Here is a 72089-nt window from a genome sequence, read left to right on the forward strand (position 1 = left end):
CTTCTGTTAAAGCTAATGTTCCAATGTGTACAATAGGTACTGTAACGGAAAGTAACTTCTCGATCATTGGTAGCACACTGATAAAATTGGTTGCATACTACTCTAAATCATATGGTAAGGCAAATAATAAAGTTTACATAAAGTTAGCATATAGTAGTTTTCAGCAAAATTCAAGTCTATACTCTATTGAGTTGAATGCATTAATTTTACATCTATGCATTTTCAGATAGGCATGTGTACATAACTATTCAGGGTGAGGTGGAACTGTATAGATTATGCATGTATCCTACTTTGAGCCATGGAGTACTGAAATACAAGATGAATCAGGAACCCACAGCCGAACATTCAGAGTGGAACTGCTAATATCTTTGTTTTGTTCTATAAATGCGATTGTTCCATTGTGAAGAATAGGAATTGTAACTGATAGTAACTTCTCGATCACTGGTAGCACACTGATAAAATTGGTTGCCTACTACTCTAAATCATATGGTAAGTTAAATAATAAGGTTTACATAAAGTTAGCATATAGTAGTTTTCAGCAAAATGCAAGTCTACACTCTATTGAAATGAATGCATCACTTTCACTTCTATGCATTTTCAGTTATGGATGTGTACATAACGATTCTGAGTGACGTTGAACTGTATAGATATTGCATGTATCCTACTCAGAGCCATGGAATACTGAAATACAAGATGAATTCAGGAACCCACAGCATAACATTCAGAGTGGAACTGCTAATATCTTTGTTTTCTTCTGTTAAAGCTAATGTTCCATTGTGTACAATAGGTACTGTAACTGAAAGTAACTTCTCGATCATTGGTAGCACACTGATAAAATTGGTTGCATGCTACTCTAAATCATATGGTAAGGAAAATAATAAAGTTTACATAAAGTTAGCATATAGTAGTTTTTAGCAAAATTCAAGTCTACACTCTATTGAGCTGAAATCATTACTTTCACTTCTATGCATTTTCAGATAGGCATGTGTACATAACTATTAAGGCTGAGGTGGAACTGTATAGATTATGCATTTATCCTACTCAGAGCCATGGAATACTCAAACACAAGATGAATTCAGGAGCCTACAACATAACATTCAGAGTGGAACTTCTAATATCTTTGTTTAGTTCTGTAAACGCTATTGTTCCAATTGTACAATTTGTGCTGTAACAGTAAGTAACGTCCCGATCATTGGTAGCACACTGATAAAATTGGTTGCATACTACACTAAATCATATGCTAAGTAAAATAATATGGTTTACTTCAAGTTAGCACATAGTAGTTTTCAGCAAAATTCAAGTCTACACTCTATTGAGCTGAAAGCGTTACTTTCACTTCTATGCATTTTCAGTTAGGGATGTGTACATAACTATTCAGGGTGAGGTGGAACTGTATAGATTATGCATGTATCCTACTCTGAGCCATGGAATACTGAAATACAAGATGAATTCAGGAGCCTACAACATAACATTCAGAGTGGAACTTCTAATATCTTTGTTTTGTTCTGTAAATGCTAATGTTCCATTGTGTACAAATGGTGCTCAAACTGAAAGTAACTTCTCGATCATTGTTGGCACACTTATAAAATTGGTTGCATACAACTCTAAATCATATGGTGAGGGAAATAATAAGGTTTACATAAAGCTAGCATATAGTAGTTTTCAGCAAAATTCAACTCTACACTCTATTGAAATGAATGCATCACTTTCACTTCTATGCATTTTCAGTTAGGGATGTGTACATAATGATTCAGGGTGAGGTGGAACTGTATAGATATTGCATGTATCCCTCTGAGAGCCATGGAATACTGAAATACAAGATGAATTCAGGAACCCACAGCATAACATTCAGAGTGGAACTGCTAATATCTTTGTTTTCTTCTGTTAAAGCTAATGTTCCAATGTGTACAATAGGTACTGTAACGGAAAGTAACTTCTCGATCATTGGTAGCACACTGATAAAATTGGTTGCATACTACTCTAAATCATATGGTAAGGCAAATAATAAAGTTTACATAAAGTTAGCATATAGTAGTTTTCAGCAAAATTCAAGTCTTTACTCTATTGAGTTGAATGCATTAATTTTACATCTATGCATTTTCAGATAGGCATGTGTACATAACTATTCAGGGTGAGGTGGAACTGTATAGATTATGCATGTATCCTACTTTGAGCCATGGAGTACTGAAATACAAGATGAATCAGGAACCCACAGCCGAACATTCAGAGTGGAACTGCTAATATCTTTGTTTTGTTCTATAAATGCGATTGTTCCATTGTGAAGAATAGGAATTGTAACTGATAGTAACTTCTCGATCACTGGTAGCACACTGATAAAATTGGTTGCCTACTACTCTAAATCATATGGTAAGTTAAATAATAAGGTTTACATAAAGTTAGCATATAGTAGTTTTCAGCAAAATGCAAGTCTACACTCTATTGAAATGAATGCATCACTTTCACTTCTATGCATTTTCAGTTATGGATGTGTACATAACGATTCAGAGTGACGTTGAACTGTATAGATATTGCATGTATCCTACTCAGAGCCATGGAATACTGAAATACAAGATGAATTCAGGAACCCACAGCATAACATTCAGAGTGGAACTGCTAATATCTTTGTTTTCTTCTGTTAAAGCTAATGTTCCATTGTGTACAATAGGTACTGTAACTGAAAGTAACTTCTCGATCATTGGTAGCACACTGATAAAATTGGTTGCATGCTACTCTAAATCATATGGTAAGGAAAATAATAAAGTTTACATAAAGTTAGCATATAGTAGTTTTTAGCAAAATTCAAGTCTACACTCTATTGAGCTGAAATCATTACTTTCACTTCTATGCATTTTCAGATAGGCATGTGTACATAACTATTAAGGCTGAGGTGGAACTGTATAGATTATGCATTTATCCTACTCAGAGCCATGGAATACTCAAACACAAGATGAATTCAGGAGCCTACAACATAACATTCAGAGTGGAACTTCTAATATCTTTGTTTAGTTCTGTAAACGCTATTGTTCCAATTGTACAATTTGTGCTGTAACAGTAAGTAACGTCCCGATCATTGGTAGCACACTGATAAAATTGGTTGCATACTACACTAAATCATATGCTAAGTAAAATAATATGGTTTACTTCAAGTTAGCACATAGTAGTTTTCAGCAAAATTCAAGTCTACACTCTATTGAGCTGAAAGCGTTACTTTCACTTCTATGCATTTTCAGTTAGGGATGTGTACATAACTATTCAGGGTGAGGTGGAACTGTATAGATTATGCATGTATCCTACTCTGAGCCATGGAATACTGAAATACAAGATGAATTCAGGAACCCACAGCATAACATTCAGAGTGGAACTGCTAATATCTTTGTTTTCTTCTGTTAAAGCTAATGTTCCATTGTGTACAATAGGTACTGTAACTGAAAGTAACTTCTCGATCATTGGTAGCACACTGATAAAATTGGTTGCATGCTACTCTAAATCATATGGTAAGGAAAATAATAAAGTTTACATAAAGTTAGCATATAGTAGTTTTTAGCAAAATTCAAGTCTACACTCTATTGAGCTGAAATCATTACTTTCACTTCTATGCATTTTCAGATAGGCATGTGTACATAACTATTAAGGCTGAGGTGGAACTGTATAGATTATGCATTTATCCTACTCAGAGCCATGGAATACTCAAACACAAGATGAATTCAGGAGCCTACAACATAACATTCAGAGTGGAACTTCTAATATCTTTGTTTAGTTCTGTAAACGCTATTGTTCCAATTGTACAATTTGTGCTGTAACAGTAAGTAACGTCCCGATCATTGGTAGCACACTGATAAAATTGGTTGCATACTACACTAAATCATATGCTAAGTAAAATAATATGGTTTACTTCAAGTTAGCACATAGTAGTTTTCAGCAAAATTCAAGTCTACACTCTATTGAGCTGAAAGCGTTACTTTCACTTCTATGCATTTTCAGTTAGGGATGTGTACATAACTATTCAGGGTGAGGTGGAACTGTATAGATTATGCATGTATCCTACTCTGAGCCATGGAATACTGAAATACAAGATGAATTCAGGAACCCACAGCATAACATTCAGAGTGGAACTGCTAATATCTTTGTTTTCTTCTGTTAAAGCTAATGTTCCATTGTGTACAATAGGTACTGTAACTGAAAGTAACTTCTCGATCATTGGTAGCACACTGATAAAATTGGTTGCATGCTACTCTAAATCATATGGTAAGGAAAATAATAAAGTTTACATAAAGTTAGCATATAGTAGTTTTTAGCAAAATTCAAGTCTACACTCTATTGAGCTGAAATCATTACTTTCACTTCTATGCATTTTCAGATAGGCATGTGTACATAACTATTAAGGCTGAGGTGGAACTGTATAGATTATGCATTTATCCTACTCAGAGCCATGGAATACTCAAACACAAGATGAATTCAGGAGCCTACAACATAACATTCAGAGTGGAACTTCTAATATCTTTGTTTAGTTCTGTAAACGCTATTGTTCCAATTGTACAATTTGTGCTGTAACAGTAAGTAACGTCCCGATCATTGGTAGCACACTGATAAAATTGGTTGCATACTACACTAAATCATATGCTAAGTAAAATAATATGGTTTACTTCAAGTTAGCACATAGTAGTTTTCAGCAAAATTCAAGTCTACACTCTATTGAGCTGAAAGCGTTACTTTCACTTCTATGCATTTTCAGTTAGGGATGTGTACATAACTATTCAGGGTGAGGTGGAACTGTATAGATTATGCATGTATCCTACTCTGAGCCATGGAATACTGAAATACAAGATGAATTCAGGAGCCTACAACATAACATTCAGAGTGGAACTTCTAATATCTTTGTTTTGTTCTGTAAATGCTAATGTTCCATTGTGTACAAATGGTGCTCAAACTGAAAGTAACTTCTCGATCATTGTTGGCACACTTATAAAATTGGTTGCATACAACTCTAAATCATATGGTGAGGGAAATAATAAGGTTTACATAAAGCTAGCATATAGTAGTTTTCAGCAAAATTCAACTCTACACTCTATTGAAATGAATGCATCACTTTCACTTCTATGCATTTTCAGTTAGGGATGTGTACATAATGATTCAGGGTGAGGTGGAACTGTATAGATATTGCATGTATCCCTCTGAGAGCCATGGAATACTGAAATACAAGATGAATTCAGGAACCCACAGCATAATATTCAGAGTGGAACTGCTAATATCTTTGTTTTCTTCTGTTAAAGCTAATGTTCCAATGTGTACAATAGGTACTGTAACGGAAAGTAACTTCTCGATCATTGGTAGCACACTGATAAAATTGGTTGCATACTACTCTAAATCATATGGTAAGGCAAATAATAAAGTTTACATAAAGTTAGCATATAGTAGTTTTCAGCAAAATTCAAGTCTTTACTCTATTGAGTTGAATGCATTAATTTTACATCTATGCATTTTCAGATAGGCATGTGTACATAACTATTCAGGGTGAGGTGGAACTGTATAGATTATGCATGTATCCTACTTTGAGCCATGGAGTACTGAAATACAAGATGAATCAGGAACCCACAGCCGAACATTCAGAGTGGAACTGCTAATATCTTTGTTTTGTTCTATAAATGCGATTGTTCCATTGTGAAGAATAGGAATTGTAACTGATAGTAACTTCTCGATCACTGGTAGCACACTGATAAAATTGGTTGCCTACTACTCTAAATCATATGGTAAGTTAAATAATAAGGTTTACATAAAGTTAGCATATAGTAGTTTTCAGCAAAATGCAAGTCTACACTCTATTGAAATGAATGCATCACTTTCACTTCTATGCATTTTCAGTTATGGATGTGTACATAACGATTCAGAGTGACGTTGAACTGTATAGATATTGCATGTATCCTACTCAGAGCCATGGAATACTGAAATACAAGATGAATTCAGGAACCCACAGCATAACATTCAGAGTGGAACTGCTAATATCTTTGTTTTCTTCTGTTAAAGCTAATGTTCCATTGTGTACAATAGGTACTGTAACTGAAAGTAACTTCTCGATCATTGGTAGCACACTGATAAAATTGGTTGCATGCTACTCTAAATCATATGGTAAGGAAAATAATAAAGTTTACATAAAGTTAGCATATAGTAGTTTTTAGCAAAATTCAAGTCTACACTCTATTGAGCTGAAATCATTACTTTCACTTCTATGCATTTTCAGATAGGCATGTGTACATAACTATTAAGGCTGAGGTGGAACTGTATAGATTATGCATTTATCCTACTCAGAGCCATGGAATACTCAAACACAAGATGAATTCAGGAGCCTACAACATAACATTCAGAGTGGAACTTCTAATATCTTTGTTTAGTTCTGTAAACGCTATTGTTCCAATTGTACAATTTGTGCTGTAACAGTAAGTAACGTCCCGATCATTGGTAGCACACTGATAAAATTGGTTGCATACTACACTAAATCATATGCTAAGTAAAATAATATGGTTTACTTCAAGTTAGCACATAGTAGTTTTCAGCAAAATTCAAGTCTACACTCTATTGAGCTGAAAGCGTTACTTTCACTTCTATGCATTTTCAGTTAGGGATGTGTACATAACTATTCAGGGTGAGGTGGAACTGTATAGATTATGCATGTATCCTACTCTGAGCCATGGAATACTGAAATACAAGATGAATTCAGGAACCCACAGCATAACATTCAGAGTGGAACTGCTAATATCTTTGTTTTCTTCTGTTAAAGCTAATGTTCCATTGTGTACAATAGGTACTGTAACTGAAAGTAACTTCTCGATCATTGGTAGCACACTGATAAAATTGGTTGCATGCTACTCTAAATCATATGGTAAGGAAAATAATAAAGTTTACATAAAGTTAGCATATAGTAGTTTTTAGCAAAATTCAAGTCTACACTCTATTGAGCTGAAATCATTACTTTCACTTCTATGCATTTTCAGATAGGCATGTGTACATAACTATTAAGGCTGAGGTGGAACTGTATAGATTATGCATTTATCCTACTCAGAGCCATGGAATACTCAAACACAAGATGAATTCAGGAGCCTACAACATAACATTCAGAGTGGAACTTCTAATATCTTTGTTTAGTTCTGTAAACGCTATTGTTCCAATTGTACAATTTGTGCTGTAACAGTAAGTAACGTCCCGATCATTGGTAGCACACTGATAAAATTGGTTGCATACTACACTAAATCATATGCTAAGTAAAATAATATGGTTTACTTCAAGTTAGCACATAGTAGTTTTCAGCAAAATTCAAGTCTACACTCTATTGAGCTGAAAGCGTTACTTTCACTTCTATGCATTTTCAGTTAGGGATGTGTACATAACTATTCAGGGTGAGGTGGAACTGTATAGATTATGCATGTATCCTACTCTGAGCCATGGAATACTGAAATACAAGATGAATTCAGGAGCCTACAACATAACATTCAGAGTGGAACTTCTAATATCTTTGTTTTGTTCTGTAAATGCTAATGTTCCATTGTGTACAAATGGTGCTCAAACTGAAAGTAACTTCTCGATCATTGTTGGCACACTTATAAAATTGGTTGCATACAACTCTAAATCATATGGTGAGGGAAATAATAAGGTTTACATAAAGCTAGCATATAGTAGTTTTCAGCAAAATTCAACTCTACACTCTATTGAAATGAATGCATCACTTTCACTTCTATGCATTTTCAGTTAGGGATGTGTACATAATGATTCAGGGTGAGGTGGAACTGTATAGATATTGCATGTATCCCTCTGAGAGCCATGGAATACTGAAATACAAGATGAATTCAGGAACCCACAGCATAATATTCAGAGTGGAACTGCTAATATCTTTGTTTTCTTCTGTTAAAGCTAATGTTCCAATGTGTACAATAGGTACTGTAACGGAAAGTAACTTCTCGATCATTGGTAGCACACTGATAAAATTGGTTGCATACTACTCTAAATCATATGGTAAGGCAAATAATAAAGTTTACATAAAGTTAGCATATAGTAGTTTTCAGCAAAATTCAAGTCTTTACTCTATTGAGTTGAATGCATTAATTTTACATCTATGCATTTTCAGATAGGCATGTGTACATAACTATTCAGGGTGAGGTGGAACTGTATAGATTATGCATGTATCCTACTTTGAGCCATGGAGTACTGAAATACAAGATGAATCAGGAACCCACAGCCGAACATTCAGAGTGGAACTGCTAATATCTTTGTTTTGTTCTATAAATGCGATTGTTCCATTGTGAAGAATAGGAATTGTAACTGATAGTAACTTCTCGATCACTGGTAGCACACTGATAAAATTGGTTGCCTACTACTCTAAATCATATGGTAAGTTAAATAATAAGGTTTACATAAAGTTAGCATATAGTAGTTTTCAGCAAAATGCAAGTCTACACTCTATTGAAATGAATGCATCACTTTCACTTCTATGCATTTTCAGTTATGGATGTGTACATAACGATTCAGAGTGACGTTGAACTGTATAGATATTGCATGTATCCTACTCAGAGCCATGGAATACTGAAATACAAGATGAATTCAGGAACCCACAGCATAACATTCAGAGTGGAACTGCTAATATCTTTGTTTTCTTCTGTTAAAGCTAATGTTCCATTGTGTACAATAGGTACTGTAACTGAAAGTAACTTCTCGATCATTGGTAGCACACTGATAAAATTGGTTGCATGCTACTCTAAATCATATGGTAAGGAAAATAATAAAGTTTACATAAAGTTAGCATATAGTAGTTTTTAGCAAAATTCAAGTCTACACTCTATTGAGCTGAAATCATTACTTTCACTTCTATGCATTTTCAGATAGGCATGTGTACATAACTATTAAGGCTGAGGTGGAACTGTATAGATTATGCATTTATCCTACTCAGAGCCATGGAATACTCAAACACAAGATGAATTCAGGAGCCTACAACATAACATTCAGAGTGGAACTTCTAATATCTTTGTTTAGTTCTGTAAACGCTATTGTTCCAATTGTACAATTTGTGCTGTAACAGTAAGTAACGTCCCGATCATTGGTAGCACACTGATAAAATTGGTTGCATACTACACTAAATCATATGCTAAGTAAAATAATATGGTTTACTTCAAGTTAGCACATAGTAGTTTTCAGCAAAATTCAAGTCTACACTCTATTGAGCTGAAAGCGTTACTTTCACTTCTATGCATTTTCAGTTAGGGATGTGTACATAACTATTCAGGGTGAGGTGGAACTGTATAGATTATGCATGTATCCTACTCTGAGCCATGGAATACTGAAATACAAGATGAATTCAGGAGCCTACAACATAACATTCAGAGTGGAACTGCTAATATCTTTGTTTTGTTCTGTAAATGCTAATGTTCCATTGTGTACAAATGGTGCTCAAACTGAAAGTAACTTCCCGATCATTGTTGGCACACTTATAAAATTGGTTGCATACAACTCTAAATCATATGGTGAGGGAAATAATAAGGTTTACATAAAGCTAGCATATAGTAGTTTTCAGCAAAATTCAACTCTACACTCTATTGAAATGAATGCATCACTTTCACTTCTATGCATTTTCAGTTAGGGATGTGTACATAATGATTCAGGGTGAGGTGGAACTGTATAGATATTGCATGTATCCCTCTGAGAGCCATGGAATACTGAAATACAAGATGAATTCAGGAACCCACAGCATAACATTCAGAGTGGAACTGCTAATATCTTTGTTTTCTTCTGTTAAAGCTAATGTTCCAATGTGTACAATAGGTACTGTAACGGAAAGTAACTTCTCGATCATTGGTAGCACACTGATAAAATTGGTTGCATACTACTCTAAATCATATGGTAAGGCAAATAATAAAGTTTACATAAAGTTAGCATATAGTAGTTTTCAGCAAAATTCAAGTCTTTACTCTATTGAGTTGAATGCATTAATTTTACATCTATGCATTTTCAGATAGGCATGTGTACATAACTATTCAGGGTGAGGTGGAACTGTATAGATTATGCATGTATCCTACTTTGAGCCATGGAGTACTGAAATACAAGATGAATCAGGAACCCACAGCCGAACATTCAGAGTGCAACTGCTAATATCTTTGTTTTGTTCTATAAATGCGATTGTTCCATTGTGAAGAATAGGAATTGTAACTGATAGTAACTTCTCGATCACTGGTAGCACACTGATAAAATTGGTTGCCTACTACTCTAAATCATATGGTAAGTTAAATAATAAGGTTTACATAAAGTTAGCATATAGTAGTTTTCAGCAAAATGCAAGTCTACACTCTATTGAAATGAATGCATCACTTTCACTTCTATGCATTTTCAGTTATGGATGTGTACATAACGATTCAGAGTGACGTTGAACTGTATAGATATTGCATGTATCCTACTCAGAGCCATGGAATACTGAAATACAAGATGAATTCAGGAACCCACAGCATAACATTCAGAGTGGAACTGCTAATATCTTTGTTTTCTTCTGTTAAAGCTAATGTTCCATTGTGTACAATAGGTACTGTAACTGAAAGTAACTTCTCGATCATTGGTAGCACACTGATAAAATTGGTTGCATGCTACTCTAAATCATATGGTAAGGAAAATAATAAAGTTTACATAAAGTTAGCATATAGTAGTTTTTAGCAAAATTCAAGTCTACACTCTATTGAGCTGAAATCATTACTTTCACTTCTATGCATTTTCAGATAGGCATGTGTACATAACTATTAAGGCTGAGGTGGAACTGTATAGATTATGCATTTATCCTACTCAGAGCCATGGAATACTCAAACACAAGATGAATTCAGGAGCCTACAACATAACATTCAGAGTGGAACTTCTAATATCTTTGTTTAGTTCTGTAAACGCTATTGTTCCTATTGTACAATTTGTGCTGTAACAGTAAGTAACGTCCCGATCATTGGTAGCACACTGATAAAATTGGTTGCATACTACACTAAATCATATGCTAAGTAAAATAATATGGTTTACTTCAAGTTAGCACATAGTAGTTTTCAGCAAAATTCAAGTCTACACTCTATTCAGCTGAATGCATTACTTTCACTTGTATGCATTTTCAGTTAGGGATGTGTACATAATGATTCAGGGTGAGGTGGAACTGTATAGATATTGCATGTATCCCTCTGAGAGCCATGGAATACTGAAATACAAGATGAATTCAGGAACCCACAGCATAACATTCAGAGTGGAACTGCTAATATCTTTGTTTTCTTCTGTTAAAGCTAATGTTCCAATGTGTACAATAGGTACTGTAACGGAAAGTAACTTCTCGATCATTGGTAGCACACTGATAAAATTGGTTGCATACTACTCTAAATCATATGGTAAGGCAAATAATAAAGTTTACATAAAGTTAGCATATAGTAGTTTTCAGCAAAATTCAAGTCTATACTCTATTGAGTTGAATGCATTAATTTTACATCTATGCATTTTCAGATAGGCATGTGTACATAACTATTCAGGGTGAGGTGGAACTGTATAGATTATGCATGTATCCTACTTTGAGCCATGGAGTACTGAAATACAAGATGAATCAGGAACCCACAGCCGAACATTCAGAGTGGAACTGCTAATATCTTTGTTTTGTTCTATAAATGCGATTGTTCCATTGTGAAGAATAGGAATTGTAACTGATAGTAACTTCTCGATCACTGGTAGCACACTGATAAAATTGGTTGCCTACTACTCTAAATCATATGGTAAGTTAAATAATAAGGTTTACATAAAGTTAGCATATAGTAGTTTTCAGCAAAATGCAAGTCTACACTCTATTGAAATGAATGCATCACTTTCACTTCTATGCATTTTCAGTTATGGATGTGTACATAACGATTCAGAGTGACGTTGAACTGTATAGATATTGCATGTATCCTACTCAGAGCCATGGAATACTGAAATACAAGATGAATTCAGGAACCCGCAGCATAACATTCAGAGTGGAACTGCTAATATCTTTGTTTTCTTCTGTTAAAGCTAATGTTCCATTGTGTACAATAGGTACTGTAACTGAAAGTAACTTCTCGATCATTGGTAGCACACTGATAAAATTGGTTGCATGCTACTCTAAATCATATGGTAAGGAAAATAATAAAGTTTACATAAAGTTAGCATATAGTAGTTTTTAGCAAAATTCAAGTCTACACTCTATTGAGCTGAAATCATTACTTTCACTTCTATGCATTTTCAGATAGGCATGTGTACATAACTATTAAGGCTGAGGTGGAACTGTATAGATTATGCATTTATCCTACTCAGAGCCATGGAATACTCAAACACAAGATGAATTCAGGAGCCTACAACATAACATTCAGAGTGGAACTTCTAATATCTTTGTTTAGTTCTGTAAACGCTATTGTTCCAATTGTACAATTTGTGCTGTAACAGTAAGTAACGTCCCGATCATTGGTAGCACACTGATAAAATTGGTTGCATACTACACTAAATCATATGCTAAGTAAAATAATATGGTTTACTTCAAGTTAGCACATAGTAGTTTTCAGCAAAATTCAACTCTACACTCTATTGAAATGAATGCATCACTTTCACTTCTATGCATTTTCAGTTATGGATGTGTACATAACGATTCAGAGTGACGTGGAACTGTATAGATATTGCATGTATCCTACTCAGAGCCATGGAATACTGAAATACAAGATGAATTCAGGAACCCACAGCATAACATTCAGAGTGGAACTGCTAATATCTTTGTTTTCTTCTGTTAAAGCTAATGTTCCATTGTGTACAATAGGTACTGTAACTGAAAGTAACTTCTCGATCATTGGTAGCACACTGATAAAATTGGTTGCCTACTACTCTAAATCATATGGTAAGTTAAAATATAAGGTTTACATAAAGTTAGCATATAGTAGTTTTCAGCAAAATGCAAGTCTACACTCTATTGAGCTGAATGCATTACTTACACTTCTATGCATTTTCAGTTAGGGATGTGTATATAACGATTCAGGGTGAGGTGGAACTGTATAGATATTGCATGTATCCTACTCAGAGCCATGGAATACTGAAATACAAGATGAATTCAGGAACCCACAGCATAACATTCAGAGTGGAACTGCTAATATCTTTGTTTTCTTCTGTTAAAGCTAATGTTCCATTGTGTACAATAGGTACTGTAACTGAAAGTAACTTCTCGATCATTGGTAGCACACTGATAAAATTGGTTGCATGCTACTCTAAATCATATGGTAAGGAAAATAATAAAGTTTACATAAAGTTAGCATATAGTAGTTTTTAGCAAAATTCAAGTCTACACTCTATTGAGCTGAATGCATTACTTTCACTTCTATGCATTTTCAGATAGGCATCTGTACATAACTATTAAGGCTGAGGTGGAACTGTATAGATTATGCATTTATCCTACTCAGAGCCATGGAATACTCAAACACAAGATGAATTCAGGAGCCTACAACATAACATTCAGAGTGGAACTTCTAATATCTTTGTTTAGTTCTGTAAACGCTATTGTTCCTATTGTACAATTTGTGCTGTAACAGTAAGTAACGTCCCGATCATTGGTAGCACACTGATAAAATTGGTTGCATACTACACTAAATCATATGCTAAGTAAAATAATATGGTTTACTTCAAGTTAGCACATAGTAGTTTTCAGCAAAATTCAAGTCTACACTCTATTCAGCTGAATGCATTACTTTCACTTGTATGCATTTTCAGTTAGGGATGTGTACATAATGATTCAGGGTGAGGTGGAACTGTATAGATATTGCATGTATCCCTCTGAGAGCCATGGAATACTGAAATACAAGATGAATTCAGGAACCCACAGCATAACATTCAGAGTGGAACTGCTAATATCTTTGTTTTCTTCTGTTAAAGCTAATGTTCCAATGTGTACAATAGGTACTGTAACGGAAAGTAACTTCTCGATCATTGGTAGCACACTGATAAAATTGGTTGCATACTACTCTAAATCATATGGTAAGGCAAATAATAAAGTTTACATAAAGTTAGCATATAGTAGTTTTCAGCAAAATTCAAGTCTATACTCTATTGAGTTGAATGCATTAATTTTACATCTATGCATTTTCAGATAGGCATGTGTACATAACTATTCAGGGTGAGGTGGAACTGTATAGATTATGCATGTATCCTACTTTGAGCCATGGAGTACTGAAATACAAGATGAATCAGGAACCCACAGCCGAACATTCAGAGTGGAACTGCTAATATCTTTGTTTTGTTCTATAAATGCGATTGTTCCATTGTGAAGAATAGGAATTGTAACTGATAGTAACTTCTCGATCACTGGTAGCACACTGATAAAATTGGTTGCCTACTACTCTAAATCATATGGTAAGTTAAATAATAAGGTTTACATAAAGTTAGCATATAGTAGTTTTCAGCAAAATGCAAGTCTACACTCTATTGAAATGAATGCATCACTTTCACTTCTATGCATTTTCAGTTATGGATGTGTACATAACGATTCAGAGTGACGTTGAAGTGTATAGATATTGCATGTATCCTACTCAGAGCCATGGAATACTGAAATACAAGATGAATTCAGGAACCCACAGCATAACATTCAGAGTGGAACTGCTAATATCTTTGTTTTCTTCTGTTAAAGCTAATGTTCCATTGTGTACAATAGGTACTGTAACTGAAAGTAACTTCTCGATCATTGGTAGCACACTGATAAAATTGGTTGCATGCTACTCTAAATCATATGGTAAGGAAAATAATAAAGTTTACATAAAGTTAGCATATAGTAGTTTTTAGCAAAATTCAAGTCTACACTCTATTGAGCTGAAATCATTACTTTCACTTCTATGCATTTTCAGATAGGCATGTGTACATAACTATTAAGGCTGAGGTGGAACTGTATAGATTATGCATTTATCCTACTCAGAGCCATGGAATACTCAAACACAAGATGAATTCAGGAGCCTACAACATAACATTCAGAGTGGAACTTCTAATATCTTTGTTTAGTTCTGTAAACGCTATTGTTCCAATTGTACAATTTGTGCTGTAACAGTAAGTAACGTCCCGATCATTGGTAGCACACTGATAAAATTGGTTGCATACTACACTAAATCATATGCTAAGTAAAATAATATGGTTTACTTCAAGTTAGCACATAGTAGTTTTCAGCAAAATTCAAGTCTACACTCTATTGAGCTGAAAGCGTTACTTTCACTTCTATGCATTTTCAGTTAGGGATGTGTACATAACTATTCAGGGTGAGGTGGAACTGTATAGATTATGCATGTATCCTACTCTGAGCCATGGAATACTGAAATACAAGATGAATTCAGGAGCCTACAACATAACATTCAGAGTGGAACTTCTAATATCTTTGTTTTGTTCTGTAAATGCTAATGTTCCATTGTGTACAAATGGTGCTCAAACTGAAAGTAACTTCTCGATCATTGTTGGCACACTTATAAAATTGGTTGCATACAACTCTAAATCATATGGTGAGGGAAATAATAAGGTTTACATAAAGCTAGCATATAGTAGTTTTCAGCAAAATTCAACTCTACACTCTATTGAAATGAATGCATCACTTTCACTTCTATGCATTTTCAGTTAGGGATGTGTACATAATGATTCAGGGTGAGGTGGAACTGTATAGATATTGCATGTATCCCTCTGAGAGCCATGGAATACTGAAATACAAGATGAATTCAGGAACCCACAGCATAATATTCAGAGTGGAACTGCTAATATCTTTGTTTTCTTCTGTTAAAGCTAATGTTCCAATGTGTACAATAGGTACTGTAACGGAAAGTAACTTCTCGATCATTGGTAGCACACTGATAAAATTGGTTGCATACTACTCTAAATCATATGGTAAGGCAAATAATAAAGTTTACATAAAGTTAGCATATAGTAGTTTTCAGCAAAATTCAAGTCTTTACTCTATTGAGTTGAATGCATTAATTTTACATCTATGCATTTTCAGATAGGCATGTGTACATAACTATTCAGGGTGAGGTGGAACTGTATAGATTATGCATGTATCCTACTTTGAGCCATGGAGTACTGAAATACAAGATGAATCAGGAACCCACAGCCGAACATTCAGAGTGGAACTGCTAATATCTTTGTTTTGTTCTATAAATGCGATTGTTCCATTGTGAAGAATAGGAATTGTAACTGATAGTAACTTCTCGATCACTGGTAGCACACTGATAAAATTGGTTGCCTACTACTCTAAATCATATGGTAAGTTAAATAATAAGGTTTACATAAAGTTAGCATATAGTAGTTTTCAGCAAAATGCAAGTCTACACTCTATTGAAATGAATGCATCACTTTCACTTCTATGCATTTTCAGTTATGGATGTGTACATAACGATTCAGAGTGACGTTGAACTGTATAGATATTGCATGTATCCTACTCAGAGCCATGGAATACTGAAATACAAGATGAATTCAGGAACCCGCAGCATAACATTCAGAGTGGAACTGCTAATATCTTTGTTTTCTTCTGTTAAAGCTAATGTTCCATTGTGTACAATAGGTACTGTAACTGAAAGTAACTTCTCGATCATTGGTAGCACACTGATAAAATTGGTTGCATGCTACTCTAAATCATATGGTAAGGAAAATAATAAAGTTTACATAAAGTTAGCATATAGTAGTTTTTAGCAAAATTCAAGTCTACACTCTATTGAGCTGAAATCATTACTTTCACTTCTATGCATTTTCAGATAGGCATGTGTACATAACTATTAAGGCTGAGGTGGAACTGTATAGATTATGCATTTATCCTACTCAGAGCCATGGAATACTCAAACACAAGATGAATTCAGGAGCCTACAACATAACATTCAGAGTGGAACTTCTAATATCTTTGTTTAGTTCTGTAAACGCTATTGTTCCAATTGTACAATTTGTGCTGTAACAGTAAGTAACGTCCCGATCATTGGTAGCACACTGATAAAATTGGTTGCATACTACACTAAATCATATGCTAAGTAAAATAATATGGTTTACTTCAAGTTAGCACATAGTAGTTTTCAGCAAAATTCAACTCTACACTCTATTGAAATGAATGCATCACTTTCACTTCTATGCATTTTCAGTTATGGATGTGTACATAACGATTCAGAGTGACGTGGAACTGTATAGATATTGCATGTATCCTACTCAGAGCCATGGAATACTGAAATACAAGATGAATTCAGGAACCCACAGCATAACATTCAGAGTGGAACTGCTAATATCTTTGTTTTCTTCTGTTAAAGCTAATGTTCCATTGTGTACAATAGGTACTGTAACTGAAAGTAACTTCTCGATCATTGGTAGCACACTGATAAAATTGGTTGCCTACTACTCTAAATCATATGGTAAGTTAAAATATAAGGTTTACATAAAGTTAGCATATAGTAGTTTTCAGCAAAATGCAAGTCTACACTCTATTGAGCTGAATGCATTACTTACACTTCTATGCATTTTCAGTTAGGGATGTGTATATAACGATTCAGGGTGAGGTGGAACTGTATAGATATTGCATGTATCCTACTCAGAGCCATGGAATACTGAAATACAAGATGAATTCAGGAACCCACAGCATAACATTCAGAGTGGAACTGCTAATATCTTTGTTTTCTTCTGTTAAAGCTAATGTTCCATTGTGTACAATAGGTACTGTAACTGAAAGTAACTTCTCGATCATTGGTAGCACACTGATAAAATTGGTTGCATGCTACTCTAAATCATATGGTAAGGAAAATAATAAAGTTTACATAAAGTTAGCATATAGTAGTTTTTAGCAAAATTCAAGTCTACACTCTATTGAGCTGAATGCATTACTTTCACTTCTATGCATTTTCAGATAGGCATGTGTACATAACTATTAAGGCTGAGGTGGAACTGTATAGATTATGCATTTATCCTACTCAGAGCCATGGAATACTCAAACACAAGATGAATTCAGGAGCCTACAACATAACATTCAGAGTGGAACTTCTAATATCTTTGTTTAGTTCTGTAAACGCTATTGTTCCTATTGTACAATTTGTGCTGTAACAGTAAGTAACGTCCCGATCATTGGTAGCACACTGATAAAATTGGTTGCATACTACACTAAATCATATGCTAAGTAAAATAATATGGTTTACTTCAAGTTAGCACATAGTAGTTTTCAGCAAAATTCAAGTCTACACTCTATTCAGCTGAATGCATTACTTTCACTTGTATGCATTTTCAGTTAGGGATGTGTACATAACGATTCAGAGTGACGTTGAACTGTATAGATATTGCATGTATCCTACTCAGAGCCATGGAATACTGAAATACAAGATGAATTCAGGAACCCGCAGCATAACATTCAGAGTGGAACTGCTAATATCTTTGTTTTCTTCTGTTAAAGCTAATGTTCCATTGTGTACAATAGGTACTGTAACTGAAAGTAACTTCTCGATCATTGGTAGCACACTGATAAAATTGGTTGCATGCTACTCTAAATCATATGGTAAGGAAAATAATAAAGTTTACATAAAGTTAGCATATAGTAGTTTTTAGCAAAATTCAAGTCTACACTCTATTGAGCTGAAATCATTACTTTCACTTCTATGCATTTTCAGATAGGCATGTGTACATAACTATTAAGGCTGAGGTGGAACTGTATAGATTATGCATTTATCCTACTCAGAGCCATGGAATACTCAAACACAAGATGAATTCAGGAGCCTACAACATAACATTCAGAGTGGAACTTCTAATATCTTTGTTTAGTTCTGTAAACGCTATTGTTCCAATTGTACAATTTGTGCTGTAACAGTAAGTAACGTCCCGATCATTGGTAGCACACTGATAAAATTGGTTGCATACTACACTAAATCATATGCTAAGTAAAATAATATGGTTTACTTCAAGTTAGCACATAGTAGTTTTCAGCAAAATTCAACTCTACACTCTATTGAAATGAATGCATCACTTTCACTTCTATGCATTTTCAGTTATGGATGTGTACATAACGATTCAGAGTGACGTGGAACTGTATAGATATTGCATGTATCCTACTCAGAGCCATGGAATACTGAAATACAAGATGAATTCAGGAACCCACAGCATAACATTCAGAGTGGAACTGCTAATATCTTTGTTTTCTTCTGTTAAAGCTAATGTTCCATTGTGTACAATAGGTACTGTAACTGAAAGTAACTTCTCGATCATTGGTAGCACACTGATAAAATTGGTTGCCTACTACTCTAAATCATATGGTAAGTTAAAATATAAGGTTTACATAAAGTTAGCATATAGTAGTTTTCAGCAAAATGCAAGTCTACACTCTATTGAGCTGAATGCATTACTTACACTTCTATGCATTTTCAGTTAGGGATGTGTATATAACGATTCAGGGTGAGGTGGAACTGTATAGATATTGCATGTATCCTACTCAGAGCCATGGAATACTGAAATACAAGATGAATTCAGGAACCCACAGCATAACATTCAGAGTGGAACTGCTAATATCTTTGTTTTCTTCTGTTAAAGCTAATGTTCCATTGTGTACAATAGGTACTGTAACTGAAAGTAACTTCTCGATCATTGGTAGCACACTGATAAAATTGGTTGCATGCTACTCTAAATCATATGGTAAGGAAAATAATAAAGTTTACATAAAGTTAGCATATAGTAGTTTTTAGCAAAATTCAAGTCTACACTCTATTGAGCTGAATGCATTACTTTCACTTCTATGCATTTTCAGATAGGCATGTGTACATAACTATTAAGGCTGAGGTGGAACTGTATAGATTATGCATTTATCCTACTCAGAGCCATGGAATACTCAAACACAAGATGAATTCAGGAGCCTACAACATAACATTCAGAGTGGAACTTCTAATATCTTTGTTTAGTTCTGTAAACGCTATTGTTCCTATTGTACAATTTGTGCTGTAACAGTAAGTAACGTCCCGATCATTGGTAGCACACTGATAAAATTGGTTGCATACTACACTAAATCATATGCTAAGTAAAATAATATGGTTTACTTCAAGTTAGCACATAGTAGTTTTCAGCAAAATTCAAGTCTACACTCTATTCAGCTGAATGCATTACTTTCACTTGTATGCATTTTCAGTTAGGGATGTGTACATAATGATTCAGGGTGAGGTGGAACTGTATAGATATTGCATGTATCCCTCTGAGAGCCATGGAATACTGAAATACAAGATGAATTCAGGAACCCACAGCATAACATTCAGAGTGGAACTGCTAATATCTTTGTTTTCTTCTGTTAAAGCTAATGTTCCAATGTGTACAATAGGTACTGTAACGGAAAGTAACTTCTCGATCATTGGTAGCACACTGATAAAATTGGTTGCATACTACTCTAAATCATATGGTAAGGCAAATAATAAAGTTTACATAAAGTTAGCATATAGTAGTTTTCAGCAAAATTCAAGTCTATACTCTATTGAGTTGAATGCATTAATTTTACATCTATGCATTTTCAGATAGGCATGTGTACATAACTATTCAGGGTGAGGTGGAACTGTATAGATTATGCATGTATCCTACTTTGAGCCATGGAGTACTGAAATACAAGATGAATCAGGAACCCACAGCCGAACATTCAGAGTGGAACTGCTAATATCTTTGTTTTGTTCTATAAATGCGATTGTTCCATTGTGAAGAATAGGAATTGTAACTGATAGTAACTTCTCGATCACTGGTAGCACACTGATAAAATTGGTTGCCTACTACTCTAAATCATATGGTAAGTTAAATAATAAGGTTTACATAAAGTTAGCATATAGTAGTTTTCAGCAAAATGCAAGTCTACACTCTATTGAAATGAATGCATCACTTTCACTTCTATGCATTTTCAGTTATGGATGTGTACATAACGATTCAGAGTGACGTTGAACTGTATAGATATTGCATGTATCCTACTCAGAGCCATGGAATACTGAAATACAAGATGAATTCAGGAACCCACAGCATAACATTCAGAGTGGAACTGCTAATATCTTTGTTTTCTTCTGTTAAAGCTAATGTTCCATTGTGTACAATAGGTACTGTAACTGAAAGTAACTTCTCGATCATTGGTAGCACACTGATAAAATTGGTTGCATGCTACTCTAAATCATATGGTAAGGAAAATAATAAAGTTTACATAAAGTTAGCATATAGTAGTTTTTAGCAAAATTCAAGTCTACACTCTATTGAGCTGAAATCATTACTTTCACTTCTATGCATTTTCAGATAGGCATGTGTACATAACTATTAAGGCTGAGGTGGAACTGTATAGATTATGCATTTATCCTACTCAGAGCCATGGAATACTCAAACACAAGATGAATTCAGGAGCCTACAACATAACATTCAGAGTGGAACTTCTAATATCTTTGTTTAGTTCTGTAAACGCTATTGTTCCAATTGTACAATTTGTGCTGTAACAGTAAGTAACGTCCCGATCATTGGTAGCACACTGATAAAATTGGTTGCATACTACACTAAATCATATGCTAAGTAAAATAATATGGTTTACTTCAAGTTAGCACATAGTAGTTTTCAGCAAAATTCAAGTCTACACTCTATTGAGCTGAAAGCGTTACTTTCACTTCTATGCATTTTCAGTTAGGGATGTGTACATAACTATTCAGGGTGAGGTGGAACTGTATAGATTATGCATGTATCCTACTCTGAGCCATGGAATACTGAAATACAAGATGAATTCAGGAGCCTACAACATAACATTCAGAGTGGAACTTCTAATATCTTTGTTTTGTTCTGTAAATGCTAATGTTCCATTGTGTACAAATGGTGCTCAAACTGAAAGTAACTTCTCGATCATTGTTGGCACACTTATAAAATTGGTTGCATACAACTCTAAATCATATGGTGAGGGAAATAATAAGGTTTACATAAAGCTAGCATATAGTAGTTTTCAGCAAAATTCAACTCTACACTCTATTGAAATGAATGCATCACTTTCACTTCTATGCATTTTCAGTTAGGGATGTGTACATAATGATTCAGGGTGAGGTGGAACTGTATAGATATTGCATGTATCCCTCTGAGAGCCATGGAATACTGAAATACAAGATGAATTCAGGAACCCACAGCATAATATTCAGAGTGGAACTGCTAATATCTTTGTTTTCTTCTGTTAAAGCTAATGTTCCAATGTGTACAATAGGTACTGTAACGGAAAGTAACTTCTCGATCATTGGTAGCACACTGATAAAATTGGTTGCATACTACTCTAAATCATATGGTAAGGCAAATAATAAAGTTTACATAAAGTTAGCATATAGTAGTTTTCAGCAAAATTCAAGTCTTTACTCTATTGAGTTGAATGCATTAATTTTACATCTATGCATTTTCAGATAGGCATGTGTACATAACTATTCAGGGTGAGGTGGAACTGTATAGATTATGCATGTATCCTACTTTGAGCCATGGAGTACTGAAATACAAGATGAATCAGGAACCCACAGCCGAACATTCAGAGTGGAACTGCTAATATCTTTGTTTTGTTCTATAAATGCGATTGTTCCATTGTGAAGAATAGGAATTGTAACTGATAGTAACTTCTCGATCACTGGTAGCACACTGATAAAATTGGTTGCCTACTACTCTAAATCATATGGTAAGTTAAATAATAAGGTTTACATAAAGTTAGCATATAGTAGTTTTCAGCAAAATGCAAGTCTACACTCTATTGAAATGAATGCATCACTTTCACTTCTATGCATTTTCAGTTATGGATGTGTACATAACGATTCAGAGTGACGTTGAACTGTATAGATATTGCATGTATCCTACTCAGAGCCATGGAATACTGAAATACAAGATGAATTCAGGAACCCGCAGCATAACATTCAGAGTGGAACTGCTAATATCTTTGTTTTCTTCTGTTAAAGCTAATGTTCCATTGTGTACAATAGGTACTGTAACTGAAAGTAACTTCTCGATCATTGGTAGCACACTGATAAAATTGGTTGCATGCTACTCTAAATCATATGGTAAGGAAAATAATAAAGTTTACATAAAGTTAGCATATAGTAGTTTTTAGCAAAATTCAAGTCTACACTCTATTGAGCTGAAATCATTACTTTCACTTCTATGCATTTTCAGATAGGCATGTGTACATAACTATTAAGGCTGAGGTGGAACTGTATAGATTATGCATTTATCCTACTCAGAGCCATGGAATACTCAAACACAAGATGAATTCAGGAGCCTACAACATAACATTCAGAGTGGAACTTCTAATATCTTTGTTTAGTTCTGTAAACGCTATTGTTCCAATTGTACAATTTGTGCTGTAACAGTAAGTAACGTCCCGATCATTGGTAGCACACTGATAAAATTGGTTGCATACTACACTAAATCATATGCTAAGTAAAATAATATGGTTTACTTCAAGTTAGCACATAGTAGTTTTCAGCAAAATTCAACTCTACACTCTATTGAAATGAATGCATCACTTTCACTTCTATGCATTTTCAGTTATGGATGTGTACATAACGATTCAGAGTGACGTGGAACTGTATAGATATTGCATGTATCCTACTCAGAGCCATGGAATACTGAAATACAAGATGAATTCAGGAACCCACAGCATAACATTCAGAGTGGAACTGCTAATATCTTTGTTTTCTTCTGTTAAAGCTAATGTTCCATTGTGTACAATAGGTACTGTAACTGAAAGTAACTTCTCGATCATTGGTAGCACACTGATAAAATTGGTTGCCTACTACTCTAAATCATATGGTAAGTTAAAATATAAGGTTTACATAAAGTTAGCATATAGTAGTTTTCAGCAAAATGCAAGTCTACACTCTATTGAGCTGAATGCATTACTTACACTTCTATGCATTTTCAGTTAGGGATGTGTATATAACGATTCAGGGTGAGGTGGAACTGTATAGATATTGCATGTATCCTACTCAGAGCCATGGAATACTGAAATACAAGATGAATTCAGGAACCCACAGCATAACATTCAGAGTGGAACTGCTAATATCTTTGTTTTCTTCTGTTAAAGCTAATGTTCCATTGTGTACAATAGGTACTGTAACTGAAAGTAACTTCTCGATCATTGGTAGCACACTGATAAAATTGGTTGCATGCTACTCTAAATCATATGGTAAGGAAAATAATAAAGTTTACATAAAGTTAGCATATAGTAGTTTTTAGCAAAATTCAAGTCTACACTCTATTGAGCTGAATGCATTACTTTCACTTCTATGCATTTTCAGATAGGCATGTGTACATAACTATTAAGGCTGAGGTGGAACTGTATAGATTATGCATTTATCCTACTCAGAGCCATGGAATACTCAAACACAAGATGAATTCAGGAGCCTACAACATAACATTCAGAGTGGAACTTCTAATATCTTTGTTTAGTTCTGTAAACGCTATTGTTCCTATTGTACAATTTGTGCTGTAACAGTAAGTAACGTCCCGATCATTGGTAGCACACTGATAAAATTGGTTGCATACTACACTAAATCATATGCTAAGTAAAATAATATGGTTTACTTCAAGTTAGCACATAGTAGTTTTCAGCAAAATTCAAGTCTACACTCTATTCAGCTGAATGCATTACTTTCACTTGTATGCATTTTCAGTTAGGGATGTGTACATAATGATTCAGGGTGAGGTGGAACTGTATAGATATTGCATGTATCCCTCTGAGAGCCATGGAATACTGAAATACAAGATGAATTCAGGAACCCACAGCATAACATTCAGAGTGGAACTGCTAATATCTTTGTTTTCTTCTGTTAAAGCTAATGTTCCAATGTGTACAATAGGTACTGTAACGGAAAGTAACTTCTCGATCATTGGTAGCACACTGATAAAATTGGTTGCATACTACTCTAAATCATATGGTAAGGCAAATAATAAAGTTTACATAAAGTTAGCATATAGTAGTTTTCAGCAAAATTCAAGTCTATACTCTATTGAGTTGAATGCATTAATTTTACATCTATGCATTTTCAGATAGGCATGTGTACATAACTATTCAGGGTGAGGTGGAACTGTATAGATTATGCATGTATCCTACTTTGAGCCATGGAGTACTGAAATACAAGATGAATCAGGAACCCACAGCCGAACATTCAGAGTGGAACTGCTAATATCTTTGTTTTGTTCTATAAATGCGATTGTTCCATTGTGAAGAATAGGAATTGTAACTGATAGTAACTTCTCGATCACTGGTAGCACACTGATAAAATTGGTTGCCTACTACTCTAAATCATATGGTAAGTTAAATAATAAGGTTTACATAAAGTTAGCATATAGTAGTTTTCAGCAAAATGCAAGTCTACACTCTATTGAAATGAATGCATCACTTTCACTTCTATGCATTTTCAGTTATGGATGTGTACATAACGATTCAGAGTGACGTTGAACTGTATAGATATTGCATGTATCCTACTCAGAGCCATGGAATACTGAAATACAAGATGAATTCAGGAACCCACAGCATAACATTCAGAGTGGAACTGCTAATATCTTTGTTTTCTTCTGTTAAAGCTAATGTTCCATTGTGTACAATAGGTACTGTAACTGAAAGTAACTTCTCGATCATTGGTAGCACACTGATAAAATTGGTTGCATGCTACTCTAAATCATATGGTAAGGAAAATAATAAAGTTTACATAAAGTTAGCATATAGTAGTTTTTAGCAAAATTCAAGTCTACACTCTATTGAGCTGAAATCATTACTTTCACTTCTATGCATTTTCAGATAGGCATGTGTACATAACTATTAAGGCTGAGGTGGAACTGTATAGATTATGCATTTATCCTACTCAGAGCCATGGAATACTCAAACACAAGATGAATTCAGGAGCCTACAACATAACATTCAGAGTGGAACTTCTAATATCTTTGTTTAGTTCTGTAAACGCTATTGTTCCAATTGTACAATTTGTGCTGTAACAGTAAGTAACGTCCCGATCATTGGTAGCACACTGATAAAATTGGTTGCATACTACACTAAATCATATGCTAAGTAAAATAATATGGTTTACTTCAAGTTAGCACATAGTAGTTTTCAGCAAAATTCAACTCTACACTCTATTGAGCTGAAAGCGTTACTTTCACTTCTATGCATTTTCAGTTAGGGATGTGTACATAACTATTCAGGGTGAGGTGGAACTGTATAGATTATGCATGTATCCTACTCTGAGCCATGGAATACTGAAATACAAGATGAATTCAGGAGCCTACAACATAACATTCAGAGTGGAACTTCTAATATCTTTGTTTTGTTCTGTAAATGCTAATGTTCCATTGTGTACAAATGGTGCTCAAACTGAAAGTAACTTCTCGATCATTGTTGGCACACTTATAAAATTGGTTGCATACAACTCTAAATCATATGGTGAGGGAAATAATAAGGTTTACATAAAGCTAGCATATAGTAGTTTTCAGCAAAATTCAACTCTACACTCTATTGAAATGAATGCATCACTTTCACTTCTATGCATTTTCAGTTAGGGATGTGTACATAATGATTCAGGGTGAGGTGGAACTGTATAGATATTGCATGTATCCCTCTGAGAGCCATGGAATACTGAAATACAAGATGAATTCAGGAACCCACAGCATAATATTCAGAGTGGAACTGCTAATATCTTTGTTTTCTTCTGTTAAAGCTAATGTTCCAATGTGTACAATAGGTACTGTAACGGAAAGTAACTTCTCGATCATTGGTAGCACACTGATAAAATTGGTTGCATACTACTCTAAATCATATGGTAAGGCAAATAATAAAGTTTACATAAAGTTAGCATATAGTAGTTTTCAGCAAAATTCAAGTCTTTACTCTATTGAGTTGAATGCATTAATTTTACATCTATGCATTTTCAGATAGGCATGTGTACATAACTATTCAGGGTGAGGTGGAACTGTATAGATTATGCATGTATCCTACTTTGAGCCATGGAGTACTGAAATACAAGATGAATCAGGAACCCACAGCCGAACATTCAGAGTGGAACTGCTAATATCTTTGTTTTGTTCTATAAATGCGATTGTTCCATTGTGAAGAATAGGAATTGTAACTGATAGTAACTTCTCGATCACTGGTAGCACACTGATAAAATTGGTTGCCTACTACTCTAAATCATATGGTAAGTTAAATAATAAGGTTTACATAAAGTTAGCATATAGTAGTTTTCAGCAAAATGCAAGTCTACACTCTATTGAAATGAATGCATCACTTTCACTTCTATGCATTTTCAGTTATGGATGTGTACATAACGATTCAGAGTGACGTTGAACTGTATAGATATTGCATGTATCCTACTCAGAGCCATGGAATACTGAAATACAAGATGAATTCAGGAACCCACAGCATAACATTCAGAGTGGAACTGCTAATATCTTTGTTTTCTTCTGTTAAAGCTAATGTTCCATTGTGTACAATAGGTACTGTAACTGAAAGTAACTTCTCGATCATTGGTAGCACACTGATAAAATTGGTTGCATGCTACTCTAAATCATATGGTAAGGAAAATAATAAAGTTTACATAAAGTTAGCATATAGTAGTTTTTAGCAAAATTCAAGTCTACACTCTATTGAGCTGAAATCATTACTTTCACTTCTATGCATTTTCAGATAGGCATGTGTACATAACTATTAAGGCTGAGGTGGAACTGTATAGATTATGCATTTATCCTACTCAGAGCCATGGAATACTCAAACACAAGATGAATTCAGGAGCCTACAACATAACATTCAGAGTGGAACTTCTAATATCTTTGTTTAGTTCTGTAAACGCTATTGTTCCAATTGTACAATTTGTGCTGTAACAGTAAGTAACGTCCCGATCATTGGTAGCACACTGATAAAATTGGTTGCATACTACACTAAATCATATGCTAAGTAAAATAATATGGTTTACTTCAAGTTAGCACATAGTAGTTTTCAGCAAAATTCAACTCTACACTCTATTGAGCTGAAAGCGTTACTTTCACTTCTATGCATTTTCAGTTAGGGATGTGTACATAACTATTCAGGGTGAGGTGGAACTGTATAGATTATGCATGTATCCTACTCTGAGCCATGGAATACTGAAATACAAGATGAATTCAGGAGCCTACAACATAACATTCAGAGTGGAACTGCTAATATCTTTGTTTTGTTCTGTAAATGCTAATGTTCCATTGTGTACAAATGGTGCTCAAACTGAAAGTAACTTCTCGATCATTGTTGGCACACTTATAAAATTGGTTGCATACAACTCTAAATCATATGGTGAGGGAAATAATAAGGTTTACATAAAGCTAGCATATAGTAGTTTTCAGCAAAATTCAACTCTACACTCTATTGAAATGAATGCATCACTTTCACTTCTATGCATTTTCAGTTAGGGATGTGTACATAATGATTCAGGGTGAGGTGGAACTGTATAGATATTGCATGTATCCCTCTGAGAGCCATGGAATACTGAAATACAAGATGAATTCAGGAACCCACAGCATAACATTCAGAGTGGAACTGCTAATATCTTTGTTTTCTTCTGTTAAAGCTAATGTTCCAATGTGTACAATAGGTACTGTAACGGAAAGTAACTTCTCGATCATTGGTAGCACACTGATAAAATTGGTTGCATACTACTCTAAATCATATGGTAAGGCAAATAATAAAGTTTACATAAAGTTAGCATATAGTAGTTTTCAGCAAAATTCAAGTCTTTACTCTATTGAGTTGAATGCATTAATTTTACATCTATGCATTTTCAGATAGGCATGTGTACATAACTATTCAGGGTGAGGTGGAACTGTATAGATTATGCATGTATCCTACTTTGAGCCATGGAGTACTGAAATACAAGATGAATCAGGAACCCACAGCCGAACATTCAGAGTGGAACTGCTAATATCTTTGTTTTGTTCTATAAATGCGATTGTTCCATTGTGAAGAATAGGAATTGTAACTGATAGTAACTTCTCGATCACTGGTAGCACACTGATAAAATTGGTTGCCTACTACTCTAAATCATATGGTAAGTTAAATAATAAGGTTTACATAAAGTTAGCATATAGTAGTTTTCAGCAAAATGCAAGTCTACACTCTATTGAAATGAATGCATCACTTTCACTTCTATGCATTTTCAGTTATGGATGTGTACATAACGATTCAGAGTGACGTTGAACTGTATAGATATTGCATGTATCCTACTCAGAGCCATGGAATACTGAAATACAAGATGAATTCAGGAACCCACAGCATAACATTCAGAGTGGAACTGCTAATATCTTTGTTTTCTTCTGTTAAAGCTAATGTTCCATTGTGTACAATAGGTACTGTAACTGAAAGTAACTTCTCGATCATTGGTAGCACACTGATAAAATTGGTTGCATGCTACTCTAAATCATATGGTAAGGAAAATAATAAAGTTTACATAAAGTTAGCATATAGTAGTTTTTAGCAAAATTCAAGTCTACACTCTATTGAGCTGAAATCATTACTTTCACTTCTATGCATTTTCAGATAGGCATGTGTACATAACTATTAAGGCTGAGGTGGAACTGTATAGATTATGCATTTATCCTACTCAGAGCCATGGAATACTCAAACACAAGATGAATTCAGGAGCCTACAACATAACATTCAGAGTGGAACTTCTAATATCTTTGTTTAGTTCTGTAAACGCTATTGTTCCAATTGTACAATTTGTGCTGTAACAGTAAGTAACGTCCCGATCATTGGTAGCACACTGATAAAATTGGTTGCATACTACACTAAATCATATGCTAAGTAAAATAATATGGTTTACTTCAAGTTAGCACATAGTAGTTTTCAGCAAAATTCAAGTCTACACTCTATTGAGCTGAAAGCGTTACTTTCACTTCTATGCATTTTCAGTTAGGGATGTGTACATAACTATTCAGGGTGAGGTGGAACTGTATAGATTATGCATGTATCCTACTCTGAGCCATGGAATACTGAAATACAAGATGAATTCAGGAGCCTACAACATAACATTCAGAGTGGAACTGCTAATATCTTTGTTTTGTTCTGTAAATGCTAATGTTCCATTGTGTACAAATGGTGCTCAAACTGAAAGTAACTTCTCGATCATTGTTGGCACACTTATAAAATTGGTTGCATACAACTCTAAATCATATGGTGAGGGAAATAATAAGGTTTACATAAAGCTAGCATATAGTAGTTTTCAGCAAAATTCAACTCTACACTCTATTGAAATGAATGCATCACTTTCACTTCTATGCATTTTCAGTTAGGGATGTGTACATAATGATTCAGGGTGAGGTGGAACTGTATAGATATTGCATGTATCCCTCTGAGAGCCATGGAATACTGAAATACAAGATGAATTCAGGAACCCACAGCATAACATTCAGAGTGGAACTGCTAATATCTTTGTTTTCTTCTGTTAAAGCTAATGTTCCAATGTGTACAATAGGTACTGTAACGGAAAGTAACTTCTCGATCATTGGTAGCACACTGATAAAATTGGTTGCATACTACTCTAAATCATATGGTAAGGCAAATAATAAAGTTTACATAAAGTTAGCATATAGTAGTTTTCAGCAAAATTCAAGTCTTTACTCTATTGAGTTGAATGCATTAATTTTACATCTATGCATTTTCAGATAGGCATGTGTACATAACTATTCAGGGTGAGGTGGAACTGTATAGATTATGCATGTATCCTACTTTGAGCCATGGAGTACTGAAATACAAGATGAATCAGGAACCCACAGCCGAACATTCAGAGTGGAACTGCTAATATCTTTGTTTTGTTCTATAAATGCGATTGTTCCATTGTGAAGAATAGGAATTGTAACTGATAGTAACTTCTCGATCACTGGTAGCACACTGATAAAATTGGTTGCCTACTACTCTAAATCATATGGTAAGTTAAATAATAAGGTTTACATAAAGTTAGCATATAGTAGTTTTCAGCAAAATGCAAGTCTACACTCTATTGAAATGAATGCATCACTTTCACTTCTATGCATTTTCAGTTATGGATGTGTACATAACGATTCAGAGTGACGTTGAACTGTATAGATATTGCATGTATCCTACTCAGAGCCATGGAATACTGAAATACAAGATGAATTCAGGAACCCACAGCATAACATTCAGAGTGGAACTGCTAATATCTTTGTTTTCTTCTGTTAAAGCTAATGTTCCATTGTGTACAATAGGTACTGTAACTGAAAGTAACTTCTCGATCATTGGTAGCACACTGATAAAATTGGTTGCATACTACACTAAATCATATGCTAAGTAAAATAATATGGTTTACTTCAAGTTAGCACATAGTAGTTTTCAGCAAAATTCAAGTCTACACTCTATTGAGCTGAAAGCGTTACTTTCACTTCTATGCATTTTCAGTTATGGATGTGTACATAACTATTCAGGGTGAGGTGGAACTGTATAGATTATGCATGTATCCTACTCTGAGCCATGGAATACTGAAATACAAGATGAATTCAGGAGCCTACAACATAACATTCAGAGTGGAACTGCTAATATCTTTGTTTTGTTCTGTAAATGCTAATGTTCCATTGTGTACAAATGGTGCTCAAACTGAAAGTAACTTCTCGATCATTGTTGGCACACTTATAAAATTGGTTGCATACAACTCTAAATCATATGGTGAGGGAAATAATAAGGTTTACATAAAGCTAGCATATAGTAGTTTTCAGCAAAATTCAACTCTACACTCTATTGAAATGAATGCATCACTTTCACTTCTATGCATTTTCAGTTAGGGATGTGTACATAATGATTCAGGGTGAGGTGGAACTGTATAGATATTGCATGTATCCCTCTGAGAGCCATGGAATACTGAAATACAAGATGAATTCAGGAACCCACAGCATAACATTCAGAGTGGAACTGCTAATATCTTTGTTTTCTTCTGTTAAAGCTAATGTTCCAATGTGTACAATAGGTACTGTAACGGAAAGTAACTTCTCGATCATTGGTAGCACACTGATAAAATTGGTTGCATACTACTCTAAATCATATGGTAAGGCAAATAATAAAGTTTACATAAAGTTAGCATATAGTAGTTTTCAGCAAAATTCAAGTCTTTACTCTATTGAGTTGAATGCATTAATTTTACATCTATGCATTTTCAGATAGGCATGTGTACATAACTATTCAGGGTGAGGTGGAACTGTATAGATTATGCATGTATCCTACTTTGAGCCATGGAGTACTGAAATACAAGATGAATCAGGAACCCACAGCCGAACATTCAGAGTGGAACTGCTAATATCTTTGTTTTGTTCTATAAATGCGATTGTTCCATTGTGAAGAATAGGAATTGTAACTGATAGTAACTTCTCGATCACTGGTAGCACACTGATAAAATTGGTTGCCTACTACTCTAAATCATATGGTAAGTTAAATAATAAGGTTTACATAAAGTTAGCATATAGTAGTTTTCAGCAAAATGCAAGTCTACACTCTATTGAAATGAATGCATCACTTTCACTTCTATGCATTTTCAGTTATGGATGTGTACATAACGATTCAGAGTGACGTTGAACTGTATAGATATTGCATGTATCCTACTCAGAGCCATGGAATACTGAAATACAAGATGAATTCAGGAACCCACAGCATAACATTCAGAGTGGAACTGCTAATATCTTTGTTTTCTTCTGTTAAAGCTAATGTTCCATTGTGTACAATAGGTACTGTAACTGAAAGTAACTTCTCGATCATTGGTAGCACACTGATAAAATTGGTTGCATGCTACTCTAAATCATATGGTAAGGAAAATAATAAAGTTTACATAAAGTTAGCATATTGTAGTTTTTAGCAAAATTCAAGTCTACACTCTATTGAGCTGAAATCATTACTTTCACTTCTATGCATTTTCAGATAGGCATGTGTACATAACTATTAAGGCTGAGGTGGAACTGTATAGATTATGCATTTATCCTACTCAGAGCCATGGAATACTCAAACACAAGATGAATTCAGGAGCCTACAACATAACATTCAGAGTGGAACTTCTAATATCTTTGTTTAGTTCTGTAAACGCTATTGTTCCAATTGTACAATTTGTGCTGTAACAGTAAGTAACGTCCCGATCATTGGTAGCACACTGATAAAATTGGTTGCATACTACACTAAATCATATGCTAAGTAAAATAATATGGTTTACTTCAAGTTAGCACATAGTAGTTTTCAGCAAAATTCAAGTCTACACTCTATTGAGCTGAAAGCGTTACTTTCACTTCTATGCATTTTCAGTTAGGGATGTGTACATAACTATTCAGGGTGAGGTGGAACTGTATAGATTATGCATGTATCCTACTCTGAGCCATGGAATACTGAAATACAAGATGAATTCAGGAGCCTACAACATAACATTCAGAGTGGAACTGCTAATATCTTTGTTTTGTTCTGTAAATGCTAATGTTCCATTGTGTACAAATGGTGCTCAAACTGAAAGTAACTTCTCGATCATTGTTGGCACACTTATAAAATTGGTTGCATACAACTCTAAATCATATGGTGAGGGAAATAATAAGGTTTACATAAAGCTAGCATATAGTAGTTTTCAGCAAAATTCAACTCTACACTCTATTGAAATGAATGCATCACTTTCACTTCTATGCATTTTCAGTTAGGGATGTGTACATAATGATTCAGGGTGAGGTGGAACTGTATAGATATTGCATGTATCCCTCTGAGAGCCATGGAATACTGAAATACAAGATGAATTCAGGAACCCACAGCATAACATTCAGAGTGGAACTGCTAATATCTTTGTTTTCTTCTGTTAAAGCTAATGTTCCAATGTGTACAATAGGTACTGTAACGGAAAGTAACTTCTCGATCATTGGTAGCACACTGATAAAATTGGTTGCATACTACTCTAAATCATATGGTAAGGCAAATAATAAAGTTTACATAAAGTTAGCATATAGTAGTTTTCAGCAAAATTCAAGTCTTTACTCTATTGAGTTGAATGCATTAATTTTACATCTATGCATTTTCAGATAGGCATGTGTACATAACTATTCAGGGTGAGGTGGAACTGTATAGATTATGCATGTATCCTACTTTGAGCCATGGAGTACTGAAATACAAGATGAATCAGGAACCCACAGCCGAACATTCAGAGTGCAACTGCTAATATCTTTGTTTTGTTCTATAAATGCGATTGTTCCATTGTGAAGAATAGGAATTGTAACTGATAGTAACTTCTCGATCACTGGTAGCACACTGGTAAAATTGGTTGCCTACTACTCTAAATCATATGGTAAGTTAAATAATAAGGTTTACATAAAGTTAGCATATAGTAGTTTTCAGCAAAATGCAAGTCTACACTCTATTGAAATGAATGCATCACTTTCACTTCTATGCATTTTCAGTTATGGATGTGTACATAACGATTCAGAGTGACGTTGAACTGTATAGATATTGCATGTATCCTACTCAGAGCCATGGAATACTGAAATACAAGATGAATTCAGGAACCCACAGCATAACATTCAGAGTGGAACTGCTAATATCTTTGTTTTCTTCTGTTAAAGCTAATGTTCCATTGTGTACAATAGGTACTGTAACTGAAAGTAACTTCTCGATCATTGGTAGCACACTGATAAAATTGGTTGCATGCTACTCTAAATCATATGGTAAGGAAAATAATAAAGTTTACATAAAGTTAGCATATAGTAGTTTTTAGCAAAATTCAAGTCTACACTCTATTGAGCTGAAATCATTACTTTCACTTCTATGCATTTTCAGATAGGCATGTGTACATAACTATTAAGGCTGAGGTGGAACTGTATAGATTATGCATTTATCCTACTCAGAGCCATGGAATACTCAAACACAAGATGAATTCAGGAGCCTACAACATAACATTCAGAGTGGAACTTCTAATATCTTTGTTTAGTTCTGTAAACGCTATTGTTCCAATTGTACAATTTGTGCTGTAACAGTAAGTAACGTCCCGATCATTGGTAGCACACTGATAAAATTGGTTGCATACTACACTAAATCATATGCTAAGTAAAATAATATGGTTTACTTCAAGTTAGCACATAGTAGTTTTCAGCAAAATTCAAGTCTACACTCTATTGAGCTGAAAGCGTTACTTTCACTTCTATGCATTTTCAGTTAGGGATGTGTACATAACTATTCAGGGTGAGGTGGAACTGTATAGATTATGCATGTATCCTACTCTGAGCCATGGAATACTGAAATACAAGATGAATTCAGGAGCCTACAACATAACATTCAGAGTGGAACTGCTAATATCTTTGTTTTGTTCTGTAAATGCTAATGTTCCATTGTGTACAAATGGTGCTCAAACTGAAAGTAACTTCTCGATCATTGTTGGCACACTTATAAAATTGGTTGCATACAACTCTAAATCATATGGTGAGGGAAATAATAAGGTTTACATAAAGCTAGCATATAGTAGTTTTCAGCAAAATTCAACTCTACACTCTATTGAAATGAATGCATCACTTTCACTTCTATGCATTTTCAGTTAGGGATGTGTACATAATGATTCAGGGTGAGGTGGAACTGTATAGATATTGCATGTATCCCTCTGAGAGCCATGGAATACTGAAATACAAGATGAATTCAGGAACCCACAGCATAACATTCAGAGTGGAACTGCTAATATCTTTGTTTTCTTCTGTTAAAGCTAATGTTCCAATGTGTACAATAGGTACTGTAACGGAAAGTAACTTCTCGATCATTGGTAGCACACTGATAAAATTGGTTGCATACTACTCTAAATCATATGGTAAGGCAAATAATAAAGTTTACATAAAGTTAGCATATAGTAGTTTTCAGCAAAATTCAAGTCTTTACTCTATTGAGTTGAATGCATTAATTTTACATCTATGCATTTTCAGATAGGCATGTGTACATAACTATTCAGGGTGAGGTGGAACTGTATAGATTATGCATGTATCCTACTTTGAGCCATGGAGTACTGAAATACAAGATGAATCAGGAACCCACAGCCGAACATTCAGAGTGGAACTGCTAAAATCTTTGTTTTGTTCTATAAATGCGATTGTTCCATTGTGAAGAATAGGAATTGTAACTGATAGTAACTTCTCGATCACTGGTAGCACACTGATAAAATTGGTTGCCTACTACTCTAAATCATATGGTAAGTTAAATAATAAGGTTTACATAAAGTTAGCATATAGTAGTTTTCAGCAAAATGCAAGTCTACACTCTATTGAAATGAATGCATCACTTTCACTTCTATGCATTTTCAGTTATGGATGTGTACATAACGATTCAGAGTGACGTTGAACTGTATAGATATTGCATGTATCCTACTCAGAGCCATGGAATACTGAAATACAAGATGAATTCAGGAACCCACAGCATAACATTCAGAGTGGAACTGCTAATATCTTTGTTTTCTTCTGTTAAAGCTAATGTTCCATTGTGTACAATAGGTACTGTAACTGAAAGTAACTTCTCGATCATTGGTAGCACACTGATAAAATTGGTTGCATGCTACTCTAAATCATATGGTAAGGAAAATAATAAAGTTTACATAAAGTTAGCATATAGTAGTTTTTAGCAAAATTCAAGTCTACACTCTATTGAGCTGAAATCATTACTTTCACTTCTATGCATTTTCAGATAGGCATGTGTACATAACTATTAAGGCTGAGGTGGAACTGTATAGATTATGCATTTATCCTACTCAGAGCCATGGAATACTCAAACACAAGATGAATTCAGGAGCCTACAACATAACATTCAGAGTGGAACTTCTAATATCTTTGTTTAGTTCTGTAAACGCTATTGTTCCAATTGTACAATTTGTGCTGTAACAGTAAGTAACGTCCCGATCATTGGTAGCACACTGATAAAATTGGTTGCATACTACACTAAATCATATGCTAAGTAAAATAATATGGTTTACTTCAAGTTAGCACATAGTAGTTTTCAGCAAAATTCAAGTCTACACTCTATTGAGCTGAAAGCGTTACTTTCACTTCTATGCATTTTCAGTTAGGGATGTGTACATAACTATTCAGGGTGAGGTGGAACTGTATAGATTATGCATGTATCCTACTCTGAGCCATGGAATACTGAAATACAAGATGAATTCAGGAGCCTACAACATAACATTCAGAGTGGAACTGCTAATATCTTTGTTTTGTTCTGTAAATGCTAATGTTCCATTGTGTACAAATGGTGCTCAAACTGAAAGTAACTTCTCGATCATTGTTGGCACACTTATAAAATTGGTTGCATACAACTCTAAATCATATGGTGAGGGAAATAATAAGGTTTACATAAAGCTAGCATATAGTAGTTTTCAGCAAAATTCAACTCTACACTCTATTGAAATGAATGCATCACTTTCACTTCTATGCATTTTCAGTTAGGGATGTGTACATAATGATTCAGGGTGAGGTGGAACTGTATAGATATTGCATGTATCCCTCTGAGAGCCATGGAATACTGAAATACAAGATGAATTCAGGAACCCACAGCATAACATTCAGAGTGGAACTGCTAATATCTTTGTTTTCTTCTGTTAAAGCTAATGTTCCAATGTGTACAATAGGTACTGTAACGGAAAGTAACTTCTCGATCATTGGTAGCACACTGATAAAATTGGTTGCATACTACTCTAAATCATATGGTAAGGCAAATAATAAAGTTTACATAAAGTTAGCATATAGTAGTTTTCAGCAAAATTCAAGTCTTTACTCTATTGAGTTGAATGCATTAATTTTACATCTATGCATTTTCAGATAGGCATGTGTACATAACTATTCAGGGTGAGGTGGAACTGTATAGATTATGCATGTATCCTACTTTGAGCCATGGAGTACTGAAATACAAGATGAATCAGGAACCCACAGCCGAACATTCAGAGTGGAACTGCTAATATCTTTGTTTTGTTCTATAAATGCGATTGTTCCATTGTGAAGAATAGGAATTGTAACTGATAGTAACTTCTCGATCACTGGTAGCACACTGATAAAATTGGTTGCCTACTACTCTAAATCATATGGTAAGTTAAATAATAAGGTTTACATAAAGTTAGCATATAGTAGTTTTCAGCAAAATGCAAGTCTACACTCTATTGAAATGAATGCATCACTTTCACTTCTATGCATTTTCAGTTATGGATGTGTACATAACGATTCAGAGTGACGTTGAACTGTATAGATATTGCATGTATCCTACTCAGAGCCATGGAATACTGAAATACAAGATGAATTCAGGAACCCACAGCATAACATTCAGAGTGGAACTGCTAATATCTTTGTTTTCTTCTGTTAAAGCTAATGTTCCATTGTGTACAATAGGTACTGTAACTGAAAGTAACTTCTCGATCATTGGTAGCACACTGATAAAATTGGTTGCATGCTACTCTAAATCATATGGTAAGGAAAATAATAAAGTTTACATAAAGTTAGCATATAGTAGTTTTTAGCAAAATTCAAGTCTACACTCTATTGAGCTGAAATCATTACTTTCACTTCTATGCATTTTCAGATAGGCATGTGTACATAACTATTAAGGCTGAGGTGGAACTGTATAGATTATGCATTTATCCTACTCAGAGCCATGGAATACTCAAACACAAGATGAATTCAGGAGCCTACAACATAACATTCAGAGTGGAACTTCTAATATCTTTGTTTAGTTCTGTTAAAGCTAATGTTCCAATGTGTACAATAGGTACTGTAACGGAAAGTAACTTCTCGATCATTGGTAGCACACTGATAAAATTGGTTGCATACTACTCTAAATCATATGGTAAGGCAAATAATAAAGTTTACATATAGTTAGCATATAGTAGTTTTCAGCAAAATTCAAGTCTTTACTCTATTGAGTTGAATGCATTAATTTTACATCTATGCATTTTCAGATAGGCATGTGTACATAACTATTCAGGGTGAGGTGGAACTGTATAGATTATGCATGTATCCTACTTTGAGCCATGGAGTACTGAAATACAAGATGAATCAGGAACCCACAGCCGAACATTCAGAGTGGAACTGCTAATATCTTTGTTTTGTTCTATAAATGCGATTGTTCCATTGTGAAGAATAGGAATTGTAACTGATAGTAACTTCTCGATCACTGGTAGCACACTGATAAAATTGGTTGCCTACTACTCTAAATCATATGGTAAGTTAAATAATAAGGTTTACATAAAGTTAGCATATAGTAGTTTTCAGCAAAATGCAAGTCTACACTCTATTGAAATGAATGCATCACTTTCACTTCTATGCATTTTCAGTTATGGATGTGTACATAACGATTCAGAGTGACGTTGAACTGTATAGATATTGCATGTATCCTACTCAGAGCCATGGAATACTGAAATACAAGATGAATTCAGGAACCCACAGCATAACATTCAGAGTGGAACTGCTAATATCTTTGTTTTCTTCTGTTAAAGCTAATGTTCCATTGTGTACAATAGGTACTGTAACTGAAAGTAACTTTTCCATCATTGGTAGCACACTGATAAAATTGGTTACATACTACTCTAAATCATATGGTAAGGAAAATAATAAAGTTTACATAAAGATAGCATTTAGTAGTTTTCAGCAAAATTCAAGTCTACACTCTATTGAGCTGAAATCATTACTTTCACTTCTATGCATTTTCAGATAGGCATGTGTACATAACTATTAAGGCTGAGGTGGAACTGTATAGATTATGCATTTATCCTACTCAGAGCCATGGAATACTCAAACACAAGATGAATTCAGGAGCCTACAACATAACATTCAGAGTGGAACTTCTAATATCTTTGTTTAGTTCTGTAAACGCTATTGTTCCAATTGTACAATTTGTGCTGTAACAGTAAGTAACGTCCCGATCATTGGTAGCACACTGATAAAATTGGTTGCATACTACACTAAATCATATGCTAAGTAAAATAATATGGTTTACTTCAAGTTAGCACATAGTAGTTTTCAGCAAAATTCAACTCTACACTCTATTGAAATGAATGCATCACTTTCACTTCTATGCATTTTCAGTTATGGATGTGTACATAACTATTCAGGGTGAGGTGGAACTGTATAGATTATGCATGTATCCTACTCTGAGCCATGGAATACTGAAATACAAGATGAATTCAGGAGCCTACAACATAACATTCAGAGTGGAACTGCTAATATCTTTGTTTTGTTCTGTAAATGCTAATGTTCCATTGTGTACAAATGGTGCTCAAACTGAAAGTAACTTCTCGATCATTGGTAGCACACTGATAAAATTGGTTGCATACTACTCTAAATCATATGGTAAGGCAAATAATAAAGTTTACATAAAGTTAGCATATAGTAGTTTTCAGCAAAATTCAAGTCTTTACTCTATTGAGTTGAATGCATTAATTTTACATCTATGCATTTTCAGATAGGCATGTGTACATAACTATTCAGGGTGAGGTGGAACTGTATAGATTATGCATGTATCCTACTTTGAGCCATGGAGTACTGAAATACAAGATGAATCAGGAACCCACAGCCGAACATTCAGAGTGGAACTGCTAATATCTTTGTTTTGTTCTATAAATGCGATTGTTCCATTGTGAAGAATAGGAATTGTAACTGATAGTAACTTCTCGATCACTGGTATCACACTGATAAAATTGGTTGCCTACTACTCTAAATCATATGGTAAGTTAAATAATAAGGTTTACATAAAGTTAGCATATAGTAGTTTTCAGCAAAATGCAAGTCTACACTCTATTGAAATGAATGCATCACTTTCACTTCTATGCATTTTCAGTTATGGATGTGTACATAACGATTCAGAGTGACGTTGAACTGTATAGATATTGCATGTATCCTACTCAGAGCCATGGAATACTGAAATACAAGATGAATTCAGGAACCCACAGCATAACATTCAGAGTGGAACTGCTAATATCTTTGTTTTCTTCTGTTAAAGCTAATGTTCCATTGTGTACAATAGGTACTGTAACTGAAAGTAACTTCTCGATCATTGGTAGCACACTGATAAAATTGGTTGCATGCTACTCTAAATCATATGGTAAGGAAAATAATAAAGTTTACATAAAGTTAGCATATAGTAGTTTTTAGCAAAATTCAAGTCTACACTCTATTGAGCTGAAATCATTACTTTCACTTCTATGCATTTTCAGATAGGCATGTGTACATAACTATTAAGGCTGAGGTGGAACTGTATAGATTATGCATTTATCCTACTCAGAGCCATGGAATACTCAAACACAAGATGAATTCAGGAGCCTACAACATAACATTCAGAGTGGAACTTCTAATATCTTTGTTTAGTTCTGTAAACGCTATTGTTCCAATTGTACAATTTGTGTTGTAACAGTAAGTAACGTCCCGATCATTGGTAGCACACTGATAAAATTGGTTGCATACTACACTAAATCATATGCTAAGTAAAATAATATGGTTTACTTCAAGTTAGCACATAGTAGTTTTCAGCAAAATTCAACTCTACACTCTATTGAAATGAATGCATCACTTTCACTTCTATGCATTTTCAGTTATGGATGTGTACATAACTATTCAGGGTGAGGTGGAACTGTATAGATTATGCATGTATCCTACTCTGAGCCATGGAATACTGAAATACAAGATGAATTCAGGAGCCTACAACATAACATTCAGAGTGGAACTGCTAATATCTTTGTTTTGTTCTGTAAATGCTAATGTTCCATTGTGTACAAATGGTGCTCAAACTGAAAGTAACTTCTCGATCATTGTTGGCACACTTATAAAATTGGTTGCATACAACTCTAAATCATATGGTGAGGGAAATAATAAGGTTTACATAAAGCTAGCATATAGTAGTTTTCAGCAAAATTCAACTCTACACTCTATTGAAATGAATGCATCACTTTCACTTCTATGCATTTTCAGTTAGGGATGTGTACATAATGATTCAGGGTGAGGTGGAACTGTATAGATATTGCATGTATCCCTCTGAGAGCCATGGAATACTGAAATACAAGATGAATTCAGGAACCCACAGCATAACATTCAGAGTGGAACTGCTAATATCTTTGTTTTCTTCTGTTAAAGCTAATGTTCCAATGTGTACAATAGGTACTGTAACGGAAAGTAACTTCTCGATCATTGGTAGCACACTGATAAAATTGGTTGCATACTACTCTAAATCATATGGTAAGGCAAATAATAAAGTTTACATAAAGTTAGCATATAGTAGTTTTCAGCAAAATTCAAGTCTTTACTCTATTGAGTTGAATGCATTAATTTTACATCTATGCATTTTCAGATAGGCATGTGTACATAACTATTCAGGGTGAGGTGGAACTGTATAGATTATGCATGTATCCTACTTTGAGCCATGGAGTACTGAAATACAAGATGAATCAGGAACCCACAGCCGAACATTCAGAGTGGAACTGCTAATATCTTTGTTTTGTTCTATAAATGCGATTGTTCCATTGTGAAGAATAGGAATTGTAACTGATAGTAACTTCTCGATCACTGGTAGCACACTGATAAAATTGGTTGCCTACTACTCTAAATCATATGGTAAGTTAAATAATAAGGTTTACATAAAGTTAGCATATAGTAGTTTTCAGCAAAATGCAAGTCTACACTCTATTGAAATGAATGCATCACTTTCACTTCTATGCATTTTCAGTTATGGATGTGTACATAACGATTCAGAGTGACGTTGAACTGTATAGATATTGCATGTATCCTACTCAGAGCCATGGAATACTGAAATACAAGATGAATTCAGGAACCCACAGCATAACATTCAGAGTGGAACTGCTAATATCTTTGTTTTCTTCTGTTAAAGCTAATGTTCCATTGTGTACAATAGGTACTGTAACTGAAAGTAACTTCTCGATCATTGGTAGCACACTGATAAAATTGGTTGCATGCTACTCTAAATCATATGGTAAGGAAAATAATAAAGTTTACATAAAGTTAGCATATAGTAGTTTTTAGCAAAATTCAAGTCTACACTCTATTGAGCTGAAATCATTACTTTCACTTCTATGCATTTTCAGATAGGCATGTGTACATAACTATTAAGGCTGAGGTGGAACTGTATAGATTATGCATTTATCCTACTCAGAGCCATGGAATACTCAAACACAAGATGAATTCAGGAGCCTACAACATAACATTCAGAGTGGAACTTCTAATATCTTTGTTTAGTTCTGTAAACGCTATTGTTCCAATTGTACAATTTGTGCTGTAACAGTAAGTAACGTCCCGATCATTGGTAGCACACTGATAAAATTGGTTGCATACTACACTAAATCATATGCTAAGTAAAATAATATGGTTTACTTCAAGTTAGCACATAGTAGTTTTCAGCAAAATTCAAGTCTACACTCTATTGAGCTGAAAGCGTTACTTTCACTTCTATGCATTTTCAGTTAGGGATGTGTACATAACTATTCAGGGTGAGGTGGAACTGTATAGATTATGCATGTATCCTACTCTGAGCCATGGAATACTGAAATACAAGATGAATTCAGGAGCCTACAACATAACATTCAGAGTGGAACTGCTAATATCTTTGTTTTGTTCTGTAAATGCTAATGTTCCATTGTGTACAAATGGTGCTCAAACTGAAAGTAACTTCTCGATCATTGTTGGCACACTTATAAAATTGGTTGCATACAACTCTAAATCATATGGTGAGGGAAATAATAAGGTTTACATAAAGCTAGCATATAGTAGTTTTCAGCAAAATTCAACTCTACACTCTATTGAAATGAATGCATCACTTTCACTTCTATGCATTTTCAGTTAGGGATGTGTACATAATGATTCAGGGTGAGGTGGAACTGTATAGATATTGCATGTATCCCTCTGAGAGCCATGGAATACTGAAATACAAGATGAATTCAGGAACCCACAGCATAACATTCAGAGTGGAACTGCTAATATCTTTGTTTTCTTCTGTTAAAGCTAATGTTCCAATGTGTACAATAGGTACTGTAACGGAAAGTAACTTCTCGATCATTGGTAGCACACTGATAAAATTGGTTGCATACTACTCTAAATCATATGGTAAGGCAAATAATAAAGTTTACATAAAGTTAGCATATAGTAGTTTTCAGCAAAATTCAAGTCTTTACTCTATTGAGTTGAATGCATTAATTTTACATCTATGCATTTTCAGATAGGCATGTGTACATAACTATTCAGGGTGAGGTGGAACTGTATAGATTATGCATGTATCCTACTTTGAGCCATGGAGTACTGAAATACAAGATGAATCAGGAACCCACAGCCGAACATTCAGAGTGGAACTGCTAATATCTTTGTTTTGTTCTATAAATGCGATTGTTCCATTGTGAAGAATAGGAATTGTAACTGATAGTAACTTCTCGATCACTGGTAGCACACTGATAAAATTGGTTGCCTACTACTCTAAATCATATGGTAAGTTAAATAATAAGGTTTACATAAAGTTAGCATATAGTAGTTTTCAGCAAAATGCAAGTCTACACTCTATTGAAATGAATGCATCACTTTCACTTCTATGCATTTTCAGTTATGGATGTGTACATAACGATTCAGAGTGACGTTGAACTGTATAGATATTGCATGTATCCTACTCAGAGCCATGGAATACTGAAATACAAGATGAATTCAGGAACCCACAGCATAACATTCAGAGTGGAACTGCTAATATCTTTGTTTTCTTCTGTTAAAGCTAATGTTCCATTGTGTACAATAGGTACTGTAACTGAAAGTAACTTCTCGATCATTGGTAGCACACTGATAAAATTGGTTGCATGCTACTCTAAATCATATGGTAAGGAAAATAATAAAGTTTACATAAAGTTAGCATATAGTAGTTTTTAGCAAAATTCAAGTCTACACTCTATTGAGCTGAAATCATTACTTTCACTTCTATGCATTTTCAGATAGGCATGTGTACATAACTATTAAGGCTGAGGTGGAACTGTATAGATTATGCATTTATCCTACTCAGAGCCATGGAATACTCAAACACAAGATGAATTCAGGAGCCTACAACATAACATTCAGAGTGGAACTTCTAATATCTTTGTTTAGTTCTGTTAAAGCTAATGTTCCAATGTGTACAATAGGTACTGTAACGGAAAGTAACTTCTCGATCATTGGTAGCACACTGATAAAATTGGTTGCATACTACTCTAAATCATATGGTAAGGCAAATAATAAAGTTTACATATAGTTAGCATATAGTAGTTTTCAGCAAAATTCAAGTCTTTACTCTATTGAGTTGAATGCATTAATTTTACATCTATGCATTTTCAGATAGGCATGTGTACATAACTATTCAGGGTGAGGTGGAACTGTATAGATTATGCATGTATCCTACTTTGAGCCATGGAGTACTGAAATACAAGATGAATCAGGAACCCACAGCCGAACATTCAGAGTGGAACTGCTAATATCTTTGTTTTGTTCTATAAATGCGATTGTTCCATTGTGAAGAATAGGAATTGTAACTGATAGTAACTTCTCGATCACTGGTAGCACACTGATAAAATTGGTTGCCTACTACTCTAAATCATATGGTAAGTTAAATAATAAGGTTTACATAAAGTTAGCATATAGTAGTTTTCAGCAAAATGCAAGTCTACACTCTATTGAAATGAATGCATCACTTTCACTTCTATGCATTTTCAGTTATGGATGTGTACATAACGATTCAGAGTGACGTTGAACTGTATAGATATTGCATGTATCCTACTCAGAGCCATGGAATACTGAAATACAAGATGAATTCAGGAACCCACAGCATAACATTCAGAGTGGAACTGCTAATATCTTTGTTTTCTTCTGTTAAAGCTAATGTTCCATTGTGTACAATAGGTACTGTAACTGAAAGTAACTTCTCGATCATTGGTAGCACACTGATAAAATTGGTTGCATGCTACTCTAAATCATATGGTAAGGAAAATAATAAAGTTTACATAAAGTTAGCATATAGTAGTTTTTAGCAAAATTCAAGTCTACACTCTATTGAGCTGAAATCATTACTTTCACTTCTATGCATTTTCAGATAGGCATGTGTACATAACTATTAAGGCTGAGGTGGAACTGTATAGATTATGCATTTATCCTACTCAGAGCCATGGAATACTCAAACACAAGATGAATTCAGGAGCCTACAACATAACATTCAGAGTGGAACTTCTAATATCTTTGTTTAGTTCTGTAAACGCTATTGTTCCAATTGTACAATTTGTGCTGTAACAGTAAGTAACGTCCCGATCATTGGTAGCACACTGATAAAATTGGTTGCATACTACACTAAATCATATGCTAAGTAAAATAATATGGTTTACTTCAAGTTAGCACATAGTAGTTTTCAGCAAAATTCAACTCTACACTCTATTGAAATGAATGCATCACTTTCACTTCTATGCATTTTCAGTTATGGATGTGTACATAACTATTCAGGGTGAGGTGGAACTGTATAGATTATGCATGTATCCTACTCTGAGCCATGGAATACTGAAATACAAGATGAATTCAGGAGCCTACAACATAACATTCAGAGTGGAACTGCTAATATCTTTGTTTTGTTCTGTAAATGCTAATGTTCCATTGTGTACAAATGGTGCTCAAACTGAAAGTAACTTCTCGATCATTGTTGGCACACTTATAAAATTGGTTGCATACAACTCTAAATCATATGGTGAGGGAAATAATAAGGTTTACATAAAGCTAGCATATAGTAGTTTTCAGCAAAATTCAACTCTACACTCTATTGAAATGAATGCATCACTTTCACTTCTATGCATTTTCAGTTAGGGATGTGTACATAATGATTCAGGGTGAGGTGGAACTGTATAGATATTGCATGTATCCCTCTGAGAGCCATGGAATACTGAAATACAAGATGAATTCAGGAACCCACAGCATAACATTCAGAGTGGAACTGCTAATATCTTTGTTTTCTTCTGTTAAAGCTAATGTTCCAATGTGTACAATAGGTACTGTAACGGAAAGTAACTTCTCGATCATTGGTAGCACACTGATAAAATTGGTTGCATACTACTCTAAATCATATGGTAAGGCAAATAATAAAGTTTACATAAAGTTAGCATATAGTAGTTTTCAGCAAAATTCAAGTCTTTACTCTATTGAGTTGAATGCATTAATTTTACATCTATGCATTTTCAGATAGGCATGTGTACATAACTATTCAGGGTGAGGTGGAACTGTATAGATTATGCATGTATCCTACTTTGAGCCATGGAGTACTGAAATACAAGATGAATCAGGAACCCACAGCCGAACATTCAGAGTGGAACTGCTAATATCTTTGTTTTGTTCTATAAATGCGATTGTTCCATTGTGAAGAATAGGAATTGTAACTGATAGTAACTTCTCGATCACTGGTAGCACACTGATAAAATTGGTTGCCTACTACTCTAAATCATATGGTAAGTTAAATAATAAGGTTTACATAAAGTTAGCATATAGTAGTTTTCAGCAAAATGCAAGTCTACACTCTATTGAAATGAATGCATCACTTTCACTTCTATGCATTTTCAGTTATGGATGTGTACATAACGATTCAGAGTGACGTTGAACTGTATAGATATTGCATGTATCCTACTCAGAGCCATGGAATACTGAAATACAAGATGAATTCAGGAACCCACAGCATAACATTCAGAGTGGAACTGCTAATATCTTTGTTTTCTTCTGTTAAAGCTAATGTTCCATTGTGTACAATAGGTACTGTAACTGAAAGTAACTTCTCGATCATTGGTAGCACACTGATAAAATTGGTTGCATGCTACTCTAAATCATATGGTAAGGAAAATAATAAAGTTTACATAAAGTTAGCATATAGTAGTTTTTAGCAAAATTCAAGTCTACACTCTATTGAGCTGAAATCATTACTTTCACTTCTATGCATTTTCAGATAGGCATGTGTACATAACTATTAAGGCTGAGGTGGAACTGTATAGATTATGCATTTATCCTACTCAGAGCCATGGAATACTCAAACACAAGATGAATTCAGGAGCCTACAACATAACATTCAGAGTGGAACTTCTAATATCTTTGTTTAGTTCTGTAAACGCTATTGTACCAATTGTACAATTTGTGCTGTAACAGTAAGTAACGTCCCGATCATTGGTAGCACACTGATAAAATTGGTTGCATACTACACTAAATCATATGCTAAGTAAAATAATATGGTTTACTTCAAGTTAGCACATAGTAGTTTTCAGCAAAATTCAACTCTACACTCTATTGAAATGAATGCATCACTTTCACTTCTATGCATTTTCAGTTATGGATGTGTACATAACTATTCAGGGTGAGGTGGAACTGTATAGATTATGCATGTATCCTACTCTGAGCCATGGAATACTGAAATACAAGATGAATTCAGGAGCCTACAGCATAACATTCAGAGTGGAACTGCTAATATCTTTGTTTTGTTCTGTAAATGCTAATGTTCCATTGTGTACAAATGGTGCTCAAACTGAAAGTAACTTCTCGATCATTGGTAGCACACTGATAAAATTGGTTGCATACTACTCTAAATCATATGGTAAGGCAAATAATAAAGTTTACATAAAGTTAGCATATAGTAGTTTTCAGCAAAATTCAAGTCTTTACTCTATTGAGTTGAATGCATTAATTTTACATCTATGCATTTTCAGATAGGCATGTGTACATAACTATTCAGGGTGAGGTGGAACTGTATAGATTATGCATGTATCCTACTTTGAGCCATGGAGTACTGAAATACAAGATGAATCAGGAACCCACAGCCGAACATTCAGAGTGGAACTGCTAATATCTTTGTTTTGTTCTATAAATGCGATTGTTCCATTGTGAAGAATAGGAATTGTAACTGATAGTAACTTCTCGATCACTGGTATCACACTGATAAAATTGGTTGCCTACTACTCTAAATCATATGGTAAGTTAAATAATAAGGTTTACATAAAGTTAGCATATAGTAGTTTTCAGCAAAATGCAAGTCTACACTCTATTGAAATGAATGCATCACTTTCACTTCTATGCATTTTCAGTTATGGATGTGTACATAACGATTCAGAGTGACGTTGAACTGTATAGATATTGCATGTATCCTACTCAGAGCCATGGAATACTGAAATACAAGATGAATTCAGGAACCCACAGCATAACATTCAGAGTGGAACTGCTAATATCTTTGTTTTCTTCTGTTAAAGCTAATGTTCCATTGTGTACAATAGGTACTGTAACTGAAAGTAACTTCTCGATCATTGGTAGCACACTGATAAAATTGGTTGCATGCTACTCTAAATCATATGGTAAGGAAAATAATAAAGTTTACATAAAGTTAGCATATAGTAGTTTTTAGCAAAATTCAAGTCTACACTCTATTGAGCTGAAATCATTACTTTCACTTCTATGCATTTTCAGATAGGCATGTGTACATAACTATTAAGGCTGAGGTGGAACTGTATAGATTATGCATTTATCCTACTCAGAGCCATGGAATACTCAAACACAAGATGAATTCAGGAGCCTACAACATAACATTCAGAGTGGAACTTCTAATATCTTTGTTTAGTTCTGTAAACGCTATTGTTCCAATTGTACAATTTGTGCTGTAACAGTAAGTAACGTCCCGATCATTGGTAGCACACTGATAAAATTGGTTGCATACTACACTAAATCATATGCTAAGTAAAATAATATGGTTTACTTCAAGTTAGCACATAGTAGTTTTCAGCAAAATTCAACTCTACACTCTATTGAAATGAATGCATCACTTTCACTTCTATGCATTTTCAGTTATGGATGTGTACATAACTATTCAGGGTGAGGTGGAACTGTATAGATTATGCATGTATCCTACTCTGAGCCATGGAATACTGAAATACAAGATGAATTCAGGAGCCTACAACATAACATTCAGAGTGGAACTGCTAATATCTTTGTTTTGTTCTGTAAATGCTAATGTTCCATTGTGTACAAATGGTGCTCAAACTGAAAGTAACTTCTCGATCATTGTTGGCACACTTATAAAATTGGTTGCATACAACTCTAAATCATATGGTGAGGGAAATAATAAGGTTTACATAAAGCTAGCATATAGTAGTTTTCAGCAAAATTCAACTCTACACTCTATTGAAATGAATGCATCACTTTCACTTCTATGCATTTTCAGTTAGGGATGTGTACATAATGATTCAGGGTGAGGTGGAACTGTATAGATATTGCATGTATCCCTCTGAGAGCCATGGAATACTGAAATACAAGATGAATTCAGGAACCCACAGCATAACATTCAGAGTGGAACTGCTAATATCTTTGTTTTCTTCTGTTAAAGCTAATGTTCCAATGTGTACAATAGGTACTGTAACGGAAAGTAACTTCTCGATCATTGGTAGCACACTGATAAAATTGGTTGCATACTACTCTAAATCATATGGTAAGGCAAATAATAAAGTTTACATAAAGTTAGCATATAGTAGTTTTCAGCAAAATTCAAGTCTTTACTCTATTGAGTTGAATGCATTAATTTTACATCTATGCATTTTCAGATAGGCATGTGTACATAACTATTCAGGGTGAGGTGGAACTGTATAGATTATGCATGTATCCTACTTTGAGCCATGGAGTACTGAAATACAAGATGAATCAGGAACCCACAGCCGAACATTCAGAGTGGAACTGCTAATATCTTTGTTTTGTTCTATAAATGCGATTGTTCCATTGTGAAGAATAGGAATTGTAACTGATAGTAACTTCTCGATCACTGGTAGCACACTGATAAAATTGGTTGCCTACTACTCTAAATCATATGGTAAGTTAAATAATAAGGTTTACATAAAGTTAGCATATAGTAGTTTTCAGCAAAATGCAAGTCTACACTCTATTGAAATGAATGCATCACTTTCACTTCTATGCATTTTCAGTTATGGATGTGTACATAACGATTCAGAGTGACGTTGAACTGTATAGATATTGCATGTATCCTACTCAGAGCCATGGAATACTGAAATACAAGATGAATTCAGGAACCCACAGCATAACATTCAGAGTGGAACTGCTAATATCTTTGTTTTCTTCTGTTAAAGCTAATGTTCCATTGTGTACAATAGGTACTGTAACTGAAAGTAACTTCTCGATCATTGGTAGCACACTGATAAAATTGGTTGCATGCTACTCTAAATCATATGGTAAGGAAAATAATAAAGTTTACATAAAGTTAGCATATAGTAGTTTTTAGCAAAATTCAAGTCTACACTCTATTGAGCTGAAATCATTACTTTCACTTCTATGCATTTTCAGATAGGCATGTGTACATAGCTATTAAGGCTGAGGTGGAACTGTATAGATTATGCATTTATCCTACTCAGAGCCATGGAATACTCAAACACAAGATGAATTCAGGAGCCTACAACATAACATTCAGAGTGGAACTTCTAATATCTTTGTTTAGTTCTGTTAAAGCTAATGTTCCAATGTGTACAATAGGTACTGTAACGGAAAGTAACTTCTCGATCATTGGTAGCACACTGATAAAATTGGTTGCATACTACTCTAAATCATATGGTAAGGCAAATAATAAAGTTTACATAAAGTTAGCATATAGTAGTTTTCAGCAAATTTCAAGTCTTTACTCTATTGAGTTGAATGCATTAATTTTACATCTATGCATTTTCAGATAGGCATGTGTACATAACTATTCAGGGTGAGGTGGAACTGTATAGATTATGCATGTATCCTACTTTGAGCCATGGAGTACTGAAATACAAGATGAATCAGGAACCCACAGCCGAACATTCAGAGTGGAACTGCTAATATCTTTGTTTTGTTCTATAAATGCGATTGTTCCATTGTGAAGAATAGGAATTGTAACTGATAGTAACTTCTCGATCACTGGTAGCACACTGATAAAATTGGTTGCCTACTACTCTAAATCATATGGTAAGTTAAATAATAAGGTTTACATAAAGTTAGCATATAGTAGTTTTCAGCAAAATGCAAGTCTACACTCTATTGAAATGAATGCATCACTTTCACTTCTATGCATTTTCAGTTATGGATGTGTACATAACGATTCAGAGTGACGTTGAACTGTATAGATATTGCATGTATCCTACTCAGAGCCATGGAATACTGAAATACAAGATGAATTCAGGAACCCACAGCATAACATTCAGAGTGGAACTGCTAATATCTTTGTTTTCTTCTGTTAAAGCTAATGTTCCATTGTGTACAATAGGTACTGTAACTGAAAGTAACTTCTCGATCATTGGTAGCACACTGATAAAATTGGTTGCATGCTACTCTAAATCATATGGTAAGGAAAATAATAAAGTTTACATAAAGTTAGCATATAGTAGTTTTTAGCAAAATTCAAGTCTACACTCTATTGAGCTGAAATCATTACTTTCACTTCTATGCATTTTCAGATAGGCATGTGTACATAACTATTAAGGCTGAGGTGGAACTGTATAGATTATGCATTTATCCTACTCAGAGCCATGGAATACTCAAACACAAGATGAATTCAGGAGCCTACAACATAACATTCAGAGTGGAACTTCTAATATCTTTGTTTAGTTCTGTAAACGCTATTGTTCCAATTGTACAATTTGTGCTGTAACAGTAAGTAACGTCCCGATCATTGGTAGCACACTGATAAAATTGGTTGCATACTACACTAAATCATATGCTAAGTAAAATAATATGGTTTACTTCAAGTTAGCACATAGTAGTTTTCAGCAAAATTCAACTCTACACTCTATTGAGCTGAAAGCGTTACTTTCACTTCTATGCATTTTCAGTTAGGGATGTGTACATAACTATTCAGGGTGAGGTGGAACTGTATAGATTATGCATGTATCCTACTCTGAGCCATGGAATACTGAAATACAAGATGAATTCAGGAGCCTACAACATAACATTCAGAGTGGAACTGCTAATATCTTTGTTTTGTTCTGTAAATGCTAATGTTCCATTGTGTACAAATGGTGCTCAAACTGAAAGTAACTTCTCGATCATTGTTGGCACACTTATAAAATTGGTTGCATACAACTCTAAATCATATGGTGAGGGAAATAATAAGGTTTACATAAAGCTAGCATATAGTAGTTTTCAGCAAAATTCAACTCTACACTCTATTGAAATGAATGCATCACTTTCACTTCTATGCATTTTCAGTTAGGGATGTGTACATAATGATTCAGGGTGAGGTGGAACTGTATAGATATTGCATGTATCCCTCTGAGAGCCATGGAATACTGAAATACAAGATGAATTCAGGAACCCACAGCATAACATTCAGAGTGGAACTGCTAATATCTTTGTTTTCTTCTGTTAAAGCTAATGTTCCAATGTGTACAATAGGTACTGTAACGGAAAATAACTTCTCGATCATTGGTAGCACACTGATAAAATTGGTTGCATACTACTCTAAATCATATGGTAAGGCAAATAATAAAGTTTACATAAAGTTAGCATATAGTAGTTTTCAGCAAAATTCAAGTCTTTACTCTATTGAGTTGAATGCATTAATTTTACATCTATGCATTTTCAGATAGGCATGTGTACATAACTATTCAGGGTGAGGTGGAACTGTATAGATTATGCATGTATCCTACTTTGAGCCATGGAGTACTGAAATACAAGATGAATCAGGAACCCACAGCCGAACATTCAGAGTGGAACTGCTAATATCTTTGTTTTGTTCTATAAATGCGATTGTTCCATTGTGAAGAATAGGAATTGTAACTGATAGTAACTTCTCGATCACTGGTAGCACACTGATAAAATTGGTTGCCTACTACTCTAAATCATATGGTAAGTTAAATAATAAGGTTTACATAAAGTTAGCATATAGTAGTTTTCAGCAAAATGCAAGTCTACACTCTATTGAAATGAATGCATCACTTTCACTTCTATGCATTTTCAGTTATGGATGTGTACATAACGATTCAGAGTGACGTTGAACTGTATAGATATTGCATGTATCCTACTCAGAGCCATGGAATACTGAAATACAAGATGAATTCAGGAACCCACAGCATAACATTCAGAGTGGAACTGCTAATATCTTTGTTTTCTTCTGTTAAAGCTAATGTTCCATTGTGTACAATAGGTACTGTAACTGAAAGTAACTTCTCGATCATTGGTAGCACACTGATAAAATTGGTTGCATGCTACTCTAAATCATATGGTAAGGAAAATAATAAAGTTTACATAAAGTTAGCATATAGTAGTTTTTAGCAAAATTCAAGTCTACACTCTATTGAGCTGAAATCATTACTTTCACTTCTATGCATTTTCAGATAGGCATGTGTACATAACTATTAAGGCTGAGGTGGAACTGTATAGATTATGCATTTATCCTACTCAGAGCCATGGAATACTCAAACACAAGATGAATTCAGGAGCCTACAACATAACATTCAGAGTGGAACTTCTAATATCTTTGTTTAGTTCTGTAAACGCTATTGTTCCAATTGTACAATTTGTGCTGTAACAGTAAGTAACGTCCCGATCATTGGTAGCACACTGATAAAATTGGTTGCATACTACACTAAATCATATGCTAAGTAAAATAATATGGTTTACTTCAAGTTAGCACATAGTAGTTTTCAGCAAAATTCAACTCTACACTCTATTGAGCTGAAAGCGTTACTTTCACTTCTATGCATTTTCAGTTAGGGATGTGTACATAACTATTCAGGGTGAGGTGGAACTGTATAGATTATGCATGTATCCTACTCTGAGCCATGGAATACTGAAATACAAGATGAATTCAGGAGCCTACAACATAACATTCAGAGTGGAACTGCTAATATCTTTGTTTTGTTCTGTAAATGCTAATGTTCCATTGTGTACAAATGGTGCTCAAACTGAAAGTAACTTCTCGATCATTGTTGGCACACTTATAAAATTGGTTGCATACAACTCTAAATCATATGGTGAGGGAAATAATAAGGTTTACATAAAGCTAGCATATAGTAGTTTTCAGCAAAATTCAACTCTACACTCTATTGAAATGAATGCATCACTTTCACTTCTATGCATTTTCAGTTAGGGATGTGTACATAATGATTCAGGGTGAGGTGGAACTGTATAGATATTGCATGTATCCCTCTGAGAGCCATGGAATACTGAAATACAAGATGAATTCAGGAACCCACAGCATAACATTCAGAGTGGAACTGCTAATATCTTTGTTTTCTTCTGTTAAAGCTAATGTTCCAATGTGTACAATAGGTACTGTAACGGAAAATAACTTCTCGATCATTGGTAGCACACTGATAAAATTGGTTGCATACTACTCTAAATCATATGGTAAGGCAAATAATAAAGTTTACATAAAGTTAGCATATAGTAGTTTTCAGCAAAATTCAAGTCTTTACTCTATTGAGTTGAATGCATTAATTTTACATCTATGCATTTTCAGATAGGCATGTGTACATAACTATTCAGGGTGAGGTGGAACTGTATAGATTATGCATGTATCCTACTTTGAGCCATGGAGTACTGAAATACAAGATGAATCAGGAACCCACAGCCGAACATTCAGAGTGGAACTGCTAATATCTTTGTTTTGTTCTATAAATGCGATTGTTCCATTGTGAAGAATAGGAATTGTAACTGATAGTAACTTCTCGATCACTGGTAGCACACTGATAAAATTGGTTGCCTACTACTCTAAATCATATGGTAAGTTAAATAATAAGGTTTACATAAAGTTAGCATATAGTAGTTTTCAGCAAAATGCAAGTCTACACTCTATTGAAATGAATGCATCACTTTCACTTCTATGCATTTTCAGTTATGGATGTGTACATAACGATTCAGAGTGACGTTGAACTGTATAGATATTGCATGTATCCTACTCAGAGCCATGGAATACTGAAATACAAGATGAATTCAGGAACCCACAGCATAACATTCAGAGTGGAACTGCTAATATCTTTGTTTTCTTCTGTTAAAGCTAATGTTCCATTGTGTACAATAGGTACTGTAACTGAAAGTAACTTCTCGATCATTGGTAGCACACTGATAAAATTGGTTGCATGCTACTCTAAATCATATGGTAAGGAAAATAATAAAGTTTACATAAAGTTAGCATATAGTAGTTTTTAGCAAAATTCAAGTCTACACTCTATTGAGCTGAAATCATTACTTTCACTTCTATGCATTTTCAGATAGGCATGTGTACATAACTATTAAGGCTGAGGTGGAACTGTATAGATTATGCATTTATCCTACTCAGAGCCATGGAATACTCAAAGACAAGATGAATTCAGGAGCCTACAACATAACATTCAGAGTGGAACTTCTAATATCTTTGTTTAGTTCTGTAAACGCTATTGTTCCAATTGTACAATTTGTGCTGTAACAGTAAGTAACGTCCCGATCATTGGTAGCACACTGATAAAATTGGTTGCATACTACACTAAATCATATGCTAAGTAAAATAATATGGTTTACTTCAAGTTAGCACATAGTAGTTTTCAGCAAAATTCAAGTCTACACTCTATTGAGCTGAAAGCGTTACTTTCACTTCTATGCATTTTCAGTTAGGGATGTGTACATAACTATTCAGGGTGAGGTGGAACTGTATAGAGTATGCATGTATCCTACTCTGAGCCATGGAATACTGAAATACAAGATGGATTCAGGAGCCTACAACATAACATTCAGAGTGGAACTGCTAATATCTTTCTTTTGTTCTGTAAATGCTAATGTTCCATTGTGTACAAATGGTGCTCAAACTGAAAGTAACTTCTCGATCATTGTTGGCACACTTATAAAATTGGTTGCATACAACTCTAAATCATATGGTGAGGGAAATAATAAGGTTTACATAAAGCTAGCATATAGTAGTTTTCAGCAAAATTCAACTCTACACTCTATTGAAATGAATGCATCACTTTCACTTCTATGCATTTTCAGTTATGGATGTGTACATAACGATTCAGAGTGACGTGGAACTGTATAGATATTGCATGTATCCTACTCAGAGCCATGGAATACTGAAATACAAGATGAATTCAGGAACCCACAGCATAACATTCAGAGTGGAACTGCTAATATCTTTGTTTTCTTCTGTTAAAGCTAATGTTCCATTGTGTACAATAGGTACTGTAACTGAAAGTAACTTCTCGATCATTGGTAGCACACTGATAAAATTGGTTGCCTACTACTCTAAATCATATGGTAAGTTAAAATATAAGGTTTACATAAAGTTAGCATATAGTAGTTTTCAGCAAAATGCAAGTCTACACTCTATTGAGCTGAATGCATTACTTACACTTCTATGCATTTTCAGTTAGGGATGTGTATATAACGATTCCGGGTGAGGTGGAACTGTATAGATATTGCATGTATCCTACTCAGAGCAATGGAATACTGAAATACAAGATCAATTCAGGAACCCACAGCATAACATTCAGAGTGGAACTGCTAATATCTTTGTTTTCTTCTGTTAAAGCTAATGTTCCATTGTGTACAATAGGTACTGTAACTGAAAGTAACTTCTCGATCATTGGTAGCACACTGATAAAATTGGTTGCATGCTACTCTAAATCATATGGTAAGGAAAATAATAAAGTTTACATAAAGTTAGCATATAGTAGTTTTTAGCAAAATTCAAGTCTACACTCTATTGAGCTGAATGCATTACTTTCACTTCTATGCATTTTCAGATAGGCATCTGTACATAACTATTAAGGCTGAGGTGGAACTGTATAGATTATGCATTTATCCTACTCAGAGCCATGGAATACTCAAACACAAGATGAATTCAGGAGCCTACAACAGAGTGGAACTTCTAATATCTTTGTTTAGTTCTGTAAACGCTATTGTTCCTATTGTACAATTTGTGCTGTAACAGTAAGTAACGTCCCGATCATTGGTAGCACACTGATAAAATTGGTTGCATACTACACTAAATCATATGCTAAGTAAAATAATATGGTTTACTTCAAGTTAGCACATAGTAGTTTACAGCAAAATTCAAGTCTACACTCTATTCAGCTGAATGCATTACTTTCACTTGTATGCATTTTCAGTTAGGGATGTGTACATAATGATTCAGGGTGAGGTGGAACTGTATAGATATTGCATGTATCCCTCTGAGAGCCATGGAATACTGAAATACAAGATGAATTCAGGAACCCACAGCATAACATTCAGAGTGGAACTGCTAATATCTTTGTTTTCTTCTGTTAAAGCTAATGTTCCAATGTGTACAATAGGTACTGTAACGGAAAGTAACTTCTCGATCATTGGTAGCACACTGATAAAATTGGTTGCATACTACACTAAATCATATGGTAAGGCAAATAATAAAGTTTACATAAAGTTAGCATATAGTAGTTTTCAGCAAAATTCAAGTCTATACTCTATTGAGTTGAATGCATTAATTTTACATCTATGCATTTTCAGATAGGCATGTGTACATAACTATTCAGGGTGAGGTGGAACTGTATAGATTATGCATGTATCCTACTTTGAGCCATGGAGTACTGAAATACAAGATGAATCAGGAACCCACAGCCGAACATTCAGAGTGGAACTGCTAATATCTTTGTTTTGTTCTATAAATGCGATTGTTCCATTGTGAAGAATAGGAATTGTAACTGATAGTAACTTCTCGATCACTGGTAGCACACTGATAAAATTGGTTGCCTACTACTCTAAATCATATGGTAAGTTAAATAATAAGGTTTACATAAAGTTAGCATATAGTAGTTTTCAGCAAAATGCAAGTCTACACTCTATTGAAATGAATGCATCACTTTCACTTCTATGCATTTTCAGTTATGGATGTGTACATAACGATTCAGAGTGACGTTGAACTGTATAGATATTGCATGTATCCTACTCAGAGCCATGGAATACTGAAATACAAGATGAATTCAGGAACCCACAGCATAACATTCAGAGTGGAACTGCTAATATCTTTGTTTTCTTCTGTTAAAGCTAATGTTCCATTGTGTACAATAGGTACTGTAACTGAAAGTAACTTCTCGATCATTGGTAGCACACTGATAAAATTGGTTGCATGCTACTCTAAATCATATGGTAAGGAAAATAATAAAGTTTACATAAAGTTAGCATATAGTAGTTTTTAGCAAAATTCAAGTCTACACTCTATTGAGCTGAAATCATTACTTTCACTTCTATGCATTTTCAGATAGGCATGTGTACATAACTATTAAGGCTGAGGTGGAACTGTATAGATTATGCATTTATCCTACTCAGAGCCATGGAATACTCAAAGACAAGATGAATTCAGGAGCCTACAACATAACATTCAGAGTGGAACTTCTAATATCTTTGTTTAGTTCTGTAAACGCTATTGTTCCAATTGTACAATTTGTGCTGTAACAGTAAGTAACGTCCCGATCATTGGTAGCACACTGATAAAATTGGTTGCATACTACACTAAATCATATGCTAAGTAAAATAATATGGTTTACTTCAAGTTAGCACATAGTAGTTTTCAGCAAAATTCAAGTCTACACTCTATTGAGCTGAAAGCGTTACTTTCACTTCTATGCATTTTCAGTTAGGGATGTGTACATAACTATTCAGGGTGAGGTGGAACTGTATAGAGTATGCATGTATCCTACTCTGAGCCATGGAATACTGAAATACAAGATGGATTCAGGAGCCTACAACATAACATTCAGAGTGGAACTGCTAATATCTTTCTTTTGTTCTGTAAATGCTAATGTTCCATTGTGTACAAATGGTGCTCAAACTGAAAGTAACTTCTCGATCATTGTTGGCACACTTATAAAATTGGTTGCATACAACTCTAAATCATATGGTGAGGGAAATAATAAGGTTTACATAAAGCTAGCATATAGTAGTTTTCAGCAAAATTCAACTCTACACTCTATTGAAATGAATGCATCACTTTCACTTCTATGCATTTTCAGTTATGGATGTGTACATAACGATTCAGAGTGACGTGGAACTGTATAGATATTGCATGTATCCTACTCAGAGCCATGGAATACTGAAATACAAGATGAATTCAGGAACCCACAGCATAACATTCAGAGTGGAACTGCTAATATCTTTGTTTTCTTCTGTTAAAGCTAATGTTCCATTGTGTACAATAGGTACTGTAACTGAAAGTAACTTCTCGATCATTGGTAGCACACTGATAAAATTGGTTGCCTACTACTCTAAATCATATGGTAAGTTAAAATATAAGGTTTACATAAAGTTAGCATATAGTAGTTTTCAGCAAAATGCAAGTCTACACTCTATTGAGCTGAATGCATTACTTACACTTCTATGCATTTTCAGTTAGGGATGTGTATATAACGATTCCGGGTGAGGTGGAACTGTATAGATATTGCATGTATCCTACTCAGAGCAATGGAATACTGAAATACAAGATCAATTCAGGAACCCACAGCATAACATTCAGAGTGGAACTGCTAATATCTTTGTTTTCTTCTGTTAAAGCTAATGTTCCATTGTGTACAATAGGTACTGTAACTGAAAGTAACTTCTCGATCATTGGTAGCACACTGATAAAATTGGTTGCATGCTACTCTAAATCATATGGTAAGGAAAATAATAAAGTTTACATAAAGTTAGCATATAGTAGTTTTTAGCAAAATTCAAGTCTACACTCTATTGAGCTGAATGCATTACTTTCACTTCTATGCATTTTCAGATAGGCATCTGTACATAACTATTAAGGCTGAGGTGGAACTGTATAGATTATGCATTTATCCTACTCAGAGCCATGGAATACTCAAACACAAGATGAATTCAGGAGCCTACAACAGAGTGGAACTTCTAATATCTTTGTTTAGTTCTGTAAACGCTATTGTTCCTATTGTACAATTTGTGCTGTAACAGTAAGTAACGTCCCGATCATTGGTAGCACACTGATAAAATTGGTTGCATACTACACTAAATCATATGCTAAGTAAAATAATATGGTTTACTTCAAGTTAGCACATAGTAGTTTACAGCAAAATTCAAGTCTACACTCTATTCAGCTGAATGCATTACTTTCACTTGTATGCATTTTCAGTTAGGGATGTGTACATAATGATTCAGGGTGAGGTGGAACTGTATAGATATTGCATGTATCCCTCTGAGAGCCATGGAATACTGAAATACAAGATGAATTCAGGAACCCACAGCATAACATTCAGAGTGGAACTGCTAATATCTTTGTTTTCTTCTGTTAAAGCTAATGTTCCAATGTGTACAATAGGTACTGTAACGGAAAGTAACTTCTCGATCATTGGTAGCACACTGATAAAATTGGTTGCATACTACTCTAAATCATATGGTAAGGCAAATAATAAAGTTTACATAAAGTTAGCATATAGTAGTTTTCAGCAAAATTCAAGTCTATACTCTATTGAGTTGAATGCATTAATTTTACATCTATGCATTTTCAGATAGGCATGTGTACATAACTATTCAGGGTGAGGTGGAACTGTATAGATTATGCATGTATCCTACTTTGAGCCATGGAGTACTGAAATACAAGATGAATCAGGAACCCACAGCCGAACATTCAGAGTGGAACTGCTAATATCTTTGTTTTGTTCTATAAATGCGATTGTTCCATTGTGAAGAATAGGAATTGTAACTGATAGTAACTTCTCGATCACTGGTAGCACACTGATAAAATTGGTTGCCTACTACTCTAAATCATATGGTAAGTTAAATAATAAGGTTTACATAAAGTTAGCATATAGTAGTTTTCAGCAAAATGCAAGTCTACACTCTATTGAAATGAATGCATCACTTTCACTTCTATGCATTTTCAGTTATGGATGTGTACATAACGATTCAGAGTGACGTTGAACTGTATAGATATTGCATGTATCCTACTCAGAGCCATGGAATACTGAAATACAAGATGAATTCAGGAACCCACAGCATAACATTCAGAGTGGAACTGCTAATATCTTTGTTTTCTTCTGTTAAAGCTAATGTTCCATTGTGTACAATAGGTACTGTAACTGAAAGTAACTTCTCGATCATTGGTAGCACACTGATAAAATTGGTTGCATGCTACTCTAAATCATATGGTAAGGAAAATAATAAAGTTTACATAAAGTTAGCATATAGTAGTTTTTAGCAAAATTCAAGTCTACACTCTATTGAGCTGAAATCATTACTTTCACTTCTATGCATTTTCAGATAGGCATGTGTACATAACTATTAAGGCTGAGGTGGAACTGTATAGATTATGCATTTATCCTACTCAGAGCCATGGAATACTCAAAGACAAGATGAATTCAGGAGCCTACAACATAACATTCAGAGTGGAACTTCTAATATCTTTGTTTAGTTCTGTAAACGCTATTGTTCCAATTGTACAATTTGTGCTGTAACAGTAAGTAACGTCCCGATCATTGGTAGCACACTGATAAAATTGGTTGCATACTACACTAAATCATATGCTAAGTAAAATAATATGGTTTACTTCAAGTTAGCACATAGTAGTTTTCAGCAAAATTCAAGTCTACACTCTATTGAGCTGAAAGCGTTACTTTCACTTCTATGCATTTTCAGTTAGGGATGTGTACATAACTATTCAGGGTGAGGTGGAACTGTATAGATTATGCATGTATCCTACTCTGAGCCATGGAATACTGAAATACAAGATGAATTCAGGAGCCTACAACATAACATTCAGAGTGGAACTGCTAATATCTTTGTTTTGTTCTATAAATGCGATTGTTCCATTGTGAAGAATAGGAATTGTAACTGATAGTAACTTCTCGATCACTGGTAGCACACTGATAAAATTGGTTGCCTACTACTCTAAATCATATGGTAAGTTAAATAATAAGGTTTACATAAAGTTAGCATATAGTAGTTTTCAGCAAAATGCAAGTCTACACTCTATTGAAATGAATGCATCACTTTCACTTCTATGCATTTTCAGTTAGGGATGTGTACATAACTATTCAGGGTGAGGTGGAACTGTATAGATTATGCATGTATCCTACTCTGAGCCATGGAATACTGAAATACAAGATGAATTCAGGAGCCTACAACATAACATTCAGAGTGGAACTGCTAATATCTTTGTTTTGTTCTATAAATGCGATTGTTCCATTGTGAAGAATAGGAATTGTAACTGATAGTAACTTCTCGATCACTGGTAGCACACTGATAAAATTGGTTGCCTACTACTCTAAATCATATGGTAAGTTAAATAATAAGGTTTACATAAAGTTAGCATATAGTAGTTTTCAGCAAAATGCAAGTCTACACTCTATTGAAATGAATGCATCACTTTCACTTCTATGCATTTTCAGTTATGGATGTGTACATAACGATTCAGAGTGACGTTGAACTGTATAGATATTGCATGTATCCTACTCAGAGCCATGGAATACTGAAATACAAGATGAATTCAGGAACCCACAGCATAACATTCAGAGTGGAACTGCTAATATCTTTGTTTTCTTCTGTTAAAGCTAATGTTCCATTGTGTACAATAGGTACTGTAACTGAAAGTAACTTCTCGATCATTGGTAGCACACTGATAAAATTGGTTGCATGCTACTCTAAATCATATGGTAAGGAAAATAATAAAGTTTACATAAAGTTAGCATATAGTAGTTTTTAGCAAAATTCAAGTCTACACTCTATTGAGCTGAAATCATTACTTTCACTTCTATGCATTTTCAGATAGGCATGTGTACATAACTATTAAGGCTGAGGTGGAACTGTATAGATTATGCATTAATCCTACTCAGAGCCATGGAATACTCAAACACAAGATGAATTCAGGAGCCTACAACATAACATTCAGAGTGGAACTTCTAATATCTTTGTTTAGTTCTGTAAACGCTATTGTTCCAATTGTACAATTTGTGCTGTAACAGTAAGTAACGTCCCGATCATTGGTAGCACACTGATAAAATTGGTTGCATACTACACTAAATCATATGCTAAGTAAAATAATATGGTTTACTTCAAGTTAGCACATAGTAGTTTTCAGCAAAATTCAAGTCTACACTCTATTGAGCTGAAAGCGTTACTTTCACTTCTATGCATTTTCAGTTAGGGATGTGTACATAACTATTCAGGGTGAGGTGGAACTGTATAGAGTATGCATGTATCCTACTCTGAGCCATGGAATACTGAAATACAAGATGGATTCAGGAGCCTACAACATAACATTCAGAGTGGAACTGCTAATATCTTTCTTTTGTTCTGTAAATGCTAATGTTCCATTGTGTACAAATGGTGCTCAAACTGAAAGTAACTTCTCGATCATTGTTGGCACACTTATAAAATTGGTTGCATACAACTCTAAATCATATGGTGAGGGAAATAATAAGGTTTACATAAAGCTAGCATATAGTAGTTTTCAGCAAAATTCAACTCTACACTCTATTGAAATGAATGCATCACTTTCACTTCTATGCATTTTCAGTTATGGATGTGTACATAACGATTCAGAGTGACGTGGAACTGTATAGATATTGCATGTATCCTACTCAGAGCCATGGAATACTGAAATACAAGATGAATTCAGGAACCCACAGCATAACATTCAGAGTGGAACTGCTAATATCTTTGTTTTCTTCTGTTAAAGCTAATGTTCCATTGTGTACAATAGGTACTGTAACTGAAAGTAACTTCTCGATCATTGGTAGCACACTGATAAAATTGGTTGCCTACTACTCTAAATCATATGGTAAGTTAAAATATAAGGTTTACATAAAGTTAGCATATAGTAGTTTTCAGCAAAATGCAAGTCTACACTCTATTGAGCTGAATGCATTACTTACACTTCTATGCATTTTCAGTTAGGGATGTGTATATAACGATTCCGGGTGAGGTGGAACTGTATAGATATTGCATGTATCCTACTCAGAGCAATGGAATACTGAAATACAAGATCAATTCAGGAACCCACAGCATAACATTCAGAGTGGAACTGCTAATATCTTTGTTTTCTTCTGTTAAAGCTAATGTTCCATTGTGTACAATAGGTACTGTAACTGAAAGTAACTTCTCGATCATTGGTAGCACACTGATAAAATTGGTTGCATGCTACTCTAAATCATATGGTAAGGAAAATAATAAAGTTTACATAAAGTTAGCATATAGTAGTTTTTAGCAAAATTCAAGTCTACACTCTATTGAGCTGAATGCATTACTTTCACTTCTATGCATTTTCAGATAGGCATCTGTACATAACTATTAAGGCTGAGGTGGAACTGTATAGATTATGCATTTATCCTACTCAGAGCCATGGAATACTCAAACACAAGATGAATTCAGGAGCCTACAACAGAGTGGAACTTCTAATATCTTTGTTTAGTTCTGTAAACGCTATTGTTCCTATTGTACAATTTGTGCTGTAACAGTAAGTAACGTCCCGATCATTGGTAGCACACTGATAAAATTGGTTGCATACTACACTAAATCATATGCTAAGTAAAATAATATGGTTTACTTCAAGTTAGCACATAGTAGTTTACAGCAAAATTCAAGTCTACACTCTATTCAGCTGAATGCATTACTTTCACTTGTATGCATTTTCAGTTAGGGATGTGTACATAATGATTCAGGGTGAGGTGGAACTGTATAGATATTGCATGTATCCCTCTGAGAGCCATGGAATACTGAAATACAAGATGAATTCAGGAACCCACAGCATAACATTCAGAGTGGAACTGCTAATATCTTTGTTTTCTTCTGTTAAAGCTAATGTTCCAATGTGTACAATAGGTACTGTAACGGAAAGTAACTTCTCGATCATTGGTAGCACACTGATAAAATTGGTTGCATACTACTCTAAATCATATGGTAAGGCAAATAATAAAGTTTACATAAAGTTAGCATATAGTAGTTTTCAGCAAAATTCAAGTCTATACTCTATTGAGTTGAATGCATTAATTTTACATCTATGCATTTTCAGATAGGCATGTGTACATAACTATTCAGGGTGAGGTGGAACTGTATAGATTATGCATGTATCCTACTTTGAGCCATGGAGTACTGAAATACAAGATGAATCAGGAACCCACAGCCGAACATTCAGAGTGGAACTGCTAATATCTTTGTTTTGTTCTATAAATGCGATTGTTCCATTGTGAAGAATAGGAATTGTAACTGATAGTAACTTCTCGATCACTGGTAGCACACTGATAAAATTGGTTGCCTACTACTCTAAATCATATGGTAAGTTAAATAATAAGGTTTACATAAAGTTAGCATATAGTAGTTTTCAGCAAAATGCAAGTCTACACTCTATTGAAATGAATGCATCACTTTCACTTCTATGCATTTTCAGTTATGGATGTGTACATAACGATTCAGAGTGACGTTGAACTGTATAGATATTGCATGTATCCTACTCAGAGCCATGGAATACTGAAATACAAGATGAATTCAGGAACCCACAGCATAACATTCAGAGTGGAACTGCTAATATCTTTGTTTTCTTCTGTTAAAGCTAATGTTCCATTGTGTACAATAGGTACTGTAACTGAAAGTAACTTCTCGATCATTGGTAGCACACTGATAAAATTGGTTGCATGCTACTCTAAATCATATGGTAAGGAAAATAATAAAGTTTACATAAAGTTAGCATATAGTAGTTTTTAGCAAAATTCAAGTCTACACTCTATTGAGCTGAAATCATTACTTTCACTTCTATGCATTTTCAGATAGGCATGTGTACATAACTATTAAGGCTGAGGTGGAACTGTATAGATTATGCATTTATCCTACTCAGAGCCATGGAATACTCAAAGACAAGATGAATTCAGGAGCCTACAACATAACATTCAGAGTGGAACTTCTAATATCTTTGTTTAGTTCTGTAAACGCTATTGTTCCAATTGTACAATTTGTGCTGTAACAGTAAGTAACGTCCCGATCATTGGTAGCACACTGATAAAATTGGTTGCATACTACACTAAATCATATGCTAAGTAAAATAATATGGTTTACTTCAAGTTAGCACATAGTAGTTTTCAGCAAAATTCAAGTCTACACTCTATTGAGCTGAAAGCGTTACTTTCACTTCTATGCATTTTCAGTTAGGGATGTGTACATAACTATTCAGGGTGAGGTGGAACTGTATAGATTATGCATGTATCCTACTCTGAGCCATGGAATACTGAAATACAAGATGAATTCAGGAGCCTACAACATAACATTCAGAGTGGAACTGCTAATATCTTTGTTTTGTTCTGTAAATGCTAATGTTCCATTGTGTACAAATGGTGCTCAAACTGAAAGTAACTTCTCGATCATTGTTGGCACACTTATAAAATTGGTTGCATACAACTCTAAATCATATGGTGAGGGAAATAATAAGGTTTACATAAAGCTAGCATATAGTAGTTTTCAGCAAAATTCAACTCTACACTCTATTGAAATGAATGCATCACTTTCACTTCTATGCATTTTCAGTTAGGGATGTGTACATAATGATTCAGGGTGAGGTGGAACTGTATAGATATTGCATGTATCCCTCTGAGAGCCATGGAATACTGAAAAACAAGATGAATTCAGGAACCCACAGCATAACATTCAGAGTGGAACTGCTAATATCTTTGTTTTCTTCTGTTAAAGCTAATGTTCCAATGTGTACAATAGGTACTGTAACGGAAAGTAACTTCTCGATCATTGGTAGCACACTGATAAAATTGGTTGCATACTACTCTAAATCATATGGTAAGGCAAATAATAAAGTTTACATAAAGTTAGCATATAGTAGTTTTCAGCAAAATTCAAGTCTATACTCTATTGAGTTGAATGCATTAATTTTACATCTATGCATTTTCAGATAGGCATGTGTACATAACTATTCAGGGTGAGGTGGAACTGTATAGATTATGCATGTATCCTACTTTGAGCCATGGAGTACTGAAATACAAGATGAATCAGGAACCCACAGCCGAACATTCAGAGTGGAACTGCTAATATCTTTGTTTTGTTCTATAAATGCGATTGTTCCATTGTGAAGAATAGGAATTGTAACTGATAGTAACTTCTCGATCACTGGTAGCACACTGATAAAATTGGTTGCCTACTACTCTAAATCATATGGTAAGTTAAATAATAAGGTTTACATAAAGTTAGCATATAGTAGTTTTCAGCAAAATGCAAGTCTACACTCTATTGAAATGAATGCATCACTTTCACTTCTATGCATTTTCAGTTATGGATGTGTACATAACGATTCAGAGTGACGTTGAACTGTATAGATATTGCATGTATCCTACTCAGAGCCATGGAATACTGAAATACAAGATGAATTCAGGAACCCACAGCATAACATTCAGAGTGGAACTGCTAATATCTTTGTTTTCTTCTGTTAAAGCTAATGTTCCATTGTGTACAATAGGTACTGTAACTGAAAGTAACTTCTCGATCATTGGTAGCACACTGATAAAATTGGTTGCATGCTACTCTAAATCATATGGTAAGGAAAATAATAAAGTTTACATAAAGTTAGCATATAGTAGTTTTTAGCAAAATTCAAGTCTACACTCTATTGAGCTGAAATCATTACTTTCACTTCTATGCATTTTCAGATAGGCATGTGTACATAACTATTAAGGCTGAGGTGGAACTGTATAGATTATGCATTTATCCTACTCAGAGCCATGGAATACTCAAAGACAAGATGAATTCAGGAGCCTACAACATAACATTCAGAGTGGAACTTCTAATATCTTTGTTTAGTTCTGTAAACGCTATTGTTCCAATTGTACAATTTGTGCTGTAACAGTAAGTAACGTCCCGATCATTGGTAGCACACTGATAAAATTGGTTGCATACTACACTAAATCATATGCTAAGTAAAATAATATGGTTTACTTCAAGTTAGCACATAGTAGTTTTCAGCAAAATTCAAGTCTACACTCTATTGAGCTGAAAGCGTTACTTTCACTTCTATGCATTTTCAGTTAGGGATGTGTACATAACTATTCAGGGTGAGGTGGAACTGTATAGATTATGCATGTATCCTACTCTGAGCCATGGAATACTGAAATACAAGATGGATTCAGGAGCCTACAACATAACATTCAGAGTGGAACTGCTAATATCTTTCTTTTGTTCTGTAAATGCTAATGTTCCATTGTGTACAAATGGTGCTCAAACTGAAAGTAACTTCTCGATCATTGTTGGCACACTTATAAAATTGGTTGCATACAACTCTAAATCATATGGTGAGGGAAATAATAAGGTTTACATAAAGCTAGCATATAGTAGTTTTCAGCAAAATTCAACTCTACACTCTATTGAAATGAATGCATCACTTTCACTTCTATGCATTTTCAGTTATGGATGTGTACATAACGATTCAGAGTGACGTGGAACTGTATAGATATTGCATGTATCCTACTCAGAGCCATGGAATACTGAAATACAAGATGAATTCAGGAACCCACAGCATAACATTCAGAGTGGAACTGCTAATATCTTTGTTTTCTTCTGTTAAAGCTAATGTTCCATTGTGTACAATAGGTACTGTAACTGAAAGTAACTTCTCGATCATTGGTAGCACACTGATAAAATTGGTTGCCTACTACTCTAAATCATATGGTAAGTTAAAATATAAGGTTTACATAAAGTTAGCATATAGTAGTTTTCAGCAAAATGCAAGTCTACACTCTATTGAGCTGAATGCATTACTTACACTTCTATGCATTTTCAGTTAGGGATGTGTATATAACGATTCCGGGTGAGGTGGAACTGTATAGATATTGCATGTATCCTACTCAGAGCAATGGAATACTGAAATACAAGATCAATTCAGGAACCCACAGCATAACATTCAGAGTGGAACTGCTAATATCTTTGTTTTCTTCTGTTAAAGCTAATGTTCCATTGTGTACAATAGGTACTGTAACTGAAAGTAACTTCTCGATCATTGGTAGCACACTGATAAAATTGGTTGCATGCTACTCTAAATCATATGGTAAGGAAAATAATAAAGTTTACATAAAGTTAGCATATAGTAGTTTTTAGCAAAATTCAAGTCTACACTCTATTGAGCTGAATGCATTACTTTCACTTCTATGCATTTTCAGATAGGCATCTGTACATAACTATTAAGGCTGAGGTGGAACTGTATAGATTATGCATTTATCCTACTCAGAGCCATGGAATACTCAAACACAAGATGAATTCAGGAGCCTACAACAGAGTGGAACTTCTAATATCTTTGTTTAGTTCTGTAAACGCTATTGTTCCTATTGTACAATTTGTGCTGTAACAGTAAGTAACGTCCCGATCATTGGTAGCACACTGATAAAATTGGTTGCATACTACCCTAAATCATATGCTAAGTAAAATAATATGGTTTACTTCAAGTTAGCACATAGTAGTTTACAGCAAAATTCAAGTCTACACTCTATTCAGCTGAATGCATTACTTTCACTTGTATGCATTTTCAGTTAGGGATGTGTACATAATGATTCAGGGTGAGGTGGAACTGTATAGATATTGCATGTATCCCTCTGAGAGCCATGGAATACTGAAATACAAGATGAATTCAGGAACCCACAGCATAACATTCAGAGTGGAACTGCTAATATCTTTGTTTTCTTCTGTTAAAGCTAATGTTCCAATGTGTACAATAGGTACTGTAACGGAAAGTAACTTCTCGATCATTGGTAGCACACTGATAAAATTGGTTGCATACTACTCTAAATCATATGGTAAGGCAAATAATAAAGTTTACATAAAGTTAGCATATAGTAGTTTTCAGCAAAATTCAAGTCTATACTCTATTGAGTTGAATGCATTAATTTTACATCTATGCATTTTCAGATAGGCATGTGTACATAACTATTCAGGGTGAGGTGGAACTGTATAGATTATGCATGTATCCTACTTTGAGCCATGGAGTACTGAAATACAAGATGAATCAGGAACCCACAGCCGAACATTCAGAGTGGAACTGCTAATATCTTTGTTTTGTTCTATAAATGCGATTGTTCCATTGTGAAGAATAGGAATTGTAACTGATAGTAACTTCTCGATCACTGGTAGCACACTGATAAAATTGGTTGCCTACTACTCTAAATCATATGGTAAGTTAAATAATAAGGTTTACATAAAGTTAGCATATAGTAGTTTTCAGCAAAATGCAAGTCTACACTCTATTGAAATGAATGCATCACTTTCACTTCTATGCATTTTCAGTTATGGATGTGTACATAACGATTCAGAGTGACGTTGAACTGTATAGATATTGCATGTATCCTACTCAGAGCCATGGAATACTGAAATACAAGATGAATTCAGGAACCCACAGCATAACATTCAGAGTGGAACTGCTAATATCTTTGTTTTCTTCTGTTAAAGCTAATGTTCCATTGTGTACAATAGGTACTGTAACTGAAAGTAACTTCTCGATCATTGGTAGCACACTGATAAAATTGGTTGCATGCTACTCTAAATCATATGGTAAGGAAAATAATAAAGTTTACATAAAGTTAGCATATAGTAGTTTTTAGCAAAATTCAAGTCTACACTCTATTGAGCTGAAATCATTACTTTCACTTCTATGCATTTTCAGATAGGCATGTGTACATAACTATTAAGGCTGAGGTGGAACTGTATAGATTATGCATTTATCCTACTCAGAGCCATGGAATACTCAAAGACAAGATGAATTCAGGAGCCTACAACATAACATTCAGAGTGGAACTTCTAATATCTTTGTTTAGTTCTGTAAACGCTATTGTTCCAATTGTACAATTTGTGCTGTAACAGTAAGTAACGTCCCGATCATTGGTAGCACACTGATAAAATTGGTTGCATACTACACTAAATCATATGCTAAGTAAAATAATATGGTTTACTTCAAGTTAGCACATAGTAGTTTTCAGCAAAATTCAAGTCTACACTCTATTGAGCTGAAAGCGTTACTTTCACTTCTATGCATTTTCAGTTAGGGATGTGTACATAACTATTCAGGGTGAGGTGGAACTGTATAGATTATGCATGTATCCTACTCTGAGCCATGGAATACTGAAATACAAGATGAATTCAGGAGCCTACAACATAACATTCAGAGTGGAACTGCTAATATCTTTGTTTTGTTCTGTAAA

Source organism: Hemitrygon akajei, chromosome 5 (genome assembly GCF_048418815.1).
Source record: "Hemitrygon akajei chromosome 5, sHemAka1.3, whole genome shotgun sequence".
NCBI lineage: Eukaryota > Metazoa > Chordata > Chondrichthyes > Myliobatiformes > Dasyatidae > Hemitrygon > Hemitrygon akajei.